Source organism: Salmo salar, chromosome 03 (assembly GCF_965601325.2).
Source record: "Salmo salar chromosome 03, fSalSal1, whole genome shotgun sequence".
Lineage (NCBI taxonomy): Eukaryota > Metazoa > Chordata > Actinopteri > Salmoniformes > Salmonidae > Salmo > Salmo salar.
The window spans coordinates 3,808,511-3,869,458 of record NC_138293.1 but is presented as its reverse complement, the minus strand read 5'-3'; the positions used below and the strand labels follow the sequence as shown (position 1 = coordinate 3,869,458).

The following is a 60,948-nucleotide window of genomic DNA, read 5'->3' as shown; positions in this document are numbered from 1 at the left end:
GCGCTGCTCGCTAGTGGAGGGATTAGCAACACTGCTAGCTAGTGGAGGGATTAGCATCGCTGCTAGCTAGTGGAGGGAGTAGCAACGCTGCTAGCTAGTGGAGGGATTAGCAACACTGCTAGCTAGTGGAGGGATTAGCAGCGCTGCTAGCTAGTGGACGGATTAGCAGCGCTGCTAGCTAGTGGAGGGATTAGCAGCGCTGCTAGCTAGTGGAGGGATTAGCATTGCTGCTAGCTAGTGGAGGGATTAGCATCGCTGCTAGCTAGTGGAGGGATTGGCATCCTAGCAAGTGGAGGGATTAGCATCGCTGCTAGCTAGAGGAGGGATTAGCATCGCTGCTAGCTAGTGGAGGGATTGGCATCCTAGCAAGTGGAGGGATTAGCATCGCTGCTAGCAAGTGGCGGGATTAGCATCGCTGCTAGTTAGTGGCGGGATTAGCATCGCTGCTAGCTAGTGGAGGGATTAGCATCGCTGCTAGCAAGTGGAGGGATTAGCATCGCTGCTAGCTAGTGGAGGGATTGGCATCCTAGCAAGTGGAGGGATTAGCATCGCTGCTAGCAAGTGGCGGGATTAGCATCGCTGCTAGCAAGTGGCGGGATTAGCATCGCTGCTAGCTAGTGGAGGGATTAGCATCGCTGTTAGCAAGTGGCGGGATTAGCATCGCTGCTAGCTAGTGGAGGGATTAGCATCGCTGCTCGCTAGTGGGCTGATTAGCATCGCTGCTAGCTAGTGGAGGGATTAGCAGCGCTGCTCGCTAGTGGAGGGATTAGCAACACTGCTAGCTAGTGGAGGGATTAGCATCGCTGCTAGCTAGTGGAGGGAGTAGCAACGCTGCTAGCTAGTGGAGGGATTAGCAACACTGCTAGCTAGTGGAGGGATTAGCAGCGCTGCTAGCTAGTGGAGGGATTAGCAGCGCTGCTAGCTAGTGGAGGGATTAGCAGCGCTGCTAGCTAGTGGAGGGATTAGCATTGCTGCTAGCTAGTGGAGGGATTAGCATCGCTGCTAGCTAGTGGAGGGATTGGCATCCTAGCAAGTGGAGGGATTAGCATCGCTGCTAGCTAGTGGAGGGATTAGCATCGCTGCTAGCTAGTGGAGGGATTGGCATCCTAGCAAGTGGAGGGATTAGCATCGCTGCTAGCAAGTGGCGGGATTAGCATCGCTGCTAGTTAGTGGCGGGATTAGCATCGCTGCTAGCTAGTGGAGGGATTAGCATCGCTGCTAGCAAGTGGAGGGATTAGCATCGCTGCTAGCTAGTGGAGGGATTGGCATCCTAGCAAGTGGAGGGATTAGCATCGCTGCTCGCTAGTGGCGGGATTAGCATCGCTGCTAGCTAGTGGAGGGATTAGCATCGCTGTTAGCAAGTGGCGGGATTAGCATCGCTGCTAGCAAGTGGCGGGAATAGCATCGCTGCTAGCTAGTGGAGGGATTAGCATCGCTGCTAGCAAGTGGAGGGATTAGCATCGCTGCTAGCTAGTGGAGGGATTGGCATCCTAGCAAGTGGAGGGATTAGCATCGCTGCTAGCTAGTGGAGGGATTAGCAGCACTGCTAGCTAGTGGAGGGATTAGCAACACTGCTAGCTAGTGGAGGGATTAGCAACGCTGCTAGCTAAGGCATCGCCATCAGGAACAGTTTTCCCCTCACTCCTCTCCTCCGGCACCGACAGTTCTCTGGCTCGTTCTTGGTTCGATTCACCATCTTTCACTGGATTTTTGGATTTGAAAAATGTCATCAAACTCCATGGCCTTATCCATATTTCATTTGACTTTCCCACGTTTCAAATTCAGCAGGGAAATGACTAGACTAGGCTACGTAATGTGATTAAGTAGGGATCTCTTCACTAGCTGACCACATGTCAAGATTAGTTACTACCCCACTGGCCCTGGCCCTCCCCATAACAACTGGAATCAGTGTGGCAGGATAGGATGATTACACAGAAGGATCACCGTGCTTTAACACAATGGTCTTTCTGGCAGGGGGCGGGATAAATAACGAGGAGGCAAGTTGATTTAATGCTGATTGCTTTTATTAGAATGTCTACAGTGCGAACAGTGAAACAATTAATAAATCATGTCGCGAGTGGTACACTTTGTCCTCAGAACAGCCTCAATTCGTTGGGGCATGGACTCTACAAGGTGTCGAAAGTGTTCCACAGGGATGCTGGCCCATGTTGACTCCAATGCTTCCCACAGTTGTGTCAAGTTGGCTGGATGTCCTTTGTGTGGTAGACCATTCTTGTTACACACTGGAAACTGTTGAGCATGAAAAACCCAGCAGCGTTGCAGTTCTTAACACAAACCTTGCCTGGCACCTACTATCATACCCCGTTCACCCTCTGAATGGCATCACATACACAATCCATGTCTCAGAAGGCTTAAAAATCCTTCTTTAACCTGTCTCCTTCCCTTCGTCTACATTGATTGAACTTTCACCTGTATTCACCTGGCCAGTCTATGTCATGGAAAGAGCATAATGTTTTGTACACTCTGAAGGAAATGGCCCTAATCGCTAGCCCGCCCCTGAACTCAATTTTGACCATAAAATAAACTTGACACTTGTATGTCGTGGTCTACTGGAGACCAATATGTATCTTGTGTTATTAAGCTATATAAAGCAATGGTTGTTGATGTGTATGGCTGAAATTCAGATACATTTTTGTACATTTGAATATTGCAGTAATTTAACCTAGGCCTGTAGCGTTTTGAGCGAGCGAGAGAGAGATAATTATTTTGACAGCAAGCCCTGATCCCAATGACTCGACTACCCTCGCATGGAGAGAAAGACAACTGCTCTTTTTTTTTGTGGACTCACGAGGCTCAGTTGAATTTCCTGATGCACCAGGAAAAATCCCCGCAACAAAAGAGTGATCAAGTTAAGATCCGACATCTGTATGGGACTGGGCAGATGTATGGGCCAATATATGGACATTGGGTAAACCCATAAAGATATACATTATTTAAGCTTCTTGGTCATCGTAGGAAGTACTCACACAGGGGGTAATGCACAGGGCAATAACGTTAAAGCTTTTAAAACAGTAATAATGATCTGAGATGCCTGAGGATAAGAGCACTTCACCCCTCTGACCAACACCCTAACAGTTTCTAACCTTGACAACATTACTGAACTTGTTTTTCAACCAATTTTACAACCTGTGTCAAAATGGTAGGTGGGGTGGAGACCCGCAAACGGTGGAGCCAGTACAGAGGAAAAATTTATGAAATGTATGCATTCACTACTGTAAGTCGCTCTGGATAAGAGCGTCTGCTAAATGACTAAAAATGTTTTAAAAAATGTGGAGAAAGGAGTGGTGAAATCCAACATGGTAGGAGGGGTGGAGACCTGCAAACTGTGGAGAAAGGAGTGGTGAAATCCAACATGGTAGGAGGGGTGGAGACCTGCAAACTGTGGAGAAAGGAGTGGTGAAATCCAACATGGTAGGAGGGGTGGAAACCTGCAAACTGTGGAGAAAGGAGTGGTGAAATCCAACATGGTAGGAGAGGTGGAGACCTGCAAACTGTGGAGAAAGGAGTGGTGAAATCCAACATGGTCGTAGGGGTGGAAACCTGCAAACTGTGGAGAAAGGAGTGGTGAAATCCAACATGGTAGGAGAGGTGGAGACCTGCACACTGTGGAGAAAGGAGTGGTGAAATCCAACATGGTAGGAGGGGTGGAAACCTCCAAACTGTGGAGAAAGGAGTGGTGAAATCCAACATGGTAGGAGGGGTGGAAACCTCCAAACTGTGGAGAAAGGAGTGGTGAAATCCAACATGGTAGGAGAGGTGGAGACCTGCAAACTGTGGAGAAAGGAGTGGTGAAATCCAACATGGTAGGAGGGGTGGAAACCTCCAAACTGTGGAGAAAGGAGTGGTGAAATCCAACATGGTAGGGGGGGTGGAAACCTGCAAACTGTGGAGAAAGGAGTGGTGAAATCCAACATGGTAGGAGGGGTGGAAACCTGCAAACTGTGGAGAAAGGAGTGGTGAAATCCAACATGGTAGGAGGGGTGGAAACCTGCAAACTGTGGAGAAAGGAGTGGTGAAATCCAACATGGTAGGAGGGGTGGAAACCTGCAAACTGTGGAGAAAGGAGTGGTGAAATCCAACTTGTTAGGAGGGGTGGAGACCTGCAAACTGTGGAGAAAGGAGTGGTGAAATCCAACGTGGTACATACTGGTATGTGAAATGCTCATGACAGTTGGTCGCCTATATTCATGGACCGTTATTTTGTAGAAAAAATATATATTTTTAGTGACTTCATATGTATTCTAGCAAATATCTGAGAATGTTCAAGAACTATTTGTGAAATGCATACCTTACCAGTTTGAATGTATACATCTTTATATTTACGTTTTACCCAGAGCGACTTACAGTTCCTCTCAAGGTAGCTAGGAAGGACAACCACATATCACAGTCAGTCAAGCTTTCCTCAATAAAGCTGCTATCAGCAAAGTGGGTGACAGTAAGAACAGACACGTGTTCATCTCTACATGGCTATTCCTATACATCAGGAGATGGACCAAGATTAGAAGATGGATGATAGTACAGCCCACAGTAATAACACTATTGACCACTGAGTGAACCGTGCATTATAATGTTCCTGTAGTGCCTGTTAGTGACCTGATGCAAATGTACCCAATGCATGTTTTATATGTCATTAACAGTGACAGCAATGTGCTTCCGAAACTCGGCAATTAACAAAGAGTGCATCCCAAAATGGCACCCTAATATTCCATATATAGTACACTACTTTTGACCAGTAGTGCACTAGTACTACACTAGTAGTAGTGTACTATATATGGAATAGGGTTCCATTTTTGGACTCACCCCAAGCCTTTGATGAGTTAAGGCTCCCATTTCTCTAGAGCCATGACAGCTGTAGACGACAACAGCTTTGTAATATCAGCTGTATACTATCTGTTATCCACATATTAGTGTATTATCCATGAAAACCTCGCACCGATCACTTCTATTGCGTTAGCTTGTACTGCAGTGACTCAGGTGACTGATGATTGGTTAAAATGAATGGACAGTAAGATGATAGTTGGAGCTGTATTGTTAGAATTCAGTGCAGCCTTTGATGTTACTGATCATAAATTGTTAGTTATTTATCCAATAGAACCCAGACAGTGTTCTTCAATAGAAGCTTCTCTAACATCAGATATGTAGAGTACGGTGTCCCTCAGGGCAGTTTGTTTTTGGGCCGTTACTCTTCTCTATTTTTACAAATGATTTGCCACTTGTCTTAGAAGAAGCTACAATGACTATGTATGCTGCTGATTACACACTTTACACATCAGCACCTACTGTCAGTGAGCTCACTGAGACTCTTAGCAAGGAGTTACAGTCGGTGAGCTCACCGAGACTCTTAGCAAGGAGTTACAGTCGGTGAGCTCACCGAGACTCTTAGCAAGGAGTTACAGTCGGTGAGCTCACTGAGACTCTTAGCAAGGAGTTACAGTCGGTGAGCTCACCGAGACTCTTAGCAAGGAGTTACAGTCGGTGAGCTCACTGAGACTCTTAGCAAGGAGTTACAGTCGGTGAGCTCACTGAGACTCTTAGCAAGGAGTTAGAGTAGGTGTCAGAATGAGTCATTAACAATAACTAGCAATAAACTGGTCTTAAATACATCTAAAACCAAAATAATTGTATTTGGTTTAAAGCGTTCTCTTAGTACTGATGTCCTAGGTATAACATTGGATAGTCAGTTATCAAGGTCAAGTCATAATGACAGAGTTGTTGTGAAGACGGGGGAGAGGTATGTCCGTTATAACAAGATGGTCTACGTTTTTGACACAAAGATCATCTGTACTAGTTGTTCAGACTCTGGTGTTGTCCCATATTGATTACAGTGGTCGATACCCAGTGTTTCTTTAGTATAAACTGACAGTGGTCGATACACGGTGTTTCTTTAGTATAAACTGACAGTGGTCGATACCCGGTGTTTCTTTAGTATAAACTGACAGTGGTCGATACACGGTGTTTCTTTAATACGAATTTAATGCACCTAGTGTATTAGGTGAATGACGGTCAGATCCAGAATTGATGTGTTTCTCATTTCCACTTTTACAGAATGTTCAAGAAGTCATAAAGATGCTCCTTTCACTGATCATAAAAGGATATTATTGAAGTTAGAATGTTCTGGAAAATCCAGTGACATTCGAGGACACTGAAAACGTAATAATTCACTACTAAATGAAAAAGTCTTTAACCTCTCTTGGGTAGGGGGCAGTATTTTGAAGTTTAGATGACAAACGTGCCCAAAGAAAACTGCCTGTTACTCAGGCCCAGAAGCTAGGATATGCATATGCATGGTAGTATGGGATAGAAAACACTCCAAAGTTCCCAAAACTGTTAAAATAATGTCTGTGAGTATAACAGAACTGAGGAAAATCCATCCAGGAAGTGGGATATTTTTGATGTGGGTGCTTTTCTATTCAATTGCAGTTCCTATGGCTTCCACTAGATGTCAAGTCTTTAGACATTGTTTCAGGCTTGTATTCTGAAAAACGAGGAAGAATGAGAACATTCTTTCAGTGGACTCTAAATGAAGCAGAGCTGTTTTGAGCGTGTGACCGATTGCGAGCCGTTCGTTGTTTTTCTTTTCTATTGAAGACGTTATTGTCCGGTTGAAATATGATCAATTATTTTTTTATTTTTTTATTTTTATTTCACCTTTATTTAACCAGGTAGGCAAGTTGAGAACAAGTTCTCATTTAAAATTGCGACCTGGCCAAGATCAAGCAAAGCAGTTCGACAACATACAACAACACAGAGTTACACATGGAGTAAAGCAAACATACAGTCAATAATACAGTGGAAAAATACATCTATATACAATGTGAGCAAATGAGGTAAGATAAGGGAGGTAAAGGCAAAAAAAGGCCATGGTGGCAAAGTAAATACAATATAGCAAGTAAAACACTGGAATGGTAGATTTTTTGTAGAAAAAAGTGCAACATAGAAATAGAAATAATGGGGTGCAAAGGAGCAAAAATAAATTAAATAAATAAATACAGTGGGGGAAGAGGTAGTTGTTTGGGCTAAATTATAGATGGGCTGTATACAGGTGCAGTGATCTGTGAGCTGCTCTGACAGCTGGTGCTTAAAGCTAGTGAGGGAGATAAGTGTTTCCAGTTTCAGAGATTTTTGTAGTTCGTTCCAGTCATTGGCAGCAGAGAACTGGAAGGAGAGACGGCCAAAGGAGGAATTGGCTTTGGGGGTGACCAGAGAGATATTGCTGCTGGAGCGCGTGCTACAGGTGGGTGCTGCTATGGTGACCAGTGAGCGGAGATAAGGGGGGACTTTACCTAGCAGGGTCTTGTAGATGACCTGGAGCCAGTGGGTTTGGCGACGATTATAAAGCGAAGGCCAGCCAACGAGAGCATACAGGACACAGTGGTGGGTAGTATATGGGGCTTTGGTGACAAAACAGATGGCACTGTGATAGACTGCATCCAGTTTGTTGAGTAGGGTATTGGAGGCTATTTTGTAAATGACATTGCCGAAGTAGAGGATCGGTAGGATGGTCAGTTTTACGAGGGTATGTTTGGCAGCATGAGTGAAGGATGCTTTGTTGCGAAATAGGAAGCCAATTCTAGATTTAACTTTGGATTGGAGATGTTTGATGTGAGTCTGGAAGGAAAGTTTACAGTCTAACCAGACACCTAGGTATTTGTAGTTGTCCACATATTCTAAGTCAGAACCGTCCAGAGTAGTGATGCTGGACAGGCGGGCAGGTGCAGACAGCGATCGGTTGAAGAGCATGCATTTAGTTTTACTTGTATTTAGGAGCAGTTGGAGGCCACGGAAGGAGAGTTGTATGGCATTGAAGCTCGTCTGGAGGGTTGTTAACACAGTGTCCAAAGAAGGGCCAGAAGTATACAGAATGGTGTCGTCTGCATAGAGGTGGATCAGAGAATCACCAGCAGCGAGAGCAACATTATTGATGTATACAGAGAAAAGAGTCGGCCCGAGAATTGAACCCTGTGGCACCCCCATAGAGACTGCCAGAGGTCCGGACAACAGGCCCTCGGATTTGACACACTGAACTCTATCAGAGAAGTAGTTTGTGAACCAGGCGATGCAATCGTTTGAGAAACCAAGGCTATTGAGTCTGCCGATGAGGATGTGGGGATTGACAGTCAGCACAGTGTTGTTTCTTATCGATGGCGGTTACGATATCGTTTAGGACCTTGAGCGTGGCTGAGGTGCACCCATAACCAGCTCTGAAACCAGATTGCATAGCGGAGAAGGTACAGGTACGGTGGGATTCGAAATGGTCGGTAATCTGTTTGTTGACTTGGCTTTCGAAGACCTTAGAAAGGCAGGGTAGGATGGATATAGGTCTGTAGCAATTTGGGTCAAGAGTGTCCCCTCCTTTGAAGAGGGGGATGACAGCAGCTGCTTTCCAATCTATGGGAATCTCAAACGACACGAAAGAGAGGTTGAACAGGTTAGTAATAGGGGTTGCAATAATTTCGGCAGATAGTTTAAGAAAGAAAGGGTCCAGATTGTCTAGCCCGGCTGATTTGTAGGGGTCCGGATTTTGCAGCTCTTTCAGAACATCAGCTGAATGGATTTGGGAGAAGGAGAAATGGGGAAGGCTTGGGCGAGTAGCTGTGGGGGGTGCAGTGCTGTTGACCGCGGTAGGGGTAGCCAGGCGGAAAGCATGGCCAGCCGTAGAAAAATGCTTATTGAAATTCTCAATTATAGTGGGTTTATGGGTGGTGACAGAGTTTCCTATCCTCAGTGCAGTGGGCAGCTGGGAGGAGGTGTTCTTATTCTCCATGGACTTTACAATGTCCCAGAACTTTTTGAATTTGTGTTGCAGGAAGCAAATTTCTGCTTGAAAAAGCTAGCCTTGGCTTTTCTAACTGCCTGTGTATATTGGTTTCTAACTTCCCTGAAAAGTTGCATATCACGGGGGCTGTTCGATGCTAATGCAGAACGCCACAGGATGTTTTTGTGTTGGTTAAGGGCAGTCAGGTCTGGGGAGAACCAAGGGCTATATCTGTTCCTGGTTCTAAATTTCTTTAATGGGGCATGCTTATTTAAGATGGTGAGGAAGGCATTAAAAAAAAAAAAACAGGCATCCTCTACTGACGGGATGAGGTCAATATCCTTCCAGGATACCAGGGCCAGATCGATTAGAAAGGCTTGCTCGCTGAAATGTTTCAGGGAGCGTTTGACAGTGATGAGTGGAGGTCGTTTGACCGCTGACCCATTACGGATGCAGGCAATGAGGCAGTGATCACTGAGATCTTGGTTGAAAACAGCAGAGGTGTATTTAGAGGGCAAGTTGGTTAGGATGATATCTATGAGGGTGCCAGTGTTTACGGCTTTGGGGTGGTACCTGGTGGGTTCATTAATAATTTGTGTGAGATTGAGGGCATCAAGCTTGGATTGTAGGATGGCTGGGGTGTTAAGCATGTCCCAGTTTAGGTCACCTAGTAGCACGAGCTCTGAAGATAGATGGGGGGCAATCAGTTCACATATGGTGTCCAGAGCACAGCTGGGGGCCGATGGTGGTCTATAGCAGGCGGCAACGGTAAGAGACTTGTTTTTAGAGAGATGGATTTTTAAAAGTAGAAGTTCAAATTGTTTGGGAACAGACCTGGATTTAGACAATAGACAACCTGAAGATTAATTAATTTAATTATAAACATCGTTTGACATGTTTCAACGAACTTTAACAGTACTATTAGGATGCATGTCGTGACCGCCTTTGAGCCAGTGGATTACTGAACAAAACGCGCCAACAAAACAGAGTTTTTGGGACATAATGAGGGACTTTATCGAACAAAACAAACATTTATTGTGTAACATGGACTCTTGTGACTGCAAACATATGAAGATCATCAAAGGTAAGTGATTAATTTTATCGCTATTTCTGACTTTTGTAATTCCTTTACTTGGTTGTAAAATGTTTCTATGCTTTTGTAAGCGGGGCGCTGTCCTCAGATAATAGCATGGTATGCTTTCGCCATAAAGCCTATTTGAAATCTAACACAGTGGCTGGATTAACAAGAAGTTAACCTTTAAGCCGATGTATAACACTTGTATATTTTATGAATGTTTATTATGAGTATTTCTGTATTTTGAATTTGGCGCTCTGCAATTTCACCAAATGTTGGCCAGGTGGGATGCTACCGTCCCACCTGCCCATAAGAAGTTTTAACAAGAGCATAAAGAACTTAATCAGGGACTTGTTTAATTCAAACGATTTAGAATCAAAAGATGGAAGTAACTTGGAAATATTTACATTTCAGAAGTAAGATTTATCGCCATTACACGCAGTAAGGAAATAAAGAAACAAAAGCGTTTGAAAGAAGATGAGCTTTATGAATAACTGTCATGTTCTTTTAGAAAAGCTTTTCAGGAAGAAACAGATTTGAATACATCTCAAATAAAACCATACTGAACAAAAATATAAATGCAACATGTAACAATTTAAAATATTTTACTGAGTTACAGTTCATAAGGAAATCAGTCAACTGAAATAAATTCATTAGACCCCAACGTCAACTCACCAACATTACAACCACAAATACGAATTTCCCGAAGCGGATCCTCTGTTTGGTCCACCACCCAGGACATTGGATCTAATCCCAGCCGGCGACCCAAAACAACGACGCCGCAGAAGAAGGGGCAGATGAAGCGGTCTTCTGGTCAGGCTCCGTAGACGGGTACATCGCCCACCGCTCCCGAGCATACTACTCGCCAATGTCCAGTCTCTTGACAACAAGGTAGATGAAACCCGAGCAAGGGTTGCCTTCCAGAGAGACATCCGAGACTGTAACGTTCTTTGTTTCACGGAAACATGGCTCACACGAGACACGCTATCTGAGTCGGTACAGCCACCTGGTTTCTTCACGCATCGCGCCGACAGAAACAAGCATCTCTCTGGTAAGAAGAAGGGCGGGGGTGTATGCCTTATGATTAACGAGACGTGGTGTGATCATAACAACATACAGGAACTCAAGTAATTTTGTTCACCTGACTTAGAATTCCTCACTATCAAATACCGACCACATTATCTACCAAGAGAATTCTCTTCGATGATAATCACAGTTGTATATAGCCCCTCCCAGGCAGACACCTCGACGGCCCTGAAAGAACTTCATTGGACTCTATGTAAACTGGAAACCACATATCCTGAGGCTGCATTTATTGTAGCTGGGGATTTTAACAAGGCTAATCTGAAAACAAGGCTCCCCAAATTCTATCAGCTTATCGGTTGTGCTACCAGGGCGGGCAAAACCCTAGACCACTGTTATTCTAACTTCCGCAATGCATATACGGCCCTCCCCCGCCCTCCCTTTGGAAAAGCTGACCACGACTCCATTTTGTTGCTTCCAGCCTATAGACAGAAGCTAAAACAGGAAGCTCCCGCCCTCAGGTCTGTTCAATGCTGGTCCGACCAATCGGATTCCACGCTTCCAGATTGCTTCGATCACATGGACTGGGATATGTTCCGCATTGCTGCGAACAACAACATTGATGAATACGCTGACTCGGTGTGCAAGTTCATTAACAAGTGCATCGGTGATGTTGTACCCACAGCGTCTATTAAAACATTCCCCAACCAGAAACCGTGGATTGATGGCAGCATTTGCGCAAAACTGAACGCGCGAACCACTGCTTTTAATCAGGGCAAGGTGACCGGAAACATGACCGAATATAAACAGTGTAGCTATTCCCTCTGCAAGGCAATCAAACAAGCTAAGCGTCAGTACAGAGACAAAGTGAAGTCGCAATTCAACGGCTCAGACACGAGAGGTATGTGGCAGGGTCTACAGTCAATCACGGATTGAAAACACAAAAAGAAAACCAGCCCCGTTGCGGATCACGATGCCTTGCTCCCAGACAGACTAAACAAGTTTTTTGCTCACTTTGAGGACAATACAGTGCCACTAACATGGCCCGCTACCAAAACCTGCGGGCTCTCCTTCACTGCAGCCAACGTGAGTAAAACATTTAAACGTGTCAACCCTCGCAAGGCTGCCGGCCCAGACGGCATCCCCGGCCGCGTCCTCAGAGCATGCGCAGACCAGCTGGCTGGTGTGTTTACAGACATATTCAATCAATCCCTATCCCAGTCTGCTGTCCCCAACATGCTTCAAGATGGCCACCATTGTTCCTGTTCCCAAGAAAACTAAGGTAACTGAGCTAAATGACTATCGCCCCGTAGCACTCACTTCTGTCATCATGAAGTGCTTTGAGAGACTAGTCAAGGACCATATCACCTCCACCCTACCTGACACCCTAGACCCACTCTAATTTGCTTACCGACCCAATAGGTCCACAGACGACGCAATCGCCATCACACTGCACACTGCCCTAACCCATCTGGACAAGAGGAATACCTATGTAAGAATGCTGTTCATCGATTACAGCTCAGCATTGAACACCATAGAACCCTCCAAACTCGTCATTAAGCTCGAGACCCTGGGTCTCGACCCCGCCCTGTGCAACTGGGTCCTGGACTTCCTGACGGGCCACCCCCCAGGTGGTGAGGGTAGGTAACAACATCTCCACCCCGCTGATCCTCAACACTGGGGCCTCACAAGGGTGCGTTCTCAGCCCTCTTCTGTACTCCCTGTTCACCCACGACTGCATGGCCATGCACGCATCCAACTCAATCATCAAGTGCAGACGACACTACAGTGGTAGGCTTGATTACCAACAACGACGAGACGGCCTATAGGGAGGAGGTGAGGGCCCTCGGAGTGTGGTGTCAGGAAAACAACCTCACACTCAACGTCAACAAAACAAAGGAGATGATTGTGGACTTCAGGAAACAGCAGAGGGAGCACCCCTCCAATCCACATCGAAGGGACAGTAGTGGAGAAGGTGGAAAGTTTTAAGTTCCTCGGCGTACACATCACGGACAAACTGAAATGGTCCACCCACACAGACAGCGTGGTGAAGAAGGCGCAGCCTCAGGAGGCTGAAGAAATTTGGCTTGTCACCAAAAACACTCACAAACTTTTACAATCGAGAGCATCCTGTCGGGCTGTATCACCGCCTGGTACGGCAGCTGCTCCGCCCATAACCGTAAGACTCTCCAGAGGGTAGTGAGGTCTGCACAACGCATCACCAGGGGCAAACTACCTGCCCTCCAGGACACCTACACCACCCGATATCACAGGAAGGCCGAAAAGATCATCAAGGACAACAACCACCCGAGCCACTGCCTGTTCACCCCGCTAACATCCAGAAGGCGAGGTCAGTACAGGTGCATCAAAGCTGGAACCGAGAGTCTGAAAAACTGTTTCTATCTCAAGGCCATCAGACTGTTAATAAACAGCCATCACTAACATTGAGTGGCTGCTGCCAGCATACTGACTCAAATCTCTAGCCACTTTAATAATGGGAAAATTGATGTAATCAATTTATCACTTGCCACTTTATATTATTTATATTAGATAATGTTTACATAACCTACATTATTCATCTCATATGTATATACTGTACGCCATACCATCTACTGCATCTTGCCATCTTGATGTAATTAGATGTATCACTAGCCACTTTAAACAATGCCACTTTATATAATGCTTTCATACCCTACATTACTCATCTCATATGTATATACTGTACGCCATACCATCTACTGCATCTTGCCATCCTGATGTAATGTATCACTAGCCACCTTAAACAATGCTGCTTTATATGTTTTCATACCCTACAATACTCATCTCATATGTATATACTGTACTCTATACCATCTACTGCATCTTGCCTATGCCGTTCGGCCATCACTCATTTATATATTTTTATGTACATATTCGTATTCATTCCTTTACACTTGTGTGTATTAGGTAGTTGTTGTGGAATTGGTAGATTACTTGTTAGATATTACTGCATGGTCGGAACTAGAAGCACAAGCATTTCGCTACACTCGCATTAACACCTGCTAGCCATGTGTATGTGACAAATACATTTGATTTGATTTTATCTATGGATTTTGCAGGACTGGAAATACAGATATGAATCTGTTGGTCATAGATACTTTTTTTTTTTTAAGTAGGGTTGTGGATCAGAAAACCAGTCAGTATCTGGTGTGACCACCATTTGCCTCATGCAGAGCGACACATCTCCTTCACATAGAGTTGATCAGGCTGTTGGTTGTGGCCTGTTGGAATGTTGTCCCACTCCTCTTCAATGGCTGTGCGAAGTTGCTGGATATTGGCGGGAATTGGAACATGCTGTCGTTCTGGGTTGGCGTGGTTATACGTTGAGAGACAGGTTGGACGTATCTCCTAATTCTCTAAAACAAAGTTGGAGGCGGCTTATAGTAGAAACATTAACTTTAAATTCTCTTTCAACGACTCTAATGGACATTCCTACAGTCAGCATGCCAACTGTACGCTCCCTCAAAACTTGACACATCCGTGGCACTGTGTTGTGTGACAAAACTGCACGTTTTAGAGTGGCCTTTTATTGTTCCTAGCACAAGGTGCACCTGTGTAATGATCATGCTGTTTAATCAGCTTCTTGATATGCCACATCTGTCAGGTGGATGGATTATCTTGGCAAAGGAGAAATGCTCACTAACAGGGATGGAAACAAATTTGTGCATCAAAATTTGAGAGAAATAAGCTTTTTGTGCGTATGGAACATTTTCGGGGATCTTTTAGTTCAGCTCCTGAAACACGGGACCAACACTTTGCATGTTGCGATTATATTTTTGTTCAGTATATATCAAATGTACATTGATTTAGCTAAAGGGGCCTTTATTACATTTGGAGCGAGATAGGTCGACGAAGGGTAAGAAAAAAAACACAAGATATTTTTCTGCTCTTGAAAAAAGGAAGTATAAGCGAAAATGTCTTTCTGCCTTAAACATTGACAATACCTTGTGTAAAGACCTGAAGATAATCTCTAACTGTGTGGATTATTTTTTATGAAAATCTGTATGAATCTACTTTTAATGGAAATGAATGTGGACATTTTATGAAACATATCCATGGGCATGTTCTAATTAGTTCAAGTCCATATGTGAAGATGAGTGTTCTATAGTAGAGATTAGAGATGCTCTTAAAATCTGTGAGGAAGGACAAAGCACCTGGGAACAGATGTTCTTTCTGTGGAATTTTATTTACATTATTTATATTTATATAATATATATATAATATTTATTTTATTTATATATATATTTATATTATTTATTTATTTTTGGGAACATTTAGAGGGACCAGTATTGAACATGAACCAAGAATGCCTAGCTAAGGGTGAGATAATTACTACAATTGAGCAAGGGATAATTTCCTTAATACCAAAACCTGATAAAGATACCCCTTTTCATAGATAATTGGAGACCTATTATATTATTAAATACAGATTATAAATTGATAATTTTAGCATATGCTAATAGACTTAAAATGGGCCTTTAACCACCTTATTAATGAAACCCAAGCTGGTTTCATGAAAGGTCCCTACATCAGCTGTAATATTAGGTTACTTTTAGACTTAGATTTATTACGCTGATTCCATTAACTCTGAAGGCTATAATTTTATCATCAGCTCGTTAGTTGCCTTGTTTTATTCCTCTACTTTTGTAAAGCATTTAATACAATAGAATTTCAAGTTCCTTATACATTGTTGTACACTTTTTTTTGTTAAAAAAAGGTCAAAATATATCTCAATTAGCAGCTCTGTTTATTAAAGGATCAAGTTGCTATTGCACTTAATATTATCAAATCATTCTCTTCTGCTTCTGTTCTGGAACTTAATAGAAATTACCAATCTGTTGAGAATATTCCGGTGAAAGATAATGTGAAATATTTAGGGGTACACATAGCAAAAAGCCATATTGTCCGTCAACATCTCAATTTCTCTCAGAGATTAAAGAAAACTAAATCCCTCTTTAATAACTGTCTCCCGTGTGACCTCTCTATTATTGGAAGTGTTTTACTGTCTAAAGCAGAGGGTCTGTCACGTTTTGTCTACCCTGCTCTATCCCTATCTGTAGCTGATCAAACCAGCAAGGATATCAACAACACTTTCCTAGACTTTATATGGAAAAATAAATTTACAAAATCTGTAATATCAAACCAAAGAGCTGATGGTGGGCTTGAAGTACTAGACTTCATGGATATCAACAATACCTTTAAAATAAACTGGATAAAAAAGATTTATGCTTAGCTAAGAATCCATAACTTGTCATATATTTTTTTTAATTAGGTTTTCCAAGTGTAACTTTTCAAAATGTCCACAACTTCTCCCTCATACAAAACACTTCTACGGAAACAACAAAGATACTGTTGTTAAAAACAACTCTTTATTCATCCCTAAGTGGTTTGAAATAAATATTATATATGTGCTTGATTTATTTAATAAAGAAGGGAATATACTGAATTATAGAAAGTTCTTAGAAACATTTAACTTACCAAATACATTATAAATCATTTAATTCTAAATGCAAAAGCAATACCTTCATAAATGACTCAATTTAATGGCATCTCATTAGTGTTTTTGGAGGATATGTCAAGATAGATGCACAATTTATGTTAGAAGGTTGCCCCCTGCTGGATAGGAAATGTAATAATACATTCTTAAGGGAACCTTTTCAGTCCAAGAACAAGATCCCTCCGGAAGGGAAATTCATCTGGACCGCACATATTACTGAAATCGAACGGAAGAAAGCTTGGTTGCTCCCTCCTAAATTTTGTATATCAAATAAAGTAAAATAAATGAACTTTAAAAATATTGCACAAAATATACCCTTGTAATAACTTGGATGTATGCCTTTTCTGTGATAAAGAAGGGGAAACTGTTATACACATGTTTTATGAGTGTGAGTCTGTGATGTTATTTCGGAGCGAGTTAAGTAAGTACATTTTTTTAATTTCATGAATAAGACCCATGTATTTACAATGAAAGACGTAATATGATATTATTCAAATGGGAAGCAAAAGCTACTGAATCAATCGTTAATTTATTCGTTCTCTCTGATGACATTTTACATACACAAAAACAAATATTTGAAATCTGTCACTAAATGCAATATATTTTTACTTGAAATCAAATATTTTATAAAATGTATTAATAACAACAACAAAATATGTATTCTTACAACTTTTATTGATTTTCTTTACTTTAATGTTATTTTATATGTCTTAAAGTAAAATATATTTGTAGTGATGTCCTGTGTTTATTTGTTATTGTATTGTAATTTAAAAAAAAATTTTTAATTTAAAATAACAAAACAATAAAAGTCACCTTGTCCTACGGAGATTTACATGGGTATCAAAACGTCACAGCAGCCTACACGAAACACAGCCCTTATTTTAAAGTGTTTCTAAAATCCCATATGGGACAAATAAATGTTCATAACAGATTGTAGTTTTCAGTTCTCCAACGAACTATCATGGTCCAAACACACCAAATCAGTTGAGAGGCACAACAACACCTCCCCCCCCCCCCCTCAGCATTTCACTGTGAGGTCTACTACACCTGTTGTATTCAGCATTTCACTGTGAGGTCTACTACACCTGTTGTATTCAGCATTTCACTGTGAGGTCTACTACACCTGTTGTATTCAGCATTTCACTGTGAGGTCTACTACACCTGTTGTATTCAGCATTTCACTGTGAGGTCTACTACACCTGTTGTATTCAGCATTTCACTGTGAGGTCTACCTACACCTGTTGTATTCAGCATTTCACTGTGAGGTCTACTACACCTGTTGTATTCAGCATTTCACTGTGAGGTCTACTACACCTGTTGTATTCAGCATTTCACAGTAAGGTCTACTACACCTGTTGTATTCAGCATTTCACGGTAAGGTCTACTACACCTGTTGTATTCAGCATTTCACGGTAAGGTCTACTACACCTGTTGTATTCAGCATTTCACTGTAAGGTCTACTACACCTGTTGTATTCAGCATTTCACTGTGAGGTCTACCACACCTGTTGTATTCAGCATTTCACTGTAAGGTCTACTACACCTGTTGTATTCAGCATTTCACTGTAAGGCCTACTACACCTGTTGTATTCAGCATTTCACTGTGAGGTCTACTACACCTGTTGTATTCAGCATTTCACTGTAAGGTCTACTACACCTGTTGTATTCAGCATTTCACTGTAAGGTCTACTACACCTGTTGTATTCAGCATTTCACTGTGAGGTCTACTACACCTGTTGTATTCAGCATTTCACTGTGAGGTCTACTACACCTGTTGTATTCAGCATTTCACTGTAAGGTCTACTACACCTGTTGTATTCAGCATTTCACTGTGAGGTCTACTACACCTGTTGTATTCAGCATTTCACTGTGAGGTCTACTACACCTGTTGTATTCAGCATTTCACTGTGAGGTCTACCTACACCTGTTGTATTCAGCATTTCACTGTAAGGTCTACTACACCTGTTGTATTCAGCATTTCACGGTAAGGTCTACTACACCTGTTGTATTCAGCATTTCACGGTAAGGTCTACACCTGTTGAATTCGGCGCATGTGACAAATAACATTTGATTCGATTTTGATTTTTTTCCTTTTAGTATACCCTAACAATGTTATTATATATTTTATTACCCGTCTCTGTTGGATATACACTTTCTGCTTCCATATTTATTAAATGTCTATTATTTTAAGATTCATATGTAGTGATTTTATATTCTTTATTTAAGGAATATAAATTCTTATATACAAATTCTAGATTTAGATTTAGATTTAGAACAAATTCTTATATACAATGACGGCCTACCAAAAGACAAAACGCCTCCTGTGGGGACGGGGCTGGGATTTAAAAAAAAAAAAAAAAAAAAAATATATATATATATATATATATATATATATATATATATATATATATATATATATATATATATATATATATATATATAGGACAAAAGACACATCACAACAAGAGAAACAACACAACACTACATAAAGAGAGATCTAAGACAACAACATAACGCAACACAACATGACAACAACATGGCAGCACCACAACATGGTAGCAGCACAAAAACATGGTACAAGCATTATTGGGCACAGACAACAGCACAAAGGTCAAGAAGGTAGAGACAACAATACATCACACAAAGCAGCCACAACTGCCAGTAAGAGTGTCCATGATTGAGTCTTTGAATGAAGAGATTGAGATAAAACTGTGGTGAACTGAAAAGAGGAGCGACCCAGGGATGTGTGTGCTTTGTGGACCTTTAACAGAATGTGACTGGCAGAACGAGTGTTGTATGTGGAGAATGAGGGCTGCAGTAGATATCTCAGATAGGGGGTAGTGAGGCCTAAGAGGGTTTTATAAATAAGCATCAACCAGTGGGTCTTGCGACGGGTATACAGAGATGACCAGTTTACAGAGGAGTATAGAGTGCAGTGATGTGTCCTATAAGGAGCATTGGTGGCAAATCTGATGGCTGAATGGTAAAGAACATCTAGCCGCTCGAGAGCACCCTTACCTGCCGATCTATAAATTACATCTCCGTAATCTAGCATGGGTAGGATGGTCATCTGAATCTGGGTTAGTTTGGCAGCTGGGGTGAAAGAGGAGTGATTACGATAGAGGAAACCAAGTCTAGATTTAAATTTAGCCTGCAGCTTTGATATGTGCTGAGAGAAGGACAGTGCACCGTCTAGCCATACTCCCAAGTACTTGTATGAGGTGACTACCTCAAGTTCTAAACCCTCAGAGGTAGTAATCACACCTGTGGGGAGAGGGGCATTCTTCTTACCAAACCACATGACCTTTGTTTTGGAGGTGTTCAGAACAAGGTTAAGGGTAGAGAAAGCTTGTAGGACACTAAGAAAGCTTTGTTGTAAAGCGTTTAACACAAAATCCGGGGAGGGGCCAGCGGAGTATAAGACTGTATCATTTGCATATAAATGGATGAGAGAGCTTCCTACTGCCTGAGCTATATTGTTGATGTAAATTGAGAAGAGCTTGGGGCCTAGGATCGAGCCTTGGGGTACTCCCTTGGTGACAGACAGTGGCTGAGACAGCAGATTTTCTGACTTTATACACTGCACTCTTTGAGAGAGGTAGTTAGCAAACCAGGCCAAAGACCCCTCAGAGACACCAATACTCCTTAGCCGGCACACAATATTGGAATGGTTTACTGTATCAAAAGCTTTGGCCGAGTCAATAAAAATAGCAGCACAACATTGCTTAGAATCAAGGGCAATGGTGACATCATTGAGGACCTTTAAGTTTGCAGTGACACATCCATAACCTGAGCAGAAACCAGATTGCAGACCAGAGAGAATACTATAGACATCAAGAAAGCCAGTCAGTTGATTATTGACAAGTTCTTCCAACACTTAGGCCTATAACAGTTAGAAACAGCTTGATCTCCCCATTTAAATAAAGGATGATTGACTCTTTGAATGAAGAGATCGAGATAAAACTGTCCAGCTTGAGTGTTTGTTGCAGCTTGTTTCAGTCGCTAGCTGCAGCGAACAGAAAAGCATTTCGTGATCAGTATGTATTCCTAGGGCTGACACTGTCTATCAGTCCCCTGTAGATGGCGCACTCTGTCCATAATAAGTCTGGCACCCGGGACAGCATAGACAAGGAAACAGAAGCAGTTTCCATTACTCATGAATTGGTTTAGAACGTCATCATTTGGGATATCAATGAAAACTCCATCGGGAGTACAATACATTTAGTTTAGTTAACAGAAAATCATGTTCAACATTCATTGATTCTATTTATAGTTTTATTGGTTAGGGGTAAGTCAAGTCCCGTACCTTTACCAAAAGTGGAAATACGCCAATCTTTTGTCTGAGACTCTATTTCCCAGACCCTTTAGACAGTCATATAATGCTTTAACCTTATCTTTATCAAATTATCCATAAAGGGACGACTCTGAAAATTTCTCAGAATACATTTTACACCACTTATGCACGTCTACGTGTGTGCAAATTGTATATTGTTATTATTTTTTTCTATAGTTACTTATCAAATCTCCAGTAACCCATTAAACATTCATAAAGCATATTGGGTAATAGTACTCTTTCCTTTCATATATTCACATACACCGATTCCCTATATAACGTTATATCAACTTAGGTATTCACATCCACACCACCACATCTGCATCTTCAATGGTTCCTAAATACCTCGTGCTATTATTAGTGGTTCTCAGACTACGAAGACTTTTCTATCATTACATCCTATGCACCATGTACATCTTCAACGATTCTCTTGCCGCTACTTCCTATACACCTCTTAGTAGATCCAAGACTATGATGGGCGGTGATGTGCGGAACCCCTAGATAACATTATAGATCGGAAAACTCAGCTCACAGAACTGGTTGGGGTATTCATTCAGACACGCACTCACATCCACATTCACTTAGTACTATTTCCAAACACACTCGGTAATCTCCCTTATTACCCCCCGTGTGCATCTTCAACGATTCTCCTGTCGTTACTTCCTATGCACCTTATGCATCTTCACTATACATATAACACCTCGTGCTATTAGGCTGTAGACCATGTTGACATTTCTCTTATAAATGCCTACAGACAAGCCGTCAGCGGGGCTTTCCATGGAACCGTTACTTGCCCTCGCTCTAGTCTTCTCTCACGTCATATGTATTACTGCCGTGGTTCCTCTATAGCAGGTGTTCCCAACAGGGGTACGCGCAATGCCGTCGGGGGTAAGCACAATTGTTTTTTGTTTTTTTAAACAGTCCATTTATTAAGGTCCATAGAGACACATAACAGCTCTAGTGCTACTACCATCAGGACTACACCTGCACCTGTCGACGACACAAGTTGTTCTGCTTCCACAAAAACATCCCAATGCTAGCATCAGTAATTCTACATTTGTTGTTAGCCCAGCTAGCATGGACACTGACGGTGAATCTGATGCAGCCGAAGAGCTACTGCCCCCTTACCCGGGAAAGCACCGAACAACAGACAGGGATGTTGGACCATCGAAGAGGCGCAAACATGATGAGAACTACATTGATTTGGGGTTCACTTATATTGGGAGTAGTGCCTTTCCTCAGCCAAAATGTGTTATATGTGCAAAAATACTATCTCACAACTCGATGAAACCTTCACTCTTGCGCAGACATTTAGAAACAAAACTTGGCAATTTGAAAAAAATAAGCCATGGGAGTTTTTTGAGCGAGAATTAAGACGACTTTCGAGTAGTAAGACATGTATTAAAGCAACAGATACCATTAATAAGAAGGGGCTAGAAGCGTCTTACATGGTGAGCTACTGAGTGGCTAGGACAAGCAAACCCCATACTATTGTGGAGGACTTCATTCTTTCTGCTGCCGTGGATACGGCTGGAACAATGCTGGGGGGAAAAGGCCAAAAAAACTATACCGACAATGGCTCCATCAAACAACACTGTTTCACAACGCCTCAGTAACATGGCAGGAGATGTTTTGAAACAATTACTGCTTCGCATACAAGCCAGTGAATTCTATGCATTACAGCTGGAAGAAGTTAAGCTTTATTTTGATGTATTACACTTATATTTTTGTGAATGTTGAATATTGATATTTCTGTAGTTTGAATTTGGCTCTCTGCAATTTCATCGGATGTTGTCAAATCTATCCCGTCAACGGGATTGGCGCGTTAACGGGATCACTAAGAGGTTAACCTCTCCCTTGTTCATTTCAATGTCCATATGTTCATGACCCGATTTATATAAATCATGTCAAATTATTTTACATTATTATTTTACATTCATATTAACCCCTTGAGTGCTGAAATAAATATCAAAATTATCATATACAAAAATATGTTGAGTGGCAAAGTCTCATAGATTCACCAAACATCTACTATTCTATGTTTCATTATTCCTGGTATATAATACTGGTTATGATTGCAGACAGAGCCCAGAGAACGGGATGGTGTAATACTGAATGTGTCATAGAGATGTCCACGTCACCCAGAGATATATCTATGCTGTAGAGAGACACCTAGTGGACTGAAACTTCATAGTTGTAGGCATAATACAGCTAGTGATGTTTAGACTTGCGCTGGTAAACACATCCATTACATCAGCTACCTAAATGTGAAGTAAAGTCAACTGAGGAGTATTAGAGAATGGAGACTTTTAACTTGAAAACGTGCAGGAAACCTCTTTCCGGTTTCTCTGACTTCCGTATTTTATATACTGTTGCTATGTTTGTTCGTGCAGCACTCCTCACAGGCCGTTTGGTGTGCGTTTTTTATTGATGGCGAGATGAAACTTCTAAAACTCTGAAAGGTATTACTGTAAGTCAGAATTGAAACATAATATTTCTTCAAAGCTAAAATGTTGGTCCATAATCGTAGCATGTTGTTTGTATGTTCACAGATAAAATTTCACGTTTACGTTCATGTTTCACGCATGGCTTTTCTTACGATCCTAACAATTTAGGTATGGATTTTCTAACGATCCTAACGAAATCTACGTTCAACCTTTTGGCAGGTATTTAGCTCCATATGCTGAGCTCACTGAGTGAAGTGGTGATAGATTCATTTTTGGAGGCTCTGCACACAGGCATAACAGTTGGTCTAATGTGAAGTCTGTAAAGTCTACAAAGTGAGACTTTTTCCTTATGTTTCTCGGCTATTTACATTGTTTTGTTCACAAGCTAGGTTGTTTTTCAACTTCAGTTTGAGTCTGCTGCTACAACTTATAGCAAAGAGATGCTCTAGTCAGATCCCAAATCTCTCACACACACACACACACACACACACACACACACACACACACACACACACACACACACACACACACACACACACACACACACACACACACACACACACACACACACACACACGACAGGACTTGAGTGGCCCCGTTACCACGGTAACCTCCCGCCCTTAAAGGGGCAGATGAACTTAATCCGGCATAACCAAAGACACAACACCTGATACTGTGAATAAATTGAAGCAGCATATCACATTGAATAATGATGTAGTATAAGTATGAGAATATTTGCCAGGTCAAATGATTTAATTATGAATGAAATTATTTCACAGGGAGATGTGGGAATCTAAAAGGCAGTGTTGTGTCAACTTGGGAAGACAAAACAAGATAATTATTTTGCATAAACAACAAATGAGAAGACAACAAAAAACACATGACAAACTATTTTTAGGATAATGTTTTAGGTTACATGGCAAGAGAATATTTGTGGCCATATTTTTTTATTATACGCTGAACAAAAATATAAATGTAACATGTAAAGTGTTGGTCCCCTGTTTCATGAGCTGAAATAAAAGATCTCAGAAATGTTCTGTACTTACAAAAAGCTTTTTTCTCTCACATTTTGTGCACAAATTTGTTTCCATCCCTGTTAGTGAGCATTTTTCCTTTGTCAAGATAATCCATTCACCCAACAGGTGTGGCATATCAAGAAGCTGATTAAACAGCATAGGTGCACCTTGTGCTGGGGACACCCCTTTGAAAAGAAAGTATGTGGACACTCCTTCAAATTAGTAGATGTGGCTATTTCAGCAACGCCAGTTGCTGACAGGTGTATCAAACTGAGCACACCGCCATGCAATCTCCATAGACAAACATTGGCAGTAGAATGGCCGTACTGAAGAGCTCAGTGACTTTCAACATGGCACCATTATAAGATTCCACCTTACCAACAAGTCAGTTTGTCAAATTTCTGCCCTGCTAGAGCTGCACCAGTCAACTGTACGTGCTGTTGTTGTGAAATGGAAACGTCTAGGAGCAACAACGGCTCGGCCGTGAAGTGGTAGGCCACACAAGCTAACAGAACGGGACCGCGGAGTGCAGAAGTGCGTAGTGCGTAAGAATCGTCTGTCCTCGGTTGCAACATTAACTACCGAGTTCCAAACTGCCTCTGGAAGCAACATCAGCACAAAAACTGTTCGTCGGGAGCTTCATGAAATGAGTTTCCATGGCCAAGCAGCCACACACCAAGTGTTGGCTGGAGTGGTGTAAAGCAATTGAAATCTGGAGTGATGAATCACGCTTCACCATCTGGCAATCCGACGGATTAATCTGGGTTTGGCGGATACCAGGAGAACGCTACCTGCCCGAATGCATAGTGCCAACTGTAAAGTTTGGTGGAGGAGGAATAATGGTCTGGGGCTGTTTTTCATGGTTCAGGCCCCTTAGTTCCAGTGAAGGAAAATCTTAATGACTACAGCATGCAATGACATTTTTGATGATTCTGTGCTTCCAACTCTGTTGCAACAGTTTGGGGAAGGCCATTTCCTGTTTCAGCATGACGATGCCCCTGTGCACAAAGCGAGGTCCATACAGAAATGGTTTGTCGAGATCAGTGTGGAAGAACTTGACTGGCCTGTACAGAGCCCTGACCTCAACTCCATCGAACACCTTTGGGATGAATTGGAACGCCGACTGCGAGCCAGGCCTAATCGCCCAAACTTCAGTGCCCGACCTCACTAATGTTCTTGTGGCTGAATGGAAGCAAGTCCACGCAGCAATGTTCCAACATCTAGTGGAAAGCCTTCCCAGAAGAGTGGAGGCTGTTATAGCAGCAATGTTCCAACATCTAGTGGAAAGCCTTCCCAGAAGAGTGGAGGCTGTTATAGCAGCAAAGGGGGGGGGGGGGGAACCAACTCCATATTAATGCCCACGATTTTGGAATGTCATGTTCAATGAGCACGTGTCCACATACTTTCGGCCATGTAGTGTAGCTACTGGAACTAACCGGCTACAATTATGCAGTAGTGTACAGTTTGAAAGCAGCTACACCGGCAGGCCCGGTGGTAATACATTTAGAAAACCAAAAGCTTACCTTGAATTGGAAGAGTTCCGGTGTTGGATAACCATAGCCAGCTAGCTAACATAGCATCCCTCTCTGTTTGAGCCGGGTGTTTCAGTAGGCTAAACTAGTTAACGTTTAATAAAATACAACCATATATAGCTAGCTCTCTCTCTCCTTAATTTAGGAAGAAAGTCATTTGTTCAAAACTGTTAAACTATTGTCTTTCTCTCTCTTTGAGTCAACTACTCACCACATTTTATACACTGCAGTGCTAGCTAGCTGTAGCTTGTGCTTTCAGTACTAGATTCATTCTCTGATCCTTTGATTGGGTGGACAACATGTCAGTTCATGCTGCAAGAGCTCTGATAGGTTGGTGGATGTCATCCGGAAGTTGTCATTATTACTGTGTAAGTCTATGGAAGGGGGTGAGAACCATGAGCCTCCTAGGTTTTGTATTGAAGTCAATGTACCCAGAGGAGGATGGAAGCTAGCTGTCCTCCGGCTAAACGATGGTGCTGTTGAGGCTACTGTAGACCTTCATGGCAAAAGTGTTTTTAATTAATTATTTGTTGATGTGAATATATTTAGTATAGTTTCATCTAAAAAAGAGAACTTTATTTTTTATTTTTATGAAATTCACTGAGGAGGATGGTCCTCCCATGAGCCTCCTAGGGTTTGTATTGAAGTCAATGTACCCAGAGGAGGATGGAAGCTAGCTGTCCTCCGGCTACACCATGGTGCTACCCTACAGAGTGCTGTTGCAAAGAATAGTGTGTTTTAATCAATTACTTGGTGGCATGTAAATATATTTAGTATAGTTTTATCTAAAAAGGATAACTTTAACGTTTTACTATTTTTATGAAATTCCCTGAGGATGGTCCTCCCCTTCCTCCTCTGAGGAGCCTCCACTGTTGTCTATTATATGTAATAGGTATGTGAAATACAGAAAAGAACATTCCTTATGTAACGTGTTTAGTTGTTTTTCTTTGATAAGCCTCTCTCTCTCTCACATTGTGACTATTGTCCTCTCCTCAGCTGTGGTGTGCATGTGACGGCCTGGAGGAGTGTAGCGGTGGTGTGTTTGCTGAATTCCGCCCCGTCTCTAATTAACCACATCATCTCAGTAGCAGGCTGGAGGGTGACTGAGGACGGGACAGAGCACTGGGTGGTGAGAAACTTCTGAGTACGTCTCCACACACACACACACACACACAAACCACAAAACACACAGGATACACACACACCTACTGTGTGACAATTCAGTCCCTTTCAAAATCCTATTTTCCCTAACTCTAAACCCTTAACCCTAAAACTAACTCTAGCTCTTAAACATAATTCTAACACTAATTCTAACCTTTGACCTTGTGTGGACTAACAAAATGTCACCAGTTGACAGGGTTGGGGAGTAACGGATTACAACAACAACAAAACGGTAACCGTAACCCGTTACGTTACCAGCTAAAATATTATAATTAGATTACAGATACTTTTGAAAAATAAATGATTACTTTTAAATTCAGAAAGGATGTTTGCGGAAATAAATCTTTGACACTTCTCTGTTTTCTTAATGACATTCAAATCAGCGTTTGAACAAAAGGCGGAAGTTTAAGTTTGTTCCACCTGAGAGAGTTAAAGACCACTATAATGACACAATGTGTTGGATGGATCAAAAACATTTAAAAATAATTAAAACCCTTGAATGGCAGAGTTGCAAAGAAAAAGCCATATCTCAGACTGGCCAATAAAAATAACAGATTAAGGTGGGCAAAAGAACACAGATACTGGACAGAGGAACTCTGCCTAGAAGGCCAGCATCCCGGAGTCGCATCTTCACTGTTGACGTTGAGACTGGTGTTTTGCGGGTATTATTTAATGAAGCTGCCAGTTGAGGACTTATGAGGCATCTGTTTCTCAAACTAGACACTCTAATGTACTTGTCCTCTTGTTCAGTTGTGCACCAGGGCCTCCCACTCATCTTTCTATTCTGGTTAGAGCCAGTTTGCGCTGTTCTGTGAAGGGAGTAGTACACAAGATCTTCAGTTTCTTGGCAATTACTCGCATGGAATAGCCTTCGTTTCTCAGAACAAGAATAGACTGACGAGTTTCAGATGAAAGGACTTTGTTTCTGGCCATTTTGAGCCTGTAAACGAACCCACAAATGCTGATGCTCCAGATACTCAGCTAGTCTAAAGAAGGCCAGTTTTATTGCTGCTTTAATCAGAACAACAGTTTCTAATGATCAACTAATGATCAATTAGCCTTTTATAATGATAAACTTGGATTAGCTAACACAACGTGCCATTGGAACACAGGAGTGATGGTTGCTGATAATGGGCCTCTGTACGCCTATGTAGATATTCCATGAAATAATCTGCCGTTTCCAGCTACAATAGTCATTTACAACATTAACAATGTCTACACTGTATTTCTGATCAATTTGATGTTATTTTAATGGACAAAAAATGTGCTTTTCTTTCAAAAACAAGGACATTTCTAAGTGACCCCAAACTTTTGAACGGTAGTGTATATATACACATATATCGAGTGGCGCAGCGGTCTAAGGCACTGCATCTCAGTGCTAGAGGCGTCATTACAGACCCTGGTTCGATTCCAGGCTGTATCACAACCGGCCATGATTGGGAGTCCCATAGGGCGGACCACAATTGGTCCAGCGTTGTCCGGGTTATGGTGTGGCCGGGGTAGGCCGTCATTGTAAATAAGAATTTGTTTTTAACTGACTTGCCTAGTTAAATAAAGGTTAAATAAAAAAAATAATGTTTATATATATATATATATACATTAATTCTTGAAGAATGTAACTCATGACTTTAGTTCAACTGTCGTACTCCATCAGAACCCAAAATAGAAGCTTGTTCTCCTCCAATGTTTGTAAACAGTGTAAATGTAAACAAACACTCTATAGCCTCATAACATGGTTATAACTATAATGTTGATATCATGGATGGTCAGTCCTGTATAGCCTCCATAACATGGTTATAACTATAATGCTGATATCATGGATGGTCAGTCCTGTATAGCCTCATAACATGGTTATAACTATAATGTCGATATCATGGATGGTCAGTCCTGTATAGCCTCATAACATGGTTATAACTATAATGCTGATATCATGGATGGTCAGTCCTGTATAGCCTCATAACATGGTTATAACTATAATGTTGATATCATGGATGGTCAGTCCTGTATAGCCTCCATAACATGGTTATAACTATAATGCTGATATCATGGATGGTCAGTCCTGTATAGCCTCATAACATGGTTATAACTATAATGTTGATATCGTGGATGGTCAGTCCTGTATAGACTCATAACATGGTTATAACTATAATGCTGATATCATGGATGGTCAGTCCTGTATAGCCTCATAACATGGTTATAACTATAATGTTGATATCATGGATGGTCAGTCCTGTATCGCTTCATAACATGGTTAAAACTATAATGTTGATATCATGGATGGTCAGTCCTGTACAGCCTCCATAACATGGTTATAACTATAATGTTGATATCATGGATGGTCAGTCCTGTATAGCCTCATATGGTCAGTCCTGTATTGCCTCATAACATGGTTAAAACGAATTTTGATATCATGGATGGTCAGTCCTGTATAGACTCATAACATGGTTATAACTATAATGTTGATATCATGGATGGTCAGTCCTGTATAGACTCATAACATGGTTATAACTATAATGTTGATATCATGGACTGTCAGTCCTGTATAGCCTCCATAACATGGTTATAACTATAATGTTGATATCATGGATGGTCAGTCCTGTATAGACTCATAACATGGTTATAACTATAATGTTGATATCATGGATGGTCAGTCCTGTATAGCCTCATAACATGGTTATAACTATAATGTTGATATCATGGATGGTCAGTCCTGTATAGCCTCATAACATGGTTATAACTATAATGTTGATATCATGGATGGTCAGTCCTGTATAGCCTCATAACATGGTTATAACTATAATGTTGATATCATGGATGGTCAATCCTGTATAGACTCATAACATGGTTATAACTATAATGCTGATATCATGGATGGTCAGTCCTGTATAGCCTCATAACATGGTTATAACTATAATGTTGATATCATGGATGGTCAGTCCTGTATCGCTTCATAACATGGTTATAACTATAATGTTGATATCATAGATGGTCAGTCCTGTATAGCCTCATATGGTCAGTCCTGTATAGCCTCATAACATGGTTAAAAAGAATTTTGTTATCATGGATGGTCAGTCCTGTATAGACTCATAACATGGTTATAACTATAATGTTGATATCATGGATGGTCAGTCCTGTATAGCCTCCATAACATGGTTATAACTATAATGTTGATATCATGGATGGTCAGTCCTGTATAGCCTCATATGGTCAGTCCTGTATAGCCTCATAACATGGTTAAAACGAATTTTGATATCATGGATGGTCAGTCCTGTATAGACTCATAACATGGTTATAACTATAATGTTGATATCATGGATGGTCAGTCCTGTATAGCATCATAACATGGTTATAACTACAATGTTGATATCATGGATGGTCAGTCCTGTATAGACTCATAACATGGTTATAACTATAATGTTGATATCATGGACTGTCAGTCCTGTATAGCCTCCATAACATGGTTATAACTATAATGTTGATATCATGGATGGTCAGTCCTGTATAGACTCATAACATGGTCATAACTATAATGTTGATATCATGGATGGTCAGTCCTGTATAGCCTCATAACATGATTATAACTATAATGTTGATATCATGGATGGTCAGTCCTGTATAGCCTCATAACATGGTTATAACTATAATGTTGATATCATGGATGGTCAGTCCTGTATAGCCTCATAACATGGTTATAACTATAATGTTGATATCATGGATGGTCAGTCCTGTATAGCCTCATAACATGGTTATAACTATAATGATATCATGGATGGTCAGTCCTGTATAGCCTCCATAACATGGTTATAACTATAATGTCGATATCATGGATGGTCAGTCCTTGCATCCATAGCTCTATCTATTAATCTGAGAGTGGTTACATTTCTCCAGGCCCATCCCCTCAGCGTTTGACCAAAACAGATTTGCCCTTTAAACAGGCTGCATATTATCAAGATATCAAAGTGTCACCAACTAAAAGGTAAACAATATATTCCTGTAGCAAATGCAGCATATGGTATAGATTTTCCACGTGTAAATATCCCTTTTCAGTAGTGCTCAAAGCCATTCCATGAGTGCAGCATTTATTTTTCAACTGGAATCAATGAGCCCCAATCAGTCCTCCATGACAACACAATCATAGACAACAGAGTAGGGCTGGTTAATAAGTCCTTAGTTTTTGGGGTCATGCTCAGGTAAAACAATTTAGCTACTCTATACTTCCATATTTACACGTCCTGTTCTTGAAGATCAAGGGGTATAACATTTTATTGGAATTCTGATAGACTTTAGTTTTTAATGTAAAGATATAATTTAATCGTATTATTATTATTATTATTATACGCATTAGAAAGCGATGTGTTAGAAGAAGCCTACATAACCAACCCATAAAGTAAAATGTAACATCCATATATATGGCTAGTTATGTAAACTTCTACATTGATTTATGAAATGAAAAGATTTGTTGTCTTCTTCTAATGCCTGTTAAGGGGAAAGTAATCTAAAAGTAACTGAATGTAATCAGATTACATTAGACAAAAAAAAAAAATTGGACAGGTAACTAGTAATTGTAACGGATTACATTTAGAAAGTAACCTACCAAACTCTGCCTGTTGGTCACATGTTTGTTTGTTTGTTTGTTTGTTTACTATTCTTGTGGAGACTTCTGGTCCAGTATATTGTTACGAGAATTTAAGTTGTCAATGTTCTTAAACCGAACTTCAATTAAACTACTCAGTCCGCCCCCCAGAGGGTGTAAGATTCTGGTTGAATGAAGAAGACGGAGATCCTGCCCACAAGGGTCAAAACGTTTATTTATGAGAGCTCTGAAAATCCTTACAATGTACAAAGCCTTTTATATTAACACACACACACACACACAAACTTACATCAGTAGAGAACTCCACCCCGCTTTAGGGCGGCTGTATTTTTCCACAGTACACATACATTCCTTATCAACCTTGCCACCTGTCTTCTAATCTCCTGCCAACTAGCCGTTCCCAGGCCGTTGTTTCTCTCCCTAACTTAGGGAGGCATCTTCTCCTGTTCCTTTCCCAAGGTCGTCTTATCAACTCTGCCCTGCTCATTTTGAAGTGGTACCAGTGTCTTATTCACACACAGTATTGGAATATAGTTTTTAACCCATTATTGTAGCCTCATTTCAAATACATTTCAACAGGTTATAAGGTTTCTGAGTGAAATCATTTAGTCAAACCTTTAATCAGATCATTTCCATTACATATAGTTAAACACACACACACACACACACACACACACACTTACTTAGTATGGGCCTTTTGACAATCGAACAATTGTCTGTCATGAAATACGTATTCTGATTCCTCAACCAACAACAGCCGACATAGAGAAGCTGTTACTACTGTATAATCAATCTGGAAAGAAGGTACTAAAAACAGTATTTTGTGGTTTGCTTTACAGGGAGGAATATGGTTGGGCGAGGATCGCGACCCGTGCTTATAAAGGAAGTAAAGTCAACGGTAAAATCGAAGACGACTGTTGCCTATCGGAATCCCATTGTGACATAAGAGGAAGGATATGATAACACGATTAGCTCCTAGACCTGTCAATCAAAAGCCTTAGAGGCGTATCCCGGAACATATATTGTCTTCCTTATTAATGAAGGTATCATTGTCCTATATTTCTTACCAGGTCCATCTACAAGGCAATAATGTCATTACCGATGCTGTTATGCATGCCGACCTGACCTTAGCATTGACCTGATCTTTTTTTGTTTGTTGTTGTTGACATTACTGAATGTTAATATTGAAGAATATGTCAAGAGATACTGCTGTCCACTCAATTCAGTGTAAACGTGTCCTGTGACAGCAGTCTCAGAGACTGTTACTGAACTACACTGCACACTAATTCCCCATTGGGCTTTTTGACTGCTGTTAGCAAATGTTATGTAAGAATAAACAATGATTTTCATTTGTTCAGTGAAATATGAAATTGGTGAAGCAGGTAACTGTTACTGTGCCTTTAAAGCTGTTCATTGGTCCTTTTAAGAAATTGTTAAAATAATCTGCTTCCTTATGCTCCTGAGCTCTTCATCGATTGGCTAGCTAATCTGAGCGCCCAATCCTGATGCTATTTCCGAGGCTATATTATAATTAGGAATCATTATTAGTGTGCTGTAAAGGAAGGCTGTGTTATATGATTTTAACCCCAACGTGACAAGAATGTTGTTGTAATCACAGCTATATAATAATTCACTGCTTTGCTGTCTGGCTTAACAGGAAGTATTCAATAAGAGACCTAGACCTATTTCATGTAATCTAGAGAAATCAACCAATCAATAAAGACCCTCTTTTAAGACTCGTTGTCAGGAGTTACAAATTACATATGAAATTCTATTATTGAATGAGCCCCGTGACTATGCCATGGGTCAAGGACAACAGAATCAACTACATCTACCCACCCTCGCCTCCCCTCCCCTCCACCCTCCCCTCCCCTCCACCCTTCATCCAACTGCGAACGCGTGAATGGGGACCTATTGCGAAACAGCGTCTTGCATCTCACTCAGCTGTCAACAGTCCACTCGACTGCTCGTTCAGGGAGATAAGGTTATCGGTCGTCGTTCAGATATCTTTGAATTAAAAAAAAAAGTATAATAATAAAATAAAACATACCGTTATTTCTCTACAATTGTGCAGAATGCGATGAGAACACAACAGAAGACGTTGTGATATTTAGTGTTTGAAAAAAAAAGAGAACCTCGACCAGTGCGCCTCTATTGCAGGCCATCTGAAAAAACCACAACAATAGAGATATGATGCCGGGCTTGAGCGTCGTATGCAGCGCCGTTATTGTCCTGTTCGGAGCGGTTTGCAGCGTTTTCATATTCTGTGAGTATCTGATTTATTACGCAGCGATATTACAGTGTGGTTGGCCAGGGATCGACCATGGTGCGCCGGCGGCTGAGAAAAGCGCAGACGGGCAGCCAAATGCGGAGGTTCTCCGCGCTATGGTGCTTTCAGACACGCACCTCCTCGGCGCAGTCGGTGGGCACTGGTTCGACAAACTGCGAAGGTAAATGGTGATCCTGATAAATAGATCTAACTATGCATTTTATTGTGAAAATAAATAATTGTACGTTTTGCATATACTTTGTGAGCGAGTTTCTATTATGCAAGGGAATGCATGAGACGCGTGTACAGTGGTTCTTCCGTCCCCGACTCTCCTTATCAGCCAATATCCACTCTGTCTCCAAGAAGATGAGTTCGTCAACAATCACAACAGAGCGGGTAATGCATGGTGCACTGAGCTGAGTCGGTCTGTCTCTGTGCCACCCAGAGAATGGCAGATGGAACGGGCTTTCCAGACCGCACTAGCCCTGCTCCGACCCGAGGTCGTTTTTATTCTGGGAGACGTGTTTGATGAGGGGAAGTGGAGCTCTCCAAAGGTATGTGCCCATAAAAGGCCGTTAATATAGGGTATACACTGTAGCGAATTCTTGGTGTTGTCCAATTGGGATTCGAACCTGCAACTTAGTCTTAGCCATTATGCAAAGCGGGCCAAACCTGTTGATGCGGCGTCGATGTTATTCTAGCGACAGCAGGCAAACACTGAATAGGTCTATGTAATAGTCCTATAGACCTACTGTATTTATTCCTCCTATTCCCTACAGGTCTATATAATAGTCCTATAGACCTACTGTATTTATTCCTCCTATTCCCTACAGGTCTATATAATAGTCCAATAGACCTACTGTACTTATTCCACCTGTTCCCTACAGGTATAAATAATAGTCCTATTGACCTACTGTATTTATTCCACCTGTTCCCTACAGGTATAAATAATAGTCCTATTGACCTACTGTATGTATTCCTCCTGTTCCCTATGGGTCTATGTAATAGTCCTAGACTGACTGTATTTATTCCTCCTGTTCCCTACAGGTCTATATAATAGTCCTATAGACCTACTGTATTTATTCCTCCTGTTCCCTACAGGTCTATGTAATAGTCCTATAGACTGACTGTATTTATTCCTCCTGTTCCCTACAGGTCTATATAATAGTCCTGAGACCTACTGTATTTATTCCTCCTGTTCCCTACAGGTCTATGTAATAGTCCTATAGACCTACTGTATTTATTCCTCCTGTTCCCTACAGGTCTATGTAATAGTCCTATAGACCTGACTGTATTTATTCCTCCTGTTCACTACGGGTCTATATAATAGTCCTATAGACCTACTGTATTTATTCCTCCTGTTCCCTACAGGTCTATGTAATAGTCCCAGAACTACTGTATTTATTCCTCCTGTTCCCTACGGGTCTATGTAATAGTCCTGTAGACCTACTGTATTTATTCCTCCTGTTCCCTACAGGTCTATGTAATAGTCCTGCAGACCTACTGTATTTATTCCTCCTGTTCCCTACGGGTCTATATAATAGTCCTATAGACCTACTGTATTTATTCCTCCTGTTCCCTACGGGTCTATGTAATAGTCCTATAGACCTGACTGTATTTATTCCTCCTGTTCCCTACAGGTCTATGTAATAGTCCTGTAGACCTACTATATTTATTCTATATAATAGTCCTATAGACCTAATGTATTTATTCCTCCTGTTCCCTACAGGTCTATATAATAGTCCTATAGACCTACTGTATTTATTCCTCCAGTTCCCTATGGGTCTATATAATAGTCCTATAGACCTACTGTATTTATTCCTCCTGTTCCCTACAGGTATAAATAATAGTCCTATAGACCTACTGTATTTATTCCTCCTGTTCCCTACAGGTCTATGTAATAGTCCTAGACTGACTGTATTTATTCCACCTGTTCCCTACAGGTCTATGTAATAGTCCTATAGACCTACTGTATTTATTCCTCCTGTTCCCTACAGGTCTATATAATAGTCCTATAGACCTAATGTATTTATTCCTCCTGTTCCCTACAGGTCTATATAATAGTCCTAGACCTACTGTATTTATTCCTCCTGTTCCCTACAGGTCTATATAATAGTCCTATAGACCTACTGTATTTATTCCTCCTGTTCCCTACAGGTCTATATAATAGTCCTAGACCTGACTGTATTTATTCCTCCTGTTCCCTACAGGTCTATATAATAGTCCTATTGACCTACTGTATTTATTCCTCCTGTTCACTACAGGTCTATATAATAGTCCTATAGACCTACTGTATTTATTCCTCCTGTTCCCTACAGGTCTATATAATAGTCCTAGACCTACTGTATTTATTCCTCCTGTTCCCTACAGGTCTATGTAATAGTCCTATAGACCTACTGTATTTATTCCTCCTGTTCCCTACAGGTCTATGTAATAGTCCTAGACCTGACTGTATTTATTCCTCCTGTTCCCTACGGGTCTATATAATAGTCCTAGACCTGACTGTATTTATTCCTCCTGTTCCCTACAGGTCTATATAATAGTCCTATTGACCTACTGTATTTATTCCTCCTGTTCCCTATGGGTCTATGTAATAGTCCTAGACTGACTGTATTTATTCCTCCTGTTCCCTACAGGTCTATATAATAGTCCTATAGACCTGACTGTATTTATTCCTCCTGTTCCCTACAGGTCTATATAATAGTCCTAGACCTACTGTATTTATTCCTCCTGTTCCCTACAGGTCTATATAATAATCCACTTGCTCTTATTCCCACCACAGAACTGGGATGATGATGTTTGCCGTTTCCAGAAGATGTTCAGGCACTCCAGTGACACAGAACTGGTGGTTCTGGTTGGAAACCATGACATCGGCTTCCACTACGAGTAGGTTAATATCCATCAGCATGGAGCTGTAGACTCTATACTGTACATACCGTATACTGGGTTAATATCCATCAGCATGGAGCTGTAGACTCTATACTGTACATACCGTATGCTGCAGACTCTATACTGTACATACCGTATACTGGGTTAACATCCATCAGCATGGAGCTGCAGACTCTATACTGTACATACCGTATACTGCAGACTCTATACTGTACATACCGTATACTGTAGACTCTATACTGTACATACTGTATACTGCAGACTCTATACTGTACATACCGTATACTGTAGACTCTATACTGTACATACTGTATACTGCAGACTCTATACTGTACATACTGTATACTGCAGACTCTATACTGTACATACCGTATACTGCAGACTCTATACTGTACATACTGTACACTAGGTTAACATTCATCAGCATGGAGCTGTAGACTCTATACTGTACATACCGTATACTGCAGACTCTATACTGTACATACCGTATACTGTAGACTCTATACTGTACATACCGTATACTGCAGACTCTATACTGTACATACTGTATACTGCAGACTCTATACTGTACATACTGTATACTGCAGACTCTATACTGTACATACCGTATACTGTAGACTCTATACTGTACATACTGTATACTGCAGACTCTATACTGTACATACTGTATACTGCAGACTCTATACTGTACATACCGTATACTGCAGACTCTATACTGTACATACTGTACACTAGGTTAACATTCATCAGCATGGAGCTGTAGACTCTATACTGTACATACCGTATACTGCAGACTCTATACTGTACATACCGTATACTGTAGACTCTATACTGTACATACCGTATACTGCAGACTCTATACTGTACATACTGTATACTGCAGACTCTATACTGTACATACCGTATACTGCAGACTCTATACTGTACATACTGTATACTGCAGACTCTATACTGTACATACCGTATACTGCAGACTCTATAATGTACATACATTATACTGTATCCCAATTTGGCAGGCCCATTCTGTAAACCTGGCTAATGAATGTTTTGAAGTCATTGAGGCCTATTCAAAATGTATGTTTTTACCTTCTATAGTAATTTACACATCGCAGAATGGCCCAATAAAACTGTGGAATAGTGAAATAATTCAAAATGTACAGTATAGGCCTAGTACTGTGCAGTCGTCTCTGTTCTTGAACATTGTTGACACATGATGTATTGTATGAAAACAGTTTAACCTTCAAAAGAAGCTTGTAGTAGCCAATGAAAAGTCTCACAGAATAATGATGCAAAACGGCTTGTCTGGATGTGACTGCATGGACTAACCTCTAACTGGCTTGGTGCCATGTCCTCTTCCTGAAGAATGGATTGGTTCAAGTTACAGCGCTTTGAGAAGGCCTTCAATACCACCTCCACCAGAATGGTCACCAAGAAAGGAGTGAAGTAAGTCTCTCTACTGTGTAAACCTGTTACGGGAATTAAGTTATCAATGTCCTTAAACCGAACTTCAATTAAACTACTCAGTTTGTTTACCAGAAGGTGTAAGGTCCCGGGGGAAAGAAATAGACTGAGACCCAGGCTACAATGATCAGAACGTTTATTTACGAGAGCACTAAAATCCATACAATGCACAGTCTTTTATATTACACATTTCGTCATACAAATGAACTCGCATCAGTAGAGAACTCCACCCCGCTTTAGGCGGTTGTATTTTTCCACAGTACACAGACCACCTGTCTCCTTATCTTTTGCCAGCCTAGCCATTTTCGGGCAGTTGTTCCCCTCCCTAACTTAGGGAGGCCCATTTTCCTGTTACTTTCACAAGGTCGTCCTATCAACTCTGCCCTGTTCATTTTGAAATAGTAACAGTGTCTTAGTCTTAAACAGTCTACTCACACACATTAGTACATTAACATTATAATCACTCGGTTCTACATTTTCAGGGTGAAATCATTTAGTCAAACCTTTAATCATATCATTTCCATTACAAAACCCTAAAGTGTTGTCTCTCTCCCTCTACTGTGTAAACCCCAAGGTGTTGTCTCTCTACTGTGTAAACCCCAAGGTGTTGTCTCTCTACTGTATAAACCCCAAAGTGTCGTCTCTCTACTGTATCAACCCCAAGGTGTTGTCCCTCTACTGTATAAACCCCAAGGTGTTGTCTCTCTCCCTCTACTGTATAAACCCTAAGGTGTTGTCTCTCTACTGTATCAACACTAAGGTGTTGTCTCTGTACTGTATAAACCCCAAGGTGTCGTCTCTCTAGTGTATCAACCCTAAGGTGTTGTCTCTGTACTGTATAAACCCTAAAGTGTTGTCTCTCTCCCTCTACTGTATAAACCCCAAGGTGTTGTCTCTCTACTGTATAAACCCTAAAGTGTTGTCTCTCTCCCTCTACTGTATAAACCCCAAGGTGTTGTCTCTCTACTGTATAAACACTAAGGTGTTGTCTCTCTACTGTATCAACCCCAAGGTGTTGTCTCTCTACTGTATAAACCCCAAGGTGTTGTCTCTGTACTGTATAAACCCTAAGGTGTTGTCTCTGTACTGTATAAACACTAAGGTGTTGTCTCTCTACTGTATAAACCCTAAGGTGTTGTCTCTCTCCCTCTACTGTATCAACCCCAAGGTGTTGTCTCTCTCCCTCTACTGTATAAACCCCAAGGTGTTGTCTCTGTACTGTATCAACCCTAAGGTGTTGTCTCTCTACTGTATAAACCCCAAGGTGTTGTCTCTCTCCCTCTACTGTATAAACCCTAAGGTGTTGTCTCTCTACTGTATAAACCCTAAGGTGTTGTCTCTCTCCCTCTACTGTATCAACCCCAAGGTGTTGTCTCTCTCCCTCTACTGTATAAACCCCAAGGTGTTGTCTCTGTACTGTATCAACCCTAAGGTGTTGTCTCTCTACTGTATAAACCCTAAGGTGTTGTCTCTCTCCCTCTACTGTATCAACCCCAAGGTGTTGTCTCTCTCCCTCTACTGTATAAACCCCAAGGTGTTGTCTCTGTACTGTATCAACCCTAAGGTGTTGTCTCTCTACTGTATAAACCCCAAGGTGTTGTCTCTCTCCCTCTACTGTATAAACCCCAAGGTGTTGTCTCTCTCCCTCTACTGTATAAACCCTAAGGTGTTGTCTCTCTCCCTCTACTGTATCAACCCCAAGGTGTTGTCTCTGTACTGTATCAACCCCAAGGTGTCGTCTCTCTACTGTATCAACACTAAGGTGTTGTCTCTCTACTGTGTAAACCCCAAGGTGTTGTCTCTCTACTGTGTAAACCCCAAGGTGTTGTCTCTCTACTGTGTAAACCCCAAGGTGTTGTCTCTGTACTGTATAAACACTAAGGTGTTGTCTCTCTACTGTATCAACCCCAAGGTGTTGTCTCTCTACTGTGTAAACCCCAAGGTGTTGTCTCTCTACTGTATCAACACTAAGGTGTTGTCTCTCTACTGTATAAACCCCAAGGTGTTGTCTCTCTACTGTATAAACCCCAAGGTGTTGTCTCTGTACTGTATCAACCCTAAGGTGTTGTCTCTCTACTGTATCAACCCCAAGGTGTTGTCTCTCTACTGTATCAACACTAAGGTGTTGTCTCTCTACTGTATAAACCCTAAGGTGTTGTCTCTGTACTGTATAAACCCCAAGGTGTTGTCTCTCTACTGTATAAACCCCAAGGTGTTGTCTCTGTACTGTATCAACCCCAAGGTGTTGTCTCTCTACTGTATAAACCCTAAGGTGTTGTCTCTCTACTGTATCAACACTAAGGTGTTGTCTCTCTCCCTCTACTGTATAAACCCCAAGGTGTTGTCTCTGTACTGTATCAACCCCAAGGTGTTGTCTCTGTACTGTGTAAACCCCAAGGTGTTGTCTCTCTACTGTATAAACCCCAAGGTGTTGTCTCTGTACTGTGTAAACCCCAAGGTGTTGTCTCTCTACTGTATCAACACTAAGGTGTTGTCTCTCTACTGTATCAACCCCAAGGTGTTGTCTCTCTACTGTATAAACCCCAAGGTGTTGTCTCTGTACTGTATCAACCCCAAGGTGTTGTCTCTGTACTGTATCAACCCTAAGGTGTTGTCTCTCTACTGTATCAACACTAAGGTGTTGTCTCTCTACTGTATCAACCCCAAGGTGTTGTCTCTGTACTGTATAAACCCCAAGGTGTTGTCTCTCTACTGTATAAACCCCAAGGTGTTGTCTCTGTACTGTATCAACCCCAAGGTGTTGTCTCTGTACTGTATAAACCCCAAGGTGTTGTCTCTGTACTGTATCAACCCCAAGGTGTTGTCTCTCTACTGTATCAACACTAAGGTGTTGTCTCTCTACTGTATAAACCCCAAGGTGTTGTCTCTCTACTGTGTAAACCCCAAGGTGTTGTCTCTCTACTGTGTAAACCCCAAGGTGTTGTCTCTGTACTGTATCAATCCTAAAGTGTTGTCTCTCTCCCTCTACTGTATAAACCCCAAGGTCTTGTCTCTCTACTGTATAAACCCTAAGGTGTTGTCTCTCTCCCTCTACTGTGTAAACCCCAAGGTGTTGTCTCTGTACTAAGGTGTTGTCTCTGTGTGTGTCTCTAGCTTCCTATTGGTTAACAGCGTGGCGTTGCATGGCGACGGCTGTCCTATCTGCCAATCAGTGGAGAAACAGCTGTACACACTGTCCAGGAACCTCAACTGTTCATTAGAGGTAGGCGCGTCTTCTACCTGAAAGACAGATGTACACACTGTCCAGGAATCTCAACTGTTCATTAGAGGTAGGCACATCTTCTACCTCACTCGTTATGGAGTCCTCGTTATCATGCCTGTTGTGTTTTGCTATCTGACAGAATTCCCAGTCCAGTATTATTAATGAATTCTGCCGAGATGCATGGACCTATCCTCCTACACCACCTATTATCCTGCAGGTAATATGCTCTTTATTACATGGTAATAACCCTCTATTACATGGTAATAACCCTCTAATACATGGTAATAACCCTCTATTACATGGTAATAACCCTATATTGCATGTAATAACCCTCTAATACATGGTAATAACCCTCTATTACATGGTAATAACCCTCTATTGCATGGTAATAACCCTCTAATACATGGTAATAACTCCTATTACATGGTAATAACCCCCTATTATATAGTAATAACCATACAGTGTAGTCATAATAGTTAGTGAAAGGTAGAAGAGCTAGTTTTAATAATAAATAAGTATTTTTTTTATTTTTTTATTGTTGTTGTTCTAAATGAGTTTCTCAAGTTCTTTTCACATTTCTAGTTTGTTTCTCTATTCAAGTGACTTGATTGGAAAACGAGGACTACTCACAGTATTCAACAGCATATCTGTCTGTCTGCCTGCCTGCCTGCCTGCCTGTGTCCGTCTCTCTCTCTTTCAGCATTACCCTCTGTACCGGGAGAGTGATGCAGGCTGTACGGGTCGGGACGCTGCTCCTCCTGAAGAGCGCCACCTGCTGTTCAGAGAGAAGTACGACGTGCTGTCTCAGGAGGCCTCTCACAGGGTACGTGGACCAGTGATAGACTGGTCTCAGATCAGTTTGTGCTGTCTCAGGAGGCCTCTCACAGGGTACGTGGACCACTGATAGACTGGTCTCAGGATCAGTTTGTGCTCTTTCCAACCTCAATCGCTGTCATTATGAAGCCCAACGTGTTTTGTATGACAGCGAGTGACAGGTAGTAAAGCGCCTGGTTTGGTTCGGTCCACCACGGGTCACCGAAACCCCCCCCCCACAGAAATAAAAAACATTATTTGTAAATTTGTTGGAAGTCAGTCGGGGTCTCAACTTTATTGTTGAAGGTTTGAAAAGAAAAAGAGAGAACAGTCAATCCATTATCCCACGTCAGATAACATTTTATAGATTGGTAAATATAGGTAAATTAGTCTAGCCAGCTATCTAAACTTGGAAGTAACCATGGCTGAATTACTGACCAGGCTACCCAAGGCTTGTGCCCATGGGCCCTGACCTCCAGGGGCCGTGACCTCCGGGGGGGGGGGGGGGGCCCTGACCTCCGGGGGGGGGGCCCATTGATTTTGTTAGTCACTCTAACTCAGATATATGAACATGGCAAAATGTGTAGAACTGCAGGGAATTAGGATTAAAATTGAAAAATGTTTTCTCCATCCCCATGGCAAAATGTGTAAAATTACAAGACATCAAAACTTGATTGCAGTTTCTATGCTACAATGGTTAAATGTTGAATACATCTATAATACCGGTAATCAGAATGTGTTGTTAGGTGTCCAGTTACATGGCTACAATTTGATTGTTTGAAGTGTAAGATTATGATTACTTAAAACAAATCTATTGTTAAAAAGACCCTAAAAAGCTACTGTTTAATTTACATTTTTCTAAATAAATAAATGTCTATTTGTTTCGACTACGGCCCACCACTCAGATTATATTTTGGCCCACCAAATTCAAAAATTTGAACACTAGACCAGGGACGGTACTGGATGTCTGCCTCTAGACCAGGGACGGTACTGGATGTCTGCCTCTAGACCAGGGACGGTACTGGATGTCTGTCACTAGACCAGGGACGGTACCAGATGTCTCCCACTAGACCAGGGACGGTACCAGATGTCTCCCACTAGACCAGGGACGGTACTGGATATCTGTGATGTGGACAGTGGTCATCAAGCAGCCGTCATTGACCTTTCACCAACAGAGCTTGCATCTTTAATGAGCGGGCTGGTTATCCAGTAAACCATTATTTTGTAGAGAGTTAGTTGGCCACTCCTGATATAATGTTAGATTTGCCATTAGTGTGAGTTACAAGTCACAGGCGGCTGGTGGCATCTTAAATGGGGAGGACAGGCTCATAGTAATGGCTGGAAATGTATGAATGAACCCTGCCATTATTATGACCCGTACTCCTCTCACCACCTGGAGTACAGGTGTGATGAAGGATTCCTTCCCTTCCCCCCCCAGCTGTTGCAATGGTTTAAGCCCCGCCTGGTTCTCAGTGGCCACACCCACAGCGGCTGTCAGGTTCTCCATGACAACCAATACACAGAGATCAGTGTTCCGTCCTTCAACTGGAGGAACCGCAACAACCCCAGTTTTATCCTGGTAAGTCACTCAATCAGTAATAAACCTCTCCACTTTGGACCCCCAGATGTTTCACAATGTTGTTGTAGCCCTAAACTAGCTCACCTGATTACCTTAGTCAAGGACTTGAGGATTAGTGATGTGTTGAATCTGGTGTGCTAGCTCTGGAATAGATCAAACTAACCTACTAACTCTGATGTTACCCTGATACAGTGAGGGAAAAAAAGTATTTGATCCCCTGCTGATTTTGTACGTTTGTCCACTGACAAAGAAATTATCAGTCTATAACTTTAATGGTAGGTTTATTTGAACAGTGAGAGACAGAATAACAACAAAAATATCCAGAAAAACCCATGTCAAAGATGTTATAAATTGATTTGCATTTTAATGAGGGAAATAAGTATTTGACCCCTCTGCAAAACATGACTTAGTACTTGGTGGCAATCACAGAGGTTAGATGTTTCTTGTAGTTGGCCACCAGGTTTGCAGACATCTCAGGAGGGATTTTGTCCCACTCCTCTTTGCAGATCTTCTCCAAGTCATTAAGGTTTCGAGGCTGACGTTTGGCAACTCGAACCTTCAGCTCCCTCCACAGAATTTCTATGGGATTAAGGTCTGGAGACTGGCTAGGCCACTCCAGGACCTTAATGTGCTTCTTCTTGAGCCACTCCTTTGTTGCCTTGGCTGTGTGTTTTGGGTCATTGTCATGCTGGAATACCCATCCATGACCCATTTTCAATGCCCTGGCTGAGGGAAGGAGGTTCTCACCCAATATTTGACGGTACATGGCCCCGTCCATCGTCCCTTTGATGCGGTGAAGTTGTCCTGTCCCCTTAGCAGAAAAACACCCCCAAAGCATAATTTTCCCACCTCCATGTTTACGGTGGGGATGGTGTTCTTGGGGTCATAGGCAGCATTCCTCCTCCTCCAAACACGGCGAGTTGAGTTGATGCCAAAGACCTCCATTTTGGTCTCATCTGACCACAACACTTTCACCCAGTTGTCCTCTGAATCATTCAGATGTTCATTGGCAAAATTCAGACGGGCATGTATATGTGCCGTGTGGCCGTGTGGCTCAGTTGGTAGAGCATGGTGTTTGCAACGCCAGGGTTGTGGGTTCGATTTGCACGGGGGACCAGAACGGAGAAAAAATTTATGAAATGTATGCATTCACTACTGTAAGTCGCTCTGGATAAGAGCGTCTGCTAAATGAGTAAAATGTAAAAATGTAAATGCTTTCTTGAGCAGGGGGACCTTGCGGGCGCTGCAGAATTTCAGTCCTTCAAGGCATAGTGTGTTACCAATTGTTTTCTAGGTGACTATGGTCCCAGCTGCCTTAAGATCATTGACAAGATCCTCCCGTGTAGTTCTGGGCTGATTCCTCACCGTTCTCATGATCATTGCAACTCCACGAGGTGAGATCTTGCATGGAGCCCCAGGCCGAGGGAGATTGACAGTTCTTTTGTGTTTCTTCCATTTGCGAATAATCGCACCAACTGTTGTCACCTTGTCACCAAGCTGCTTGGCGATGGTCTTGTAGCCCATTCCAGCCTTGTGTAGGTCTACAGTCTTGTCCCTGACATCTTTGGAGAGCTCTTTGGCCTTGGCCATGGTGGAGAGTTTGGAAACTGATTGATTGATTGCTTCTGTGGACAGGTGTCTTTTATACAGGTAACAAGCTGAGATTAGGAGCACTCCCTTTAAGAGTGTGCTCCTAATCTCAGTTTGTTACCTGTATAAAAGACACCTGGGAGCCAGAAATCTTTCTGATTGAGAAGGGGTCAAATACTTATTTTCCTCATTAAAATGCAAATCATTTTATAACATTTTTGACATGCGTTTTTCTGGATATTTTTGTTGTTATTCTGTCTCTCACTGTTCAAATAAACCTACCATTAAAATTATAGACTGATCCTTTCTTTGTCAGTGGGCAAACGTACAAAATCAGCAGGGGATCAAATACTTTTCCCCCTCACTGTACACTATAGTGAAACTTTAGAGACACTCACCTCTTAATGTTTACAGATCAAACTAACCAACCAACTCTGATGTTACCCTGATACCTCTTAATGTTTACAGATCAAACCAACTCTGATGTTACCCTGATACCTCAATGTTAGCTGTTTTGTGCTTTAGCCTTATCCTGTATACAGTGCATTTGGAAAGTATTCAAACCCCTTGACTTTTTCCACATTTTGTTTACGTTACAGCCTTATTCTAAAATGTATTCAATTGTTTTTTTCCTCTCATCAATCTACACACAATACCTTATGACAAATCAAACACTATATTTTCTTATACATTTATATAAAACATTTACTTAAGTATTCAGACCCTTTACTCAGTACTTCGTTGAAGCACCTTTGGCAGCAATTACAGCCTTGAATCTTCTTGGGTATGACGCTACAAGCTTGGCACACCTGTATTTGGGGAGTTTCTCCCATTCTTCTCTGCAGATCCTCTCAAGCTCTGTCAGGTTGGATGGGGAGTGTCGCTGCACAGCTATTTTCAGGTCTCTCCAAAGATGTTAGATCAGGTTCAAGTCCGGACTCTGGCTGGGCCACTCAAGGACATTCAGAGACTTGTCCCAAAGCCACTCCTGCGTTGTCTTGGCTATGTGCTTAGGGTTCTTGAACTGATGGAAGGTGAACCTTCGCACCAGTCTGAGGTCCTGAGTGCTCTGGAGCAGGTTTTAATTAAGGATCTCTCTGTACTTTTCTCTGTTCATCTTTCACTCGATCCTGACTAGTGTGGTGGCTAATTTCTGCATTACCAAATGAGGAGAGTTACAAACTTCACACACCAGTCAGAGTTATACTTAAAACTACATCTTTAATAATTAAGATGCTTTTGCAAAAGCACTTGACCTTCAATGATGCGCTAGCTCTAATGAACCATTGAAAAAAAGTGATTACACAAAAGTACAAAGATCTTTTATACCCAAGATCCACCCCTCAACGTACATGATGAACAACAGATCTTAGGAACTGTTCACAAAGGGGCCTTATACTTTAGAAAGGAGTATCTCTTAGCCAGATAACATTCGCTATAAATTATCGTTCATAGTACAAAAACATCATCTCATCCAATGGCATATCTCAATTGACAACTCTAGATACTCCCATCTCAAGTAAACCCCCTCTTGACTCCACTCCTGGACAAGCTCACTGAGGGGAGTGAGCCTCTATGTCATACACTATCCCAGGATAAGTGCAACATCAAAGAGGGCATACAATGGTCCAGACACGGCCATACACCTTCCCCCAATGCCAAAGGAGGAGGGAGTAACTTGCGCACAGACATTGTGGAGACAAGTAATTGGTTCCCCATTAATCACGCCATCCCTTCACATGGTTTAACAGACACATTCACATGTGAAGACAATGTTTCATTCTGTCCTCTTCAGGGACATGTAAAAGACAAGCCTGACCTCTCCCCTCTCTGGGCCCCAAGTGACTGAGCCCCAGCTGAGGGAAAAGTGCAACTAAATGACACCAGAGTCCAAAGGGATATTTTCTAATGACAAGTATCTCACACAAGCATATTATGCTAATAAAACATCTTAATTATCTACGTTACCCAACTAATTCTGATTCATCCGCCACACTAGTCTCCCAGTCCCTGCCACTGAAAAACATCCCCACAGCATGATGCTGCCACCACCATGCTTCACCGTAGGGATGGTGTCAGGTTTCCTCCAGACATAACGCTTGGCATTCAGGCCGAAGAGTTCAATCTTGGTTTCATGAGAACAAAGAATCTTATTTCTCATCGTCAGAGTCCTTAAGGTGCCTTTTGGCAAACTCCAAGCGGGCTGTCAGGTGCATTTTACTGAGGAGTGGCCACTCTATCATAAGGCCTGATTGGTGGAGTGCTGCAGAAATAGTTGTCCTTCTTGAAGGTTCTCCCATCTCCACAGAGGAACTCCGGAGCTCTGACAGAGTGACCATCGGGTTCTTGCTCACCTCCCTGACCAAGGCCCTTCTCCCCCGATTGCTCAGTTTGGCCGGGCGGCCAGCTCTAGGAAGAGTCTTGGTGGTTCCAAACTTTTTACATTTAAGAATGATGGCGGCCACTATGTTCTTGGGGACCTTCAATGCTGCAGAAATGTTTTGGTACCCTTCCCCAGATCTGTGCCTCGAAACAATCCTGTCTCGGAGCTCTACGGACAATTCCTTCGACCTCATGGCTTGGTTTTTGCTCTGACATGCACTGTCAACTTTGGGACCTTATATAGACAGGTGTGTGCCTTTCCAAATCATGTACAATCAATTGAATCTACCACAGGTGGACTCCAATGAAGTTGTAGAAACATCTCAATGATTATCAATGGAAACAGGATGCACCTGAGCTCATAGCAAAGGGTCTGAATACTCGTGTAAATAAGGTATTTCTTAAAAACCTTATTTTCGCTTTGTCATTTTGGGGTAGTGTGATGTCATTATGGGGGTAGCTTGATGTCATTATGGGGTAGCGTGATGTCATTATGGGGTAGCGTGATGTCATTATGGGGTAGTGTGATGTCATTATGAGGTAGTGTGATGTCATTATGGGGGTAGCGTGATGTCATTATGGGGGTAGCGTGATGTCATTATGGGGTAGCGTGATGTCATTATGGGGGTAGCGTGATGTCATTATGGGGTAGTGTGATGTCATTATGGGGTAGTGTGTGTAAATTGATGAGGAAAATAATTCATTTAATATATTTTAGAATAAGGCTATAACAAAATGTGGAAAAAGGGAAGGGGTCTGAATACTTTCCAAATGCACTGTACGCCATATGCACAATATATACAGTATTACCTTTCTTTCTCTCTCTCTCTCTCTCTCTCTCTCTCAGGGTTCTTTCTCTCCAAGTGGTTACGGCCTGTCTAAGTGTTTCCTTCCAGAGGAGAGTACAGTGATAGCCCTGTACTGTTCTACAGTAGCCAGCCTCCTCCTCCTCCCTCTGGTCCACTGCCTGTGGATAAGAGGTCTTCTCCGGTGCCTCGATTTCTGTCCCATCAGCAAACACAAGTCTCTCTGATCGTCTCAGGTAGAGGTTGTCCCTGACTGCTGAATGATACAGGGTCAGATACTGTACGCTGTCGTCCTTCTCATGCAGAGAGGTGGCTATGCTGTCGTCCTTCTCACGCAGGGAGGTGGCTATGCTGTCGTCCCTCTCATGCAGAGACATGGCTATGCTGTCGCGCCTCTCATGCAGAGACATGGCTATGCTGTCGTCCCTCTCATGCAGAGAGTTGGCTATGCTGTCGTCCCTCTCATGCAGAGACGGGGCTATGCTGTTGTCCCTCTCATGCAGAGACATGGCTATGCTGTCGTCCCTCTCATGCAGAGACATGGCTATGCTGTCGTCCCTCTCATGCAGAGAGTTGGCTATGCTGTCGTCCCTCTCATGCAGAGACGTGGCTATGCTGTCGTCCCTCTCATGCAGAGAGGTGGCTATGCTGTCGTCCCTCTCGCGCAGAGAGGTGGCTATGCTGTCGTCCCTCTCGCGCAGAGAGGTGGCTATGCTGTCGTCCCTCTCGCGCAGAGACGTGGCTATGCTGTCGTCCCTCTCGCGCAGAGACGTGGCTATGCTGTCGTCCCTCTCATGCAGAGAGTTGGCTATGCTGTCGTCCCTCTCATGCAGAGACGTGGTTATGCTGTCGTCCCTCTCACGCAGAGAGGTGGCTATGCTGTCGTCCCTCTCGCGCAGAGAGGTGGCTATGCTGTCGTCCTTCTCACGCAGAGAGGTGGCTATGCTGTCGTCCCTCTCACGCAGAGAGGTGGCTATGCTGTCGTCCTTCTCACGCAGAGAGGTGGCTATGCTGTCGTCCTTCTCACGCAGAGAGGTGGCTATGCTGTCGTCCTTCTCACGCAGAGAGGTGGCTATGCTGTCGTCCCTCTCACGCAGAGAGGTGGCTATGCTGTCGTCCTTCTCACGCAGAGAGGTGGCTATGCTGTCGTCCTTCTCACGCAGAGAGTTGGCTATGCTGTCGTCCCTCTCACGCAGAGAGGTGGCTATGCTGTCGTCCTTCTCATGCAGAGAGGTGGCTATGCTGTCGTCCTTCTCACGCAGAGAGGTGGCTATGCTGTCGTCCCTCTCGTGCAGAGACGTGGCTATGCTGTCGTCCCTCTCGTGCAGAGACGTGGCTATGCTGTCGTCCCTCTGATGCAGAGAGTTGGCTATGCTGTCGTCCCTCTCGTGCGGAGAGGTGGCTATGCTGTCGTCCCTCTCGTGCAGAGAGGTGGCTATGCTGTCGTCCCTCTCACGCAGAGAGGTGGCTATGCTGTCGTCCCTCTCGTGCAGAGAGGTGGCTATGCTGTCGTCCCTCTCACGCAGAGAGGTGGCTATGCTGTCGTCCCTCTCACGCAGAGAGGTGGCTATGCTGTCGTCCCTCTCGTGCAGAGAGGTGGCTATGCTGTCGTCCCTCTCACGCAGAGAGGTGGCTATGCTGTCGTCCCTCTCACGCAGAGAGGTGGCTATGCTGTCGTCCCTTCTCATGCAGAGAGGTGGCTATGCTGTCGTCCCTTCTCATGCAGAGAGGTGGCTATGCTGTCGTCCCTCTCATGCAGAGAGGTGGCTATGCTGTCGTCCCTCTCATGCAGAGACATGGCTATGCTGTCGTCCCTCTCACGCAGAGAGTTGGCTATGCTGTCGTCCCTCTCATGCAGAGAGGTGGCTATGCTGTCGTCCCTCTCATGCAGAGAGGTGGCTATGCTGTCATCCCTCTCATGCAGAGAGGTTGCTATGCTGTCGTCCCTCTCATGCAGAGAGGTGGCTATGCTGTCATCCCTCTCATGCAGAGAGGTGGCTATGCTGTCGTCCCTCTCATGCAGAGAGGTGGCTATGCTGTCGTCCTGTACACTGCTGGCTCAGATATTTTATTTTGTCCAATTGTCCTTTCCAGTACGGTTCCAGCAACTATGATTGTTGCATTACCCGGCTCGGCCCAGTACAGCTCCACTCGGGTTAGTAGTGTGAAAAGGGTAAAGAGTTCTCCAGTTCTCTTCTGCCCTAATAGTACCTTAACATTAGAATTGGTGATACTGTAATCTGATTCTAGATCTGTAGTTAAGGACAGCTTCTACCTGGAGAGAACCTGTGTGTTGGAATCACGGCGGCTCTATTGATGCCATTTCTATCTGCAACGTTTGGGTCTACTGAATGTGGTGCAGGAAATATGGTGGTGGCCATATTTAAAAGTATTAAAGTTCACCGTCTCCCATCTCCCTTCGGGGCCTGTATTCATAAAACCATCTCAGAGTAGTAGTGCTAAGGATCAGGCTACTCCTGTCCATGTCATCTCGTTCATTATGATCTCAAAAGGCTAACCTGATCCTAGATCAGCAGTCCTCTACTCTGGACGAGGCTTTATGACTACAGGCTCTGATCTCTACGGACTGTATATACAGTACAGAAGTCTGATACAAGATATGGAAGCGTATGTCTTCAACCAGCATTTGATGTACAGTGTTAAAGACACACACACAAATCTTATGGCACTAATGTGTTAATGTGTTTCTTTTAAGAACGTTGTTTAATAACGGCAGGGGTTTTGTTTGTGTGTAAATCCCTGAGGTAAATACTAATAAAAAAAGCAGATTGTTGTCAACAGTACAGGATGAATTTGTTGTGACTGTAGATCAATGCGGCAGAACCATCTAGTGGTGGAAACCACTTTCTATTACTGTGGGTTGATTATCAGTTAACCGGGAACTAACTAGACATGAAACTGTCGCTGAGCTTTATTACCACCGTAGTGACACGGTAACTCAGTAAAGGAAGTGAAACGTGTGCAGGTTTGTTGTTTAAAAAAAAAAAAAAAAGGATCCTATTTATGAAAACGGTCACCTGTCCATACATCACATATGAAGTTACTTATTTTTTATTTAAAAGAGGTAAAAACATAGATGGGCTTAAAGGTTTCTGCTTCAACCTAGACCACTGTAACTCCAGAGAAATACAACTTACAACGGGACCCATAGGACTCTGGTCAAAATAAGTGCACTATATAGGGAATAGGATGCACTATATAGGGAATAGGGTGCCATTTCAGATGCAATCATTAACTCACTACAGACACGCTGTCAGGCTGTGGGTAACTGGTGCATGGAATCAGGCGCAGGAGAGCAGAGATGAGTGTACAAGGTAATTTATTCCACGACCAGCACCAGTATAAAACAAATACTAAAAGGTGCGTGAAAAAATTACCGGTCACTCGTAAATAACGGGCGTTAAATCAAACCTGGAAAACAATACCGGCAAACAAGTAACGACCTGAACGTTATATACAAACACGCACACAAACATGGGGGAAACAGAGGGTTAAATAATGAACATGTAATTGGGGAATAGAAACCAGGTGTGTAGAAAACAAAGACAAAACAAATGGAAAATGAAAAGTGGATCGGCGATGGCTAGAAGGCCGGTGACGTCGACCGCCGAACGAACAAGGAGAGGGGCGATTTTGGCAGAAGTCGTGACACACACTGGCCATGTCCGAATATCCATACTAGCGTACTAAATAGTATGCGAGGGAGAAGAAAAAAAACGTTTTATAGTATGTGAAATTTCAAAAACGGTACTCGGTCGGTAGCAGAATACATTGTGACTCCTGTTTGCCACATTTTCAATTTAGGTCTAGAAGACACTGACTCCCTCCATGTCTGAGGGCACACAAAGGTCATTCCGCTACCCAAGAATAGCAGAGCACCCTTTAATGGTTCAAACAGCCGACCAATCAGCCTGTTACAAGTGCTAAGCAAACTTTAGGGATAAATTGTGTTTGATGAAATTCAACGTTATTTTACAGAAAACAAATGAACAAACAGACTTTCAGCATGCTTATAGGGAAGGTTTACTCAACATGCTCGGCACTGACACAAATGACTGATGATTGGCTGAAAGAAATTGATAATAAGAAGATTGTAAGAGCTGTTTTGTTAAACTTCAGTGCAGCTTTTGATGTCATTGATCCTCTTGCTAAAAAAAAAAAAAAACATAGGTGTTATGTATTATCATCCTCTGCCTTATCATGGATTGAGAGTTAACACAGGGAACTCATGCAAATTCAGTGTGTTGTACCGCAGGGCAGCCGGCTAGGGACATTATTGTTTTCTGTTTTTACAAATGACCTTCCACTGACCTTGAATAAAGCCTGTGTACGCTGACAACTCAACACGTCGGCCGCAACAGTAAAATAAATAACTGGCACCCTTAACATAGGGCTCCAGTCAGTTTTAAAATGGGTAACTAGCAATAGGGTGATGTTAAATATCACAGAAACGAAGAGCATCCTTTTTGGGCCAAATCACTCGCTCAATTCTAAACCTCAGATCTATTATTGAATAATGTGGTGATTGAGCAAGTTGAGGAGACTAAACTGCTGGGTGTCACTCTAGATAGCAAACTGTCATGGTCAAAACATACAGACTCAACTTGATAAAATGGTAAGAGGTTTGTCCATAATAGGGCGTTGCTTAGTCGACCCTATCCCCTACATAGTGCACTACTTTTGACCAGAGCTCTATGGGTCGTGGTCGATAGTAGTGCCCTAAATAGGGAATAGGGTGCCATTTGGGACACACAGGTCCTACAGGCCATAGTTTTGTTGCCCAGCTGAGTGGTCATCCAGTACCAGTCAAAAGTTTGGACACAACTATTCATTTACTACATTGTAGAATAATAGTGAAGACATCTAAACTATGAAATAACACATATGGAATCATGTAGTAACTAAAAAAAGTGTTAAACAAATCAAAATATATTTTATATTTGAGATTCTTCAAAAGTAGCCACCCTTTGCCTTGACAGCGTGGCACACTCTTGGCATTCTCTCAACTAGCTTCAAGTCACCTGGAATGCATTTCAATTAACAGGTGTGCATTGTTAAAAGTTCATTTGTGGAATTTCTTTCCTTCTTAATGCGTTTGAGCCAATCAGTTGTGTTGTGACAAGGTAGGGGTGGTATACAGAAGATAGCCCTATTTGGTAAAAGACCAAGTCCATATTATGGCAAGAACAGCACAAATAAGCAAAGAGAAACGACTGTCCCATCATTACTTTAAGACATGAAGGTAAGTCAGTCCGGAAAATGTCAAGAACTTTGAAAGTTCCTTCAAGTGCAGTCTGATAGAATAATTTGTATGTTTAAGATAATGACTAAAGTATTCCACCCTGAAGCCATATAATTGTATGAAATGTGTTAGAGTCATAATCCAATAATGTGTGTGACTTGGCCATTGTGTTACTATTTCGCAATATGAGCTGGGTATAGTTGAGACATTCAAGGACAACTGAACTGTCGACTTGTGATAACGTTGAAACTAATAACTGGAAAGAGGCCTCCCCACCCTAGGGAGGAGAAAAACTGTTAGAAATGGCTAGGCTTGCAGAAGATGATGAAACGTGTTGCAGAAGGGTGATAACCAATGTATGTGAACTTTGGAAAAATACAGCCCACCTAAAGAGAGGTGGAGTTTCTACTGATGTGAGTTCATTTGTGTGTGTGTGTGTGTGTGTGTGTGTGTGTGTGTGTGTGTGTGTGTGTGTGTGTGTGTGTGTGTGTGTGTGTGGCATGCTATAAAAAGATTGTGTTCTCATTTTGAAGTCAGAGCGCTCTCTGAATAAAGGACTGTTCTATTGCAGAATCTGAGACTTTGTCTAATTCTTCATTAACCAGAGCCTTACAACCTCTGGGAATTGGTCAAAGCTTGAGTGATGGTTGAGTTCAACCATTGAGATAGCAAAATGCTAGTGACACAGTTGCAAAAACCATCAAGCGCTATGATGAAACTGGCTCTCATGAGGACCACCACAGGAAAGGAAGACCCAGAGTTACCTATGCTGTAGAGGATAAGTTCATTAGAGTTACCAGCCTCAGAAATTGCAGCCCAAATAAATGCTTCACAGAGTGCAAGTAACAGACACATCTCAACATCAACTGTTCAGAGGAGACTGTGTGAATCAGGGCTTCATGGTCGAATTGCTGCAAAGAAACCACTACTAAAGGACACCAATAAGAAGAGGAGACGTGCTTAGGCCAAGAAACACAAGCATTGGATATTAGACCGGTGGAAATCTGTCCTTTGGTCTGATGAGTCCAAATTTGAGTAGGTGAACGGATGATCTCTGCATGTGTGGTTCCCACCGTGAAGCGTGGAGGAGGAGGTGCGATGGTGCTTTGCTGTTTAGTATTTATTATGGGGTCCAGCAAAATTAAGGCAGTTTATACAATTTTAAAAACATTACAATACATTCAGACTGTGTGCCCTCAGGCCCCTACTCCACCACTACCACATATATACAGTACAAAATCCATGTGAACGTGTGTGTATAGTGCGTATGCTATCGTGTGTGTGTGTGTGTGTGTGTGGGGGGATGTGCCTATGTTTGTGTTGCTTCACAGTCCCCGCTGTTCATTAAGGTGTTTCTTAATCTGTTTTTTTTCAATCTAATTTTACTGCTTGCGTCAGTTACTTGATGTGGAATAGAGGTTACATGTAGTCATGGCTCTATGTAGTACTGTCTGCCTCCCATAGTCTGTTCTGGACTTGGGGACTGTGAAGAGACCTCTGGTGGCATGTCTTGTAGGGTATGCATGACTGTCTGAGCTGAGTGCCAGTAGTTCAAAACAGACAGCTCGGTGCATTCAACATGTCAATACCTCTCATAAATACAAGTAGTGATGAAGTCAATCTCTCTTCCACTTTGAGCCAGGAGAGATTGACATGCATATTATTAATATTATCTCTCTGTGTACATCCAAGGGCCAGCCGTGCTGCCCTGTTCTGAACCAATTGTAATTTTCGCTTTTTTTGTGGCACCTGACCACACGACTGAACAGTAGTCCAGGTACGACAAAACTAGGGCCTGTAGGACCTGCTTTGTCGATAGTGTTGTTAAGAAGGCCGAGCAGCGGCTTATCATAGACATACTTCTCCCCATCTTAGCTACTGTTGTATCAATATGTTTTGACCATAACAGTTTACAATTCAGGGTAACTCCAAGCAGTTGAGTCACCTCAACTTGATCAATTTCCACATGATTAATTAGAAGATGTATTTGAGGTTAAGGGTTTAGTGAATGATTTGTTCCAAATACAATGCTTTTAGTTTTAGAAATATTTAGGACTAGCTTATTCCTTGCCACCCACTCTAAAACTAACTGCAGCTCTTTGTTAAGTGTTGCGGTCATTTCAGTTGCTGTAGTAGCTGTCATGTATAGTGTTGAGTCATCAGCATACATAGACACACTGGCTTTACTCAAAGCCAGATTGAAAAAAGTAAGGGGCCTAGACAGCTGCCCTGGGGAATTCCTGATTCTGCCTGGATTATGTTGAATAGGCTTCCTCTTGGGGATCCCTGCCCGGTATCGGGATTCATTGTCAAGAGACCATGGCGGGAAATTCAAAACTGCAAGAATCTAATAATTTCAATTTCTCAAACAATCAACTATTTCTCACCATTTGAAAGATAAACATCTCCTAAATCCAACCACATTGTCCGATTTCAAAGAGGCTTTACGGCGAAAGCATAAAGTTAGGTTACGTTAGGAGAGTACATTGAAAATAGCTGTGTGTAATGTTTTGTCAATTCAAAGACAGGCGTCACCAAAAGCTAAAACCAGCTAAAATTATGCACTAACCTTTGACAATCTTCCTCAGATGACACTCCTAGGACATTATGTTATACAATACATGCATTTTTTGTTCCATCAAGTTCATATTTATATCCAAAAACAGCATTTTACAGTAGCGGTGAAATTCAGATGCTTCCGGTGAACAACGTTACAATTTACAAAATTACTATTCGAAAACATTGGTAAATTATAATATTGTCATTCAAATAATTATAGTTTAACATTTCGTAAATGCTACTGCATTGCCAGATTTCAAAATAACTTTACTGGTAAATCACAATTTGCAATAAACCGGGTGCTGTGCTAAGAACAATAGGCTAGGCTATACAGGTTAGCACCATCTTGTAACCATGTAATATCAAAATTACTATTGTCAATAATCCCTTACCTTTGATTATCTTCATCCATTGGCACTTCCAGGAATCCCAGGTCCACAACAAATGTGGTTTCTTTCAACAAAGTTCATAATTGATGTCCAAATAACTCCAAGTTGTTAGCGCTTCGGTAGGCTACTAAAAAGTAGCGCGGGGGGGGGGGGGGGGGGGGGAGTCAGTAATGTTTCAACCCGACCTCTCCTGTGTCTTGAAAAACGTTTTTGAAAAATGTCTCGCATCACATGATTGCGCAGGTGCACGCAATAATGAAGTGACAACATCCCAGGGAGGTCAACTTCTCTTCCTTGTCATCCGGTCTCTGTTCATCATAGATGCTTCAAACAACTTTATAAAGATCGTTGACATCTAGTGGAAGCCGTAGGAAGTGCGAAATGAATCCTTTCTCACTGTGTGATCTTTTAACAGTGACTCGAAAAAATAGTACAGCCACAAAATGATTTTGTTTTTCTCAGGTTTTTGCCTGCCATATGAGTTTTGTTATACTTACAGACACCATTCAAACAGTTTTAGAAACTTCAAAGTGTTTTCTATCCAAATCTGGTAATAATATGCATATCCTAGCTTCTGAGTTGGTGTAGGAGGCAGTTAAAAATGGGCACATATTTTTTTCAAAATTCTCAATACTGCCCCCTAGCCCCAACAGAACACCCTCTGTGTTCTGTTAGACAGGTAACTCTTTATCCACATTATAGCAGGGGGTGTAAAGCCATAACACATACGCTTTTCCAGCAGCAGACTATGATCAATAATGTCAAAAGCCGCACTTAAGTCTAACAAAACAGCCCCCACAATCTTTTTATCATCAATTTCTCTCAGCCAATCATCAGTAATTTCTGTAAGTGGGCGGCAGGTAGCCTAGTGGTTAGAGCGTTGGACTAGTAACTGAAAGGTTGCAAGATCGATTCCTCGAGCTGACAAGTTAAAAATCTGTCGTTCTGCCCCTGAACAAGGCAGTTAACCCACTGTTCCTAGGCCGTCATTGAAAATAAGAATTTGTTCTTAACTGACTTGCCTAGTTAAATAAAGGTAAAATTAAATTTAAAAAAGTGCTGCGCTTGTTGAATGTCCTTCCCTATAAGCATGCTGAAAGTCTGTTGTCAATTTGTTTACTATAAAATAGCATTGTATCTGGTCAAACACAATTTCTTCAAAAAGTTTTCTAAGGGTTGGTAACAGGCTGATTGGTCGGCTATTTGAGCCAGTAAAGGGGGCTTTACTATTCTTAGGTCGCAGAATGACTTTAGCTTCCCTCCAGGCCTGAGGGCAACACACTCTCTAGTTGGCTTAAATTGAAGATGTGGCAAATAGGAGTGGCAATATCGTCCGCTATTATCCTCAGTCATTTTCCATCCAAGTTGTGAGACCCCGGTGGCTTGTCATTGTTGATAGACAACAATAATTTTTTCACCTCTTCCACACTGACTCTACGGAATTTAAATTAATGCTCGTCTTTCATAATTTTGGTCAGATATTCTTGGATGTGTAGTGTCTGCGTTTGTTGCTCGCATGTCAAGCCTAAATTAGTTAATCTTGCCAATGAAAAAATCATTAAAGTAGTTGGCAATATCAGTGGGTTTTGTGATGAATGAGCATCTGTTTCAATGAAGGATGGAGCTGAGTTTTTTTCCAGCCAGACTTATTTGCCGTTCCTTTTCCCTCGCAACCATACAATTTTTCAATTCCTCATCAATTCACGGGGATCTAGCAGTTTTTACAGTCATTTTCTTAATGGGTGCATGCTTGTTAGTAACTGGAATAAGCAATTGTATAAATGTGTCAAGTGCAGCATCTGGTTGCTCCTCATTACACACCACAGACCAGCAAATATTCTTTACATCATCAACATAGGAATCACTACAAAACTTATTGTATGACCTCTTATACACTATATTAGGCCCAGCCTTTGGAACTTTGGTTTTCCTAGATATGGCTACTGTATTGTGATCACTACATCCGATGGATCTAGATTCTGCTTTTGAGCAAATTTATGCAGCATTAGTAAAGATGTGATCAATACATGTTGATGATTTAATTCCTGTGCTGTTTGTAACTACCCTGGTAGGTTGACTGATAACCTGAACCAGGTTGCAGGCACTGGTTACAGTTTGAAGCTTTCTCTTGAGTGGGCAGCTTGATGAAAGCCAGTCAATATTTAAAATCACCCAGAAAATATACCTCTCTGTTGATATCACATACATGATCAAGCATTTCACACATATTATTGAGATACTGACTGTTAGCACTTGGTGATCTATAGCAGCTTCCCACCAGAATGGGCTTTAGGTGAGGCAGATGAACCTGTAGCCATATTACTTCAACAGTATTTAACATGAGATCCTCTCTAATCTTTACAGGAATGTGGTTCTGAATAGAAACAGCCACACCTCCACCATTGGCATTTCTATATTTTCTGTAGATGTTATAACCTTATATTGCTACCACTGTATCATCAAAGGTATTATCTAAGTGAGTTTCAGAGATAGTCAGAATATGAATGTCATCTGTTACCAGCAAATTATTGATTTCATGAACCTTGTTTCTTAAGCTTCATATGTTAACGTGGGCTATTTTGAGCACTTTTCTTCTGGGATGATACTTGATTTCATTGCTTTACTGGGAAGCTTAGCAGAGGTAGATATGCTCATATTATTTATATATGTTAGTGCAGGGTGAGCTGCACACAGTGGACTTCCTCCTAGGGCACACTGGCTCAGTGCTAACAGTATAAATCTGGATCATAGGCACATGATTACTGCATACAATAGCTGTAGAATCAGTAGAGGCATTCAGGGCAGTTAAAAGGGACATCAATTAGGTTACTTACATTGTGTCTACTGACACCCCTGGTGTAATGTACAATTGCTGAAGCATTATGACAACTCACCGTCACAATGGTAGTCACAATGGTCCACCAAATTTCACAGTGGGTGCGAGACCTGGAGAGGCCTACAAGGTGTCTTGCACCCACTGTGAAATTTGGTGGAGGATCGGTGATGATCTGGGAGGTGATTCAGCAAGGCTAGAATCGGGCAGATTTGTCTTTTGTGAAGGACGCATGAATCAAGCCACGTACAAGGTTGTCCTGGAAGAAAACTTGCTTCCTTCTACTCTGACAATGTTCCCCAACTCTGAGGATTGTTTTTTTCCAGCAGGACAATGCTCCATGCCACACAGCCAGGTCAATCAAGGTGTGGATGGAGGACCACCAGATCAAGACCCTGTCATGGCCAGCCCAATCTCCAGACCTGAACCCCATTGAAAACCTCTGGAATGTGATCAAGAGGAAGATGGATGGTCACAAGCCATCAAAACAAAGCCGACATCAATGTGAAAGACTGGTGGAGAACACGCCAAGATGCATGAAAGCTGTGATTGAAAATCAGGGTTATTCCTACCAAATATTGATTTCTGAACTCTTCTTAAGTTAAAACATTAGTATTGTTTAAAAATGAACATGAACTTATTTTCTTTGCATTATTCGAGGTCTGACAACTGTCATTTTCTGCAAATAAATGCTCTAAATTGCAATATTATAATTTGGAAATTGGGAGAAATGTTGTCAGTAGTATATAGAATAAAACAAAAAAGTTCATTTTACCCAAACACATACCGTAATTTCCGGACTATTAAGCGCACCTGAATATAAGCCGCACACACTGAATATTTTATTTTATTTTGAACATAAATAAGCCGCACATGTCTATAAGCCGCAGGTGCCTACCGGTACAGAGACACTATAGATACTACACATATACACACACTAGAACCCTACAGAGACACTATAGACACTAGAACCCTATAGAGACACTATAGACACTAGAACCCCTATAGAGACACTAGAACCCTATAGAGACACTATAGACACTAGAACCCTATAGAGACACTATAGACACTAGAACCCTATAGAGACACTATAGACACTAGAACCCCTATAGAGACACTATAGACACTAGAACCCTATAGAGACACTATAGACACTAGAACCCCTATAGAGACACTATAGACACTAGAACCCTATAGAGACACTATAGACACTAGAAACCCTATAGAGACACTATAGACACTAGAACCCCTATAGAGACACTATAGACACTAGAACCCCTATAGAGACACTATAGACACTAGAACCCCTATAGAGACACTATAGACACTAGAACCCCTATAGAGACACTATAGACACTAGAACCCTATAGAGACACTATAGACACTATAGACACTAGAAC

The 60,948-nt window shown here is 42.0% G+C and overlaps 1 protein-coding gene and 1 long non-coding RNA gene across 5 annotated transcripts; both read left to right on the top strand.

Moving 5' to 3' along the window:
* Positions 1 to 22,763: 22,763 nt before the first annotated feature.
* Positions 22,764 to 33,219, top strand: LOC106596653 (uncharacterized). Of its 2 annotated transcripts, none has more exons than XR_001326728.3 (3): positions 22,764 to 23,204; positions 26,734 to 26,881; positions 32,332 to 33,219. It is a non-coding gene; the product is annotated as an uncharacterized LOC106596653 (long non-coding RNA). The 2 variants fall into 2 exon arrangements; XR_001326729.3 differs by having other exon boundaries at positions 22,764 to 23,212.
* A 227-nt stretch (positions 33,220 to 33,446) lies between these two features.
* LOC106596630 (metallophosphoesterase 1) lies at positions 33,447 to 48,907 on the top strand. 3 transcript variants are annotated; one of them, XM_045714414.2, is made up of 9 exons: positions 33,447 to 33,942; positions 34,207 to 34,315; positions 36,544 to 36,647; positions 38,013 to 38,093; positions 41,226 to 41,334; positions 41,474 to 41,551; positions 42,035 to 42,157; positions 43,586 to 43,726; positions 48,546 to 48,904. In XM_045714414.2, exons 1-9 carry the CDS (start codon positions 33,683 to 33,685, stop codon positions 48,729 to 48,731), a joined length of 1,191 nt encoding a protein of 396 aa, XP_045570370.1. In that variant the 5' UTR covers positions 33,447 to 33,682; the 3' UTR covers positions 48,732 to 48,904. The 3 variants fall into 3 exon arrangements, with proteins under 3 accessions (XP_045570370.1, XP_045570371.1, XP_082829324.1); XM_045714415.2 differs by having other exon boundaries at positions 34,128 to 34,315; XM_082973198.1 differs by lacking the exon at positions 41,474 to 41,551 and having other exon boundaries at positions 41,226 to 41,342; positions 41,977 to 42,157; positions 48,546 to 48,907.
* The last annotated feature ends 12,041 nt before the right edge of the window (positions 48,908 to 60,948 follow it).

Bases quoted from the DNA above. Each gene is read 5' to 3' on its own strand.
- LOC106596630 (XM_045714414.2), top strand. From the start codon at position 33,683: ATGATGCCGGGCTTGAGCGTCGTATGCAGCGCCGTTATTGTCCTGTTC. The intron at 38,094-41,225 runs GTAAGTCTCTCT...GTGTGTCTCTAG, and splicing joins GTCACCAAGAAAGGAGTGAA to CTTCCTATTGGTTAACAGCG. The intron at 42,158-43,585 runs GTACGTGGACCA...TTCCCCCCCCAG, and splicing joins CTCAGGAGGCCTCTCACAGG to CTGTTGCAATGGTTTAAGCC.